The 72,089-nt window shown below is 37.2% G+C and overlaps 2 protein-coding genes across 2 annotated transcripts; one reads left to right on the top strand and one right to left on the bottom strand.

Annotated features, from left to right (window-relative positions):
• Positions 1–26,060: 26,060 nt before the first annotated feature.
• On the top strand, positions 26,061–30,035 carry LOC113294510 (B3 domain-containing transcription factor VRN1-like). Its single transcript, XM_026542907.1, has 5 exons — positions 26,061–26,314; positions 26,739–27,156; positions 27,270–27,409; positions 27,538–28,251; positions 29,508–30,035. Exons 1-5 carry the CDS (start codon positions 26,243–26,245, stop codon positions 29,769–29,771), a joined length of 1,608 nt encoding a protein of 535 aa, XP_026398692.1. The 5' UTR covers positions 26,061–26,242; the 3' UTR covers positions 29,772–30,035.
• Positions 30,036–32,014: 1,979 nt separating this feature from the next.
• On the bottom strand, positions 32,015–56,527 carry LOC113347499 (keratin, type I cytoskeletal 9-like). Its single transcript, XM_026591174.1, has 4 exons — positions 56,446–56,527; positions 56,073–56,228; positions 32,300–32,528; positions 32,015–32,243 (listed from the first exon to the last, which is right to left on the bottom strand). Exons 1-4 carry the CDS (start codon positions 56,525–56,527, stop codon positions 32,015–32,017), a joined length of 696 nt encoding a protein of 231 aa, XP_026446959.1.
• Between the last annotated feature and the right edge of the window lie 15,562 nt (positions 56,528–72,089).

The raw sequence follows: 72,089 nt of genomic DNA, 5'->3' as shown, positions 1-72,089 counted from the left end.
GCAGGTGGTGATTACTTTCATGGATTCTACTAGTTCATACTGGTAAGACAAAATGGTTAGAACTGAGAATGAGTTTGTGGCGTTGGGTGCCTGAGCTATAACAATGGTTATTGTGTAAATATTAATACACTTAAGGGTATAAATGTAATCTCGTTACATAATTACACTATTATATGAATTTATTAATAATTACTAAACAAAAGTTTTGACTTAACCTAGTCAATGCGAGTCAACGTCCAGTCCAGGTACCAAGCCCTAACGTTGGACAAATGTTAGACCAAAGCCTAATGTTGGTCCAAACCTGAGTACTAAACTCCAATTATCCCTTTGTTTTTCGATCAAATTTTATCTTTTGATCTTGATCTTATCTTTCTCATTCTTTTAATCATCCTATCGTGACTTTCTGACAATTTCTCATTCTCAATTTCCGATTTCTTGATCTCATTTCTTGCTTTTAATGGACCTTCCTTATAACACAATTGCTCATGTTATCTCTTTAAAGCTTGCTGGATAAATATCTTCGTTATAGATTCTCCAATAATACGACTCGTGTATTATCCACCGATCAGTTACAACTCTTTGTAACACGATTTTCACTTATGTATTACATCTCGTAATATCAACAACAAAACAAGAAAAGAATGATAGAAAAGAGATGATCAATCGCAAAAATTAAACAGACTTACTTGGGTGTATTGAGGCGAGTAATCTCTTTTCTTAAGACATTTGATGCCATGTATATAATGTTTTTACGGGTTTAGCGGCATATGTCTCCAACATTCAACAATACCTCGATGTTTTTCGCAGCACTTCGATAACATCGAACAGCGAACGCGAATAGATGTAGCACAAACTCTTCTTTAACTCTTGAAGACACATGCAAACTCTTAAATTTCTAGTACTAGTTTTATGACTCTAAAAACATATTTTTGCAATGGAGAATGTGTGGGGTTTATATAGGTTTCGAAGTGACTCTTGGAGAAATCCTTTCATGAAGAGTCACAACCTTTAGTGGAGAGTCACATCCCTCGGGATAAGACACAACATATTGAAAAGGTTTAAGTGAGTAAACACACCCATTCACACTAACTAACTCATATTTCTATTCAAAATTCCAACAAAGCTTACAAATGATAATTATTTGACATGGAAATCATTAATGTTACGTTTGTTTCGAAAATTTCAAGTTCTTAAGTACATATGATAGTACTTGTCCACGTCCAAAGAAGTATACTTCAAAATCTAATACAGATAATGATATTATTAATCCATTGTTTATTATCTGGAAAACTGAAAATTCAACATTACTTTTGCGTATTCAATCTACGACTTCTGATTATGTGATTAGTTATGTTGCTGGATCTGATACTTCTTTTGACTTATAGAGTACGATTATTATAAAATTTGCACAAACATCATCAATTCATGTTATTCAGTTGAGAACAAAGCTCAGAACCGAAAGATGAGTGGATTTGTGGCATTTTTTCTTGTTGAAGTCAAAAAATTGCAAAATCAACTTGCTACTACAGGTAAATCTGTATTTGTAATAAATATGTTATCTGGATTATTTTTTGAATATACACATTTGTAACTTTAATTCACATTATATGTCCACATGTTACTGCTCAAGAACTCCACAATTTGCTTATGAGTAAAGATATAATAACATATTACTTCTACAAAATCTGATATTGAAGCTGAAAAAGCTGGGGTCTAACAACCACACCCAATATTTCGATTAGAAATCTTTATGGACTAACTCCAGTATACTTTCTAGAGAATCAACTAGACAGTCAGACTCAATCTAGAGAAAAGTATATCGAGGAGTTAATATCTCTCTCTTGATTTGATTTTACTCAAGCAAATATAAGTATGCGAGTCTTTATCAAATACAAGGATAATAAACTTGGATGGTACCAAAGACCAATATCCAAGGATAAACCAATTTCCAATCAACAACCAAAGGTTGGATTTCAAAATTGATCGATACAAACACGCAACCTGTGATATTTCAATTATACAACAAAATATAATGCGGAATAGAAATAACACAGACACCAGAAATTTTGTTAACGAGGAAACCGCAAATGCAGAAAAACCCCGGGACCTAGTCCAGAATGAACACCACATTGTACTAAGCCGCTACAGACACCAGCCTACTACAAACTAACTTCGGTCTGGCCTGTAGTTGAACCCTAATCAATATCACACTGATTCAAGGTACAGTTGCGCTCCTTGCGTCTCTGATCCCAGCAGGATACTACACACTTGATTCCCTTAGCTGATCTCACCCACAACCAAGACGACCCAAAGTCAAAGACTTTAATAAACAAATCTGTATCACACAAAAAAGTCTACGATGATAGATAAATCTGTCTCCCACAGATAAACCTAAAAGTTTTGTTCCGTCTTTTGATAAAATCAAGGTGAGCAGGAACCAATCGATAACCCGGACTTATATTCCCGAAGAACAACCTAGAATTATCAATCACCTCACAATAATCTAAATCGTATGGTAGCGAAACTAGATATTGCAGAATCACAAACGATTAGACGAAGATGTTTTTGATTTCTTTTTATCTTTCCCTATCGGAGATATAATCTCAAGCCAATCTTACAATTGAACTCGTACGATAGAAAATGGAAAGATAAGATCGCTCAACTACAAGAGAAGTAGTTTTGTCTGGCTTCACAATCCCAATGAAGTCTTCAAGTCGTTAACCGACAGGGTCTCGAGAAGAAACCTATTGTTAAAGGAGAATCGACTCTAGCAAACAAACTAGTATCACAGAGGAGGTGTGGGGATTAGTTTTTACAATTGCTAGATGTCTCCTTTATATAGTTTTTAAATCAGGGTTTGCAATCCAAGTTACATTGGTAACAAAGCATTCAATATTCACCGTTAGATGAAAAACCTGATTTAACCAAGCTAATATCTTCTAATCGTTAGATCGAAACATAGCTTGTCACACACAAATGAAATGTATTCATTTAGGTTTGAGTGACCGTACCTAAACGTGTACACTTAGTTGGTTCACAAATAGTTAACCAATGGTTAGCCATATGAGCACTTTCATATTAATCGTATTCATTTTCTCATAACTAGTTCAAATGACTCATAAGAACTAGTTCAAGAGTTGTTCAATTGCTTAGATATTTATACATAGACACAATTGAAACAAAATCGGTTTGATTTATTTGAATCAATTCATGAACAATATAGCCACGGTTTGAAAATATTGCATTCCTTATTGATTTATTGTTTAAGTTCATGAAACTACCGATTTGAGAAATAACCAGCTTGGGTACGCGTACGGGTATGCGTATCTTAGCTACCAGATTTGAGTTGGATTTTGGTTTCCAAACTCAGCAGAATTTTTCGGGTAGAAAAGTTCCGCCAGTACACGTACCTAAGGTGACTGATTCATGAGTTCGTAAACTCCAAACTCAGCAGAATTTTCCCGGGAGGAAAAGTTCCGCCAGTATGCGTAAGGGTACGCGTACCTAACCCGTCTCCTTCACCAATACCGTATGCACACATATGCACACACTTGGTTTCCGGTACATGGATTTTATACATTAATGTGCGAACACACTATATATGCTTATATCCATAGTTGGTTACGTAATCTCAACTCTACATTTGAATCATTGAAACATTCTTCTATTATGTTATAATGACTTTCATCAAAGTTCCGGTAAAAGTTCCGCTAGTATCGACTATCCTCATCAAAGCTATTTTCAAGATTGAAACGTCATCATGACTTTCATCACGTGTAAAGATGAAAATGGTTAAAGCAAAAGCTTACCAACACTTATTTCGAGAAAAATATAGGCGAGTAAACTCGGCTCGAAATAGCAAATGTGCGTGTATGAAAACTATCATACTTATATGACTTTTGTCTCAAGAGTAGGAGATAGAGTAGATAGACTTTTGAGTGACAGATGAGTTCAAGTCTCCACATACCTTTTGGTCGGATGAAGTTCCACTGGTTCCTTGAGTAGTTCTTCTTCTTCGTAAGATAATCGCCATGGAGTCTAGAGCTCAACTATTCCTAACTATACTAGACCGAGACTTAGTCATAAGTTACTAGAAATCAAGACATATAGTTTTTTTTATCATATCCAATGCCAATGATTGGCTCTTATCTTGTGCATGGGTATACAAACATTGACAAACATGCTTGAGATAGCAACGCATACGAGTTCGACCGAGCAATGCTCTAACAATCTCCCCCTTTGTCAATTTTAGTGACAAAACTATCAATACATATGGATTACAAAATAGATAAAAACGTTGTAGCTTCTCGTCCACATGCTTGATCTCCTTGGTGCTTCAATATTACTTGAAAACTTCGTCTTTTCCAAGTACTCCCATGATTCCATAGATGTTCAATTCAGCATCATACTTGTTGAAGTTCCGTAGCCATAACAATGAGAAAACAAAAGCTCTCGATCATTGTTATACAGTGTCGTGGTATTATTACACAACATCAAAGTTCTTATATCACAACTTCGACAACAATACTATGGTGATATGTATCACTCCCCTTTAGTCAATACTTTCATCTCAACATGAAAACCACTCCCCCTTACATAATGACCCGTAAAACACGTAAATCATATGTATTTGTAGTGTGAACCACATATTAATTCTCACCCTTTTTGTCAATAAAATTGGCAAAGGTACGAAAACGGGATCCTAATGAAATTTCCACGAAGACGCTTCAAGACCAAAGAAACGTACATATCAACTTATTTAGATGCAATCATAAAGCCGAAGCTAAAATTCATCAAGGAGTTTATAAAGATACAAGATAACCCCTAAATAATTCCACAGCCGCACTCCCCACAAAGATATGGAAATTAAGTGCAAGTTCAAAAGAACTCTCCCCCATTTGATGTCATTCCCAGGAGAACAACAAGAGCCACCTTACTTTTACAATAAAAGAAGGATTTTATTGGACACCAAAAAACCATAATGAAATGATTTTCTATATCCAAAATTCTCAATTGAACTAACCACAAGTAAACCCATGATTAATTTAATCGGAATACTCAATCAAATTAAACACAAAAGTGATCAATTTAATTGAACATGCTCGACATAAGAGAACTTACGGAGCTACGACTATGTTAACCATAAAGGAATAATTAACTCAATCGTTTTATGCTCAACACAAGAAAACCTTATGGATCTTTGCAGTATACACATAAGATATGGATCAGGGAAGGATCAATACTGCGGCATATACGAAGATTCATCCTATCTTCATCACTATTTGCACAATGACATATAATAGACATAATCCTTGTAAGCAAAAGATTTTAACCTATCTTCCATCAAAGAATTGACATAATAGGCTTAAATTTTGTTTGTCAAAAGTTCATCGATCTTGTATCAATACATGCATATCGACATATAAAAGAGATAACTTTTGACAAGGTTTATCTGTATTTCTCATGGAACTATCATATGTAGCAATTTTAATTGAAAGATAAAATTATTCAAGGCTAAACATAAGAGTTATTACAAACATAGAAACAACAGTAGTTCGACATAAGAAGTTTAACAGATAACAAAAAATCAAAGATACTAGATATCAATCACTCCACCCATAATGATCTCTAGCAATTTCATAGAATTTTTCAGTCAGATATGTATTTTCTTCTTCATCATATTCCAACTTCTCTTTCATGCAGTCAACTTAATCTTGAAGGCGAGCAATTTCAGCGTTAGTGGCAGCAGAGGTACTTGCTGGAGTGCTGGTTGAAGATTGTAACATCTTCTTGATGCCGGCCTTACTCAAAACTTTCGGACCACCACTCTCAGTTCCAAAATGAGTAAAGTTGAAGTGACTGCAGATCCTTGAGAGAAGACAAGGAAACCCTGGAGTTTTCTTCGGAGTCTGTTTCACACTTATAATATGATTAACAATAAGTCCACAGAAATCAATATCTTTCTCTTCAAGAATATAACAGATAAATTCAGCAAGAGACTTGGACCAAAGATTGTTATCCATAGTGCTTGGCATCATGTTAGCTACAATAAGTTTTGCAGAAACCTTGAGAAACAAACCGGCCTCTCCAACAAACATCTTACCATTTCTCCAGAGACATCTCTATCAAGGAGACGACTTGACATCACTTGTGGAGTCAATCTTTCATTCTCAGGAGGAGGAAACCGAACATTTCCCATACGAGATATATCCAACAGGTAAGCAATAACATATCGATCCACAGTAAATATAGTACCACCTACCATAGTTTTGAACATGTAATTGGTAGGGTCTGGATCATGGATATTGGCATAAAATTGAGCAGTCATCTCAACACGGGAAGTTCCTATAGGTTTATGAATAATACCCCATCAATGTTTTTTGAAAAAATCAGATAAACCAGGTACCTCAATTTCTGACTCATCATAATATCTTTCAAAGATTGGTGTCTTAATCTTATACTCCAAATAGAGTACTCGAGGAAAGATTCATCCCTCGTATGACCACTGGAACTCCCGACATGACTAACTATTCTACGTGCCATAATTGATGATAAGGTACAAAGCAAGAGTATGGAAACTTACTTGGTTTTCGAACTGTTCCTAATGGTATCTCACTACTTGATTATCACACGCAAAAACTGTTCTTGACCCAGCTTACACGAGAAATCAACGTGACAAACCAATTTTGATTTGGTTCGAAAACGAGAAGTTGATGAAGCAAGGGTATGAGAACTGTTTGGGTTTCTCGTGCGTTTACGAACTGAGAAGAAGAAGAAGAAGAGAAGGTAGATAGAACCAAAGAGAATCTCTTCCTTTTGATGTGTTATAGGAACCCGCTTGACACATCTGGAAGAGAGATTCGTTCGTGAAGCGGTTTTTTGGGTTTTCCGTATGCGAACCACACATGTGCAGTCAGGACTCGTTTGGTACAAACAAAGAGCACTAGCTCAATAATATTTGTTCCGAGTGTCTTTATTTAGGTAGAATTAAATCTTGCACATCATAACACCAAGAGAGAGTTTCTTTCCAACAACTCTTACATCTTGCAGTATTGGAGAAACCCCAAAAAAATGTTTCTCTAGGTTTTTCAAAGAACATCCAGAAGGCACAATAGGTGTTGTGTTTCTAATTTCTTATTTTAATCTTATGACAACCAATTTTTGCGGATGATATTTGGTATTGCGAAGGGAAACTCTTTTGGAAACAAGAGGCATCCTTGCTTTATAAATAGTACCATTATCCCGAGAAAATGAGTCAGGATTTGAACAATGAATAAATTCAACATTTGAGATGATGTGCTCAGATAACTGGGATTTAAACTTCTCTCCTGAATCATTCAGTTTGTCAAAACTAGTAGGATTACACGGAGAGGGAGTATTACACTCACTGATTAGTGAATCGTTTTCAACCTCAACATGAGTATTATTCATCATAACTCGATTTAGTATGACAAGAGACTCTTGTCCATTCTGGAGAAATAAATCAACATCAAAAGATAGACTCTCAAGTTTCTTTTCACATCCTGAATATATTTAAAGGGATTTTAACCCTGGTGGAGGTTTAGACAACATTTCTTCTATAAACATGAATAAATCAGTCATGAAAGAAAATTCTGCAATCCCTGGATCTGGTGGCGCATTTATTGAGATAGCACTACTTTCCATAGAGTCAGATTGCTACAAACACAGACTGATAAGGTCTTTAACGTGTTTCACTGCTCTGATACCAATTGAAAAAGCGGGGTTCTAACAACCACACCCAATATTTCGATTAGCAATCTGTATGGACTAACTCCAATATACTTTCTAGAGAATCAACTAGACAGTCAGACTCTATCTAGAGAAAAGTATATCGAGGAGTTAATATCTCTCTCTTGATTTGATTTTACTCAAGCAAATAGAAATATTCCAGTCTTTATCAAATACAAGGATAATAAACTTGGATGGTACCAAAGACCAATATCCAAGGATCAATCAATTTCCAATCAACAACCAAAGGTTGGATTTCACAATAGATCGATACAAATGCACAACCTGTGATATTTCAATTACATAACAAAATATAATGCGGAATAGAAATAACACATACACCAGAAATTCTGTTAACGAGGAAACGCAAATGCAGAAAAACCCCGGGACCTAGTCCTGAATGAACACCATACTGTATTAAGCCTCTACAAACACTAGCCTACTACAAATTAACTTCGGTCTGGACTATAGTTGAACCCTAATCAATATCACACTGATTCAAGGTACAGTTGCGCTCCTTACGTCTCTGATCCCAGCAGGATACTACGCACTTGATTCCCTTAGCTGATCTCACCCACAACCAAGAGTTGCTACGACCCAAAGTCGAAGACTTTAATGAACAAATCTGTATCACACAGAAAAGTCTACGATGATAGATAAATCTGTCACCCACAGATAAACCTAAAAGTTTTGTTCCGTCTTTTGATAAAATCAAGGTGAACATGAACCAATCGATAACCCGAACTTATATTCCCGAAGAACAACCTAGAATTATCAATCACCTCACAATAATCTAAATTGTATGGTATCGAAACTAGATATTGCGGAATCACAAACGATGGGACGAAGATGTTTGTGATTTCTTTTTATATTGCCCTATCAGAGATATAATCTCAAGCCAATCTTACAATTGAACTCGTATGATAGAAAATGGCAAGATCATATCGGTCAACTACAAGATAAGTAGTTTCGTCTGGCTTCACAATCCCAATGAAGTCTTCAAGTCGTTAACCGACAGGGTCTCGAGAAGAAACCTACGGTTAAAGGAGAATCGACTCTAGAAAACCAACTAGTATCACACAGGAGGTGTGGGGATTAGTTTTTCCAATTGCTAGATGTCTCCTTTATATAGTTTTCAAATCAGGGTTTGCAATCCAAGTTACCTTGGTAACAAAGCATTCAATATTCACCGTTAGATGAAAAACCTGATTTATCCAAGATAATTTCTTTCAACCGTTAGATCGAAACTTAGCTTGTCACACACAAATGAAATGTATTCATTTAGGTTTGAGTGACTGTACCTAAACGTGTACACTTAGTTGGTTCACAAATAGTTAACCAATGGTTAGCCATATGAGCACTTTCATATTAACCGTATTCATCTTTCTCATAACTAGTTCAAATGACTCATAAAAAATAGTTCAAGAGTTGTTCAATTGCTTAGATCTTTATACATAAACACAATTAAAACAAAATCGGTTTGATTCATTTGAATCAATTCATGAACAATATAGACACGGTTTGCAAAGATTGTATTCCTTATTGATTTATTGTTTAAGTTCATGAAACTACCGATTTGAGAAATAACCAGCTTGGGTACGCGTACGAGTATGCGTACCTTAGCTACCGGATTTGAGTTGCCTTTTGGTTTCCAAACTCAGCAGAATTTTTCGGGTAGAAAGGTTCCGTCAGTACGCGTACCTAAGGTGACTGGTTCATGAGTTCGTAAACTCCAAACTCAGCAGAATTTTCCGGGAGGAAAAGTTCCGCCAGTACGCGTACCTAACCCGTTTCGTTCACCAATACCGTATGCACACATATGCACACACTTGGTTTCCGGTACATGGATTTATACACTAATGTGCGAACACACTATATATGCTTATATCCATAGTTGGTTACGTAATCTCAACTCTACATTTCAATCATTGAACATTCTTCTATAATGTTATAATAGTCGTTAGACATAAAGAATCGACTATCGTCATCAAAGCTATTTTCAAGATTGAAACGTCATCATGATTTTCGTCACAGGTAAAGATGAAAATGGTTAAAGCAAAATCTTACCAACACTTATTTCGAGAAAAAGATAGGCGAGTAAACTCAGCTCGAAATAGCAAATGTGTATGTATGAAAACTATCATACTTATATGACTTTTGTCTCAAGAGTAGGAGATATAGTAGATAGACTTTTGAGTGACAGATGAGTTCAAGTCTCCACATACCTTTTGGTCGGATGAAGTTCCACTGGTTCCTTGAGTTGTTCTTCGTCTTCGTAAGATAATCTCCATTGAGTCTGGAGCTCAACTATTCCTAACTATCCTAGACCGAGACTTAGTCATAAGTATACTAGAAATCAAGACATATAGTTTTGATCACTAACATTGACAAACATGCTTGAGATAGAAACGCATGCGAGTTCGACCGAGCAATGCTCTAACAGAAGCCAACAACATTTGTTTCTACTTATTTTCAACAACCCTAAAAGTAGTTTTAGAGGTGGAATTCATACAATTTCTTTTAAAGACAAAGGCGAAGATATCCAATTCCTGTTATTTTCTTAAGACTTTCATTTGGTAGAGGTTATTCTATGTCAAACAAGCATGTTTATCAGATTTAAAATATTCTAGGCCATGCTACTATGATTTTCAACCAAAGGTTAAATTTATCATATCAAGGTAGCGCTCCACCTCCAAATTTGGATGTTATGTTGGATGCAACAGATAAATTTGATGACAAGCACTGGTATGCTGATAGAGGTGCTAATGACCAAATAACATATGATCGTGCATCTTTGTACATCTGCTCCTTATGATGGTTCTAAGGAATTTACTACTTGTAGATGGTGATTTCTAACCAGAGAGTCAAAATTGTTATTTGATGACTTGGGGAAAAACGATCATTTGCAAAGCTTCTAGCCTATTCCAACTTCAGTTACCTAGGAAAAACACGCTTAGGCCTCATAAGAACCGTAAAACTTCCAGCTTTTAAGAAATAATGTCCGGGCTTAAGAACAAGATAAAAGTTTAGTCAAGATGAAACTCGACCTTCAGCAAGATGAGATTAAGTCCAAGACCAAGACTAGGACCAATATTCAAACCAAACGAAACTCAGACTTCGATGAATATGAAGATCGGTTCTAAACTCGGGTGGCGATGAAGCCTCAGCCAAAAGAAAGACAAAGCTTGAGCTTAACCTAAGCTAAGACACGATCCCGCGACGAAACTCTGACACAAATAAGGAAAAAACTAGCTAACTTCCAAATACACATGAACTTCGGCCCTGACAAAGGAATGACCTAACTTCTAGCAACCATGATGCCTCTTCTATGGTCGGTCGTGTAACTAGGAGTCTCCAACCAATCTCAAGACTTTATAGTCTTAAGGACATCTAAAAATAAAATGTTAAGTTCGTGACATCTGAGATTCCTTCGAATTATTCAAGCGTATTCCTGGTTGTGTTACCCCTCAAGGTTCACAAACTCAGCTAAGGAGCCTTCACGGTAAATTAAGGTTTTTGCTCTCTTCAAAGACATACACCCACCCCCTGTCCAGCCATAGATGAATGACCATACTTTCGCTTTTCGCTCAGAAGGTGGTTATGCTAGGTTGACACTCGACTTTAGCTTTCACCTTGCTCATATGGTTAGATAAGCAACATCATCTTTTAGCCTCATTTCAAAGTTTTTCATGCAAATGATTTTCGCTAGACGGGTCTCAATTTATTTTATTTTATGTTGGAAGATAGAAAGGCATCTTCATTCTTGTTTAAAGATGAGTCTTTTTGTTTCCTTTATAGACTCTATGTAGAGAGAGAAAGAACCAAAAGACTCAGTAAGTACAATTATGCTAGATGGAGGCATAACCTCAGCCTTTGACTCACTCATATGAATGGATAAGAGCTCACCTTGCTCTTAAAGTTGTACAACGACTCATCTTGATCCTTTGACAGGTATTTTAGGTGTAAAACAAATAAAGTGATAGTTGGGTTATTTATGTGGGTTCGAAAGATCAAAAATCATATAGAGATTGTCGAAACCAAGGAATCATTCGAGCATTTCTTCGGTCACAAATAGAGGATAATCTTAGGGAGGAAACTAGAGAAAAAGTAAGAGATCATAGTGGTGATGTGATGATAGGTAGTTTACTCGAACTTTGAATATCATGTTCTTAGACTTTGTTGTAGAACTTCTATACTAATTCCTTGTGTAGAACGTAGAGAAGACTGGAAATCTCTGAGATAACGTGGTACTATCAAGATGTTTTCTTTTGTCGTTTGTGGATAAGTCGAGTTGCATATTTATAGTGGTAGTAGTAGCACACATGTCTCCCTTAAGAAGTGAAAAACGTGGTAAAACAAAAGAATCGAGAAAACTTGAGAAAATCTGAAAAGCATGGTAAAATCCTTTTTGCATTGTTAGGAACATTGAATAATACCTATTCACTTATCCTGTGATGGACCGGTACGCTTGTGTCACCTAGTCGCGCAGACCGAAACTCCCCGATTCAACACTCGTAACGGAGTGAATGAGCCTTAAAACTTCAAGGTTTCACCAAGAAAATACACGTCTATTTTCCTTTGCAAGCATGCTTAGCAAGGATGATTTCTTAAATGTAGATTCTACATTGTTCCAAGTTACCCTTGTTTAAAGGGTAAAAGGCCATAAAGGCTGGTGTTATTGCATATTGCATGCACTAGTGACATAAGGCATGCATGCCCTGGATTTGTACATAGGCCATTGTAGACATATTTCAAGCTTTCTGCTAGCTTCGCGTTGATCTGATATCATGCACTGATCTTGCTCATGCCAAGTGTGCATCAGTCAGACACATGTCATTCTTATCTTGCACCATCCATGTGATGCAAGTGGCATATGAAATCTTCCCTATCATGCGTACCAGTTTAGCTTCCCTTCATGGCCATGCCAAAGGTTGGAAGGAATTTACAGAACATCACTCTTTAAAGGTTAGTTATGTCTTGGGAATCAGTAACAATGGGAGTTCACAATTCTGCGTGCGTATTACCAATGTTATCGAGCATTTGAATCTAATTCTAAGAAAAGGTGTCGTTTTAGCAAAAGGAAAGATAATGATAACTTGATTTTGTTGGACTCAGATCCATCTAGAACTCATGTTAAAAGTAAGACAAATGAGGAAAGTGCGCAGTTGTCATTTCCTTCTGGCTTGATATCCCTATGCATCTCATCAAAAACAAGGATACAAACTCTTTGGTTTGGGATGAGTCACCATATTTATCAAATGAAAGAACTTCACCAGGTGAATGTTACCGGTTGTTAAAGGAGAAGGGAGTGAAGACACGTCCAACTCACCTGATGCCTCAAAATTTTTCCACAAATTATCAAGGAGAGTCGAAAGAATTGAGAGAATGGCTGAAGTAACCAAGTTATTCACACGTCAGACTCAATTTCCTTTCGTTACAGTTTGTATGCGATATACCTATCTAACTTATGGATATTTGGTGAAAGATCTTGACCTAAAAACTTCACTCTTTAATATATTTTTTCCTCTTTTTGGTACTTGGAAACAAAATTTTATATTTAAATGCACACCATAAATAAAGTTCCAGGTACCTTATAATAGATTAGGTTTAAACACTAGTATAAGATCTGCAGCGCTTATGGCATTGATAGTGCCACTCTTTCAAGATACAAAAACAAGTAAAAAAACTATTACTAATTACCATTTATATATATATGTGGTGTGTTATTACTTGTAAAATGAAAACCTTTCCTCCTTGTGCAGCATATTCCTAATAGCTTCGCCAAGAAATATCTAACGAAGATCATAAAGAATGTCATGATTCAAATTTCAGACAATAAAGTGTGGACGCTTGGATACCATGTCATAAGTTGTGCAAATAAACTATCTACCGGTTGGACTTGTTTTAGATGAAATTTAGGTCCGTCAGAAGAAGATGTTTGTGTCTTTGAGCTGCTCAAGGAAAAAGTTCCAGAAATGAGAGTTTCTATTTTCAGGTAGATTGACAATGTTTTGACTAGGATATGATTATGGTACAGAAAGGCATCACTGCTTACGTTTATATCGAAATACCAATGTATGGTAATTTTAACTGTTGTCATGATTTAGCTAATAATCAAGTGCACTAATTGAAAAGTAGGGGTCAAACAACCACACCCAATATTTCGTTTAGGAAATCTGTATGGACTAACTCCAATATAATTCCAAGACAATCAACTAGACAGTCAGACTCAATCAAGGAAAATATATCCAAGAGTTATATCTCAATTTCTCAAATCAATGTGCAATCGAACAGATAGAAACTGTGAGCCGGATCAATATGAGAAATAAATTGGAGGGTACCAAAGACCAATATCCAAGCGTCAATCAATTTCAATCAAAAACAAAGGTTGGATTTACCAATTGATTGAACTATGCACAATCTGTGATATTTCAATTATATAGAAAATATAATGTGGAAAAGAAATAACACAGACACCAGAAGTATTGTTAACACCAGAAGTACTGTTAACGAGGAAACTGCAAATGCAGAAAAACCTCGGGACCTAGTCCAGATTTGAACACCACACCATATTAAGCCTCTACAGACTCTAGCCTACTACAAGTTAACTTCAGACTGGAATGAAGTTGAGACCTGACTGATCTCACACTAATTAAGGTACAATCACGTTCTTTACGTCTCTGAATCCCAGCAGGAGTCTACGCACTTGATTCCCTTAGCTGATCTCACCCACAACTAAGAGTTGCTACGACCCAAAGTCGAAGACTTGATAAACAAATATGTCTCACATAGAAAAGTATACTAGAATAGATAAATCTGTCTCCCACAGAAATACCTACGAAGTTTTTATTCCGTCATTTGATAAATCAAGGTGAACAGGAACCAATTGATAATCTGGTCTTATATTCCCGAAGAACAACCTAGAAATATCAATCACCTCACAATAACTTAACTATATGGCAGTAGAACAAGTTATTGTGGAATCACAAAGAATGAGATGAAGAGGTTTGTGATTACGTTTTATATCTTACCTATCGGAGATAAATCTCGAGCAAATCTTAGAGAAGATAGTACTCAATATGATAGAACATGTAAGATCAGAACACACAACTATAGAGAAAATAATTGGGTCTGGCTTCAGAATCCCAATGAAGTATTTAAGTCGTTAACCTATAATGGTTTTAGGAAAAACCTAGGTTAAAGGAGAATCGACTCTAGTCGCAACTAGTATCAGGTGTGGGGATTAGGTTTCCTAGTTGCTAGAGTTCTCCCTTATATAGTCTTTAAATCAGGATTTGCAATCAATTTTACCTCGGTAAAAAAGCATTCAATATTCATCGTTAGGTGAAACCTTATTTAAGATTCAAGCTAATATCTTTCCACCGTAGATGGTCTTTAGCTTGTTACACACAAATGAAATATACCTTCATTTAGATATAGGTAACCGTACCTAAATATGTATATTGAGTTGGATCAATAGCAGTTAACTGAAGTTAGCCATATGAACACTTTTCTCTTAACCTTGTTCATCTTAACACTTCTAGATCAATTGATAGTCAAATTAATCTAATTGTGTTACTCATAGAGTTGTTCAATTGTTTATATTCTCATAGAAGTATACAAGACACAACTGAAGCAAAATCGGATTTTTGATTCAAAATAATCAGTTCATCAACATTTTAGCAACGGTTTGCAAAGATTGCATTCCTTAATTTATAAATGTATTTGTTCATGAATATGAAATCATACATAACCGATTTAAGAACTTGAACCGCTTAAGTTTGCAAACGGGTACGCGAACTTAAGTTCCGGAAATTGGTCACAAGCCGACAGTTTGCAAACGGGTACGCAAACTTTAGCTCTGGACTGAATTCAGTTGAAACCGTTTGCGAACGCGTACGCAAACTTGATTCCCGGACTTCAACAGTTAAATCAGTTTGCGAACGAGGATGCAAACTTAAGTACCCTGACTTAAATAGTTGAATAAGTTTGCCAACCGGTATGCAAACTTCCGGTCATGAATTCCGTCAAAACAGTTCGTACACTAGGTACACAAACCGTAATGTATCCAGACATGGGTTTTAGCTCTTAACTCCTATTTTAATCATTGAAACATTCTTAGAAGACGTCAATAACTGTCTTACACAAACTATTAGCTTATAAGCAATTTTCAAGTGATCGAATGATCAATACGAAACATTCCGAGCATACATCAAATGTCAGTCTCACACAAACCATGTAAGATGTTACCAGGTGATTTTCACATGATCATCTTTTGATTTTTGTCAAGAATAATGATTAACATGGTTAAACCAAAAAGCTTTCCGACACATATTTCGAGAAAGATATAAGCGAGTTAAACTTAGTTCTAAATATCAAATGTGTATAATGTAAAGTCTATATACCTATACGACTTTTGTCTCAATAGGAGATAAAATAGAATAGAATTCTGAGCGATAGATAAGTTAAAGTCTCCACATACCTATTGTTTATGAAGTTCCACAAGTTCTCTTGAGTAGTTCTTCGTCTTCAATCGATGAACGTCATGGAGTCCAAGGCTCAACTACACTTACTATCCTAATCCGAGACATAGCTATAAGTAGACTAGAAATCAAGTCTTATAGTTTTGACAACTAAACTTGACAAATACGCTTGAGATAGCAATGCTTGCGAGTTCGACCGAGCAGTTCTCTAACAATCTCCCCATTTGTTAATTTTAGTGACAAAACTATCAATACATATGGATTAAAAAATAAATAAACTTTGTAGATTCTTATCCAAATGTTTGATTTCCTTGGTTCTTCAACATTCCTTAAATTCTTCGTCACTCCAAGTACTCCAGTGATTCTGAACGTGTTCAACTCAGCATCAAAGTTGTTGAAGATTCTTATCCATAACAATAAGAAAACAATTTATCTCAATTGTTGTTATACAATGTCATAGTATTATTACACAACATCAAAGTTCAATTGTATCACAACTTTGACAATAATACTACGGTGATATTATCACTCCCCCTTAGTCAATACTTCATCTCATAATGAAAACCATTCCCCCTTATATAATGATCCGTAAACCATATGTATATGTAGTGTGAACTACAAAATAATTCTCCCCCTTTTTGTGAATATAAATTGGCAAATGTACGAAAACTAGCAGGATCATAATGGAATTCTCAAAGAGATACTTCATGAATAAAAAAGAACATATCAATTTTGTTTCGATGATTTCACATAGTCGAAACTTAGTGTATTTATCAAGGAGTTTATAAAGATACAAGATAACTCCTACAATATTCCACAGCCGCACTCCCCACAAAGATTTGGCAATTAAGCACAAATTCAATTAAGAACTCTCCCCTATAAATTGTCATTCCCAAAAGGAACAACAAGAGCGAACTTACTTTTACAAGAAAATAAAAGGATATCTTTGGTCATTAAAAAATCTCATGAAACATGAATTTGTATCCTGAAAACTCAATTAAATAAATCACAAAGGAACCTTAATGATTAATTAAATCGGAAATGCTGAACATAAGAAAACTTACGGAGCCGTACAGTACTTTCACATAAAAGTGGATCAGGGAAAGATCAATACTGCGGAATATTTAAAGATTCATCTCTATTTTTCATCAATATTTGCATAATGATACCATAGACTTAATCTTTGAGATATAATTCAAAAGTTCATTATATTTTCCATCAATATTTGCATAATGACACATAGACTTAACTTTTGACATATATGTGACAATCATAGTTCACGGACGTAAACTCACATATCCCATAACATTATTTGCAATATATGAAACCAATAAAGATTAATACTGCAAAATCATCTTCCAAATAACTTAGAATTTAAATAAATAAATCTAAAAATATTGCAAGATGAAAATCGTTGGCAATAGATATGTGTAATCACAATATATGCTATTCCAAACCCTAGTTATCCTTCTTAAAACACAAGAATAAATTCTCATAAGAAGTTTCCTAGACATTAAGACCTCTGAAAAATTATATATCGCCCCCGGACTCCTTATCGTCAACAGCCATTGGAACATAAGGTTCATGAAGAAAGGAGTCAATTCCAACAAACCTTCTTGACCGATGTCGAACCAGGGCCTTCCGAATTTCAAGAGTCCTTAAAACAATAGCCTTTATTTGTTTAATCTCATTCCTTGTTTCCTTCAGTTCTTCAAGAACACCAGAAAACTTCTGAAGATTAGAGGGGATAGCCCTTGGTTTCTTCATATTCTTCTTTTTTCTCTTTAAAGTTGTAGAGGAATGAGATTTATCTTTTTCCTTCAGAATTGATGGCTTAACAATCATATTTACATCTTTTACATTAGAAGATATGATGCTCGGAGTCTTCATACAAATATGGAATTGTGAGAGAAATACACAATTAAAGCTCTACAAGCAATCTTGTGATAAAAAGGGTTTTCAGAGAAGGAATAAGGAATGTAGGGTTATGGAACCTATATACACAATAGGATTCACGTACGACCAATCCATAACCCTAAAGAAGGTGATTTTAACCATTTTTCAATGACCAAAAAAGGGAAACCTTTTCAATACCGATTTATGATATGAAAAGATCAACAGAATTCCGGAAAACAAAGAGAAAAAAAATAAAAATAAAAACAAAAAATTTCTTTTCCTAAAACCTAATTTGTGCTCATCTCTTGTCTCTTTTGAAATCAGGCATATGAGACAAGATGCACCTTCAACACAATTAAGCTGTGCTGGGGTGAACAATAATTTGTCCACCATACACTTCTTGTACGGAATTCTTAATACCCTTTTTTACAGAATGTTTAGACCTTGTTCTTTTCGGAAGGGGGTCTAATTTTTTTATTTTGAAATTAACTTTTTCGGAGAAGTATTGAGTTTACATACCTCAGATGAATTAGACTTCTGAACAAGTTTGAGCTTGTTTGCTAATAGATTTTATCTCTGTTGAAGTTTGTCGACATAACTTATTTCATGCTTGTAATTGTAACACTTAGAGAATTCATGACCCTTAAAAGTACAATAAGAACATGTCAATGCGTAGGACGGTTCAGACACCACAACCGAGCACGCTGCTAAAAAAAATGAGGTACCTGAAACATGTGAAATAAAATTTTCAATAAACGGGGAAAATTCCATTTTATCCTCCATAGTGGTTGACGAAGTTTCTCCAGGAAGAATATCAAGATTGATGTATGTATTGCTACAATTATCAAAATCAATATTTTCACCAAGGAGTGCAATGCTTGACTTTTGATCATCGTTTGAATCATAGTGATCAGACATTTCATCAAGAGTTGCAGCAAGATCTTTGTTCCCATTGTATTTTCTATGGTTGGGACACTCATTATCAAAATGACCAAAACCTTTACACTTTAAGTACTATGGAATATCCTCATCATCAGTATCGACAGTGTCCCTGTTTTTCGGAGGGGAAGGGTCATGAGGTTTGACTGATGACCTGGGTTTATCTCTGATGAACCGTTTACTTCTCTTCAAAATAAGATCTCTAAACTGTCTTGTGATCAGTGAAACTGAGTTGTCAAGATCTTCATCTGATGAATCAGTCTAAATATGATCAACAACAGAGTTGCCAACACTTTTACCTTTGTCAAGCAATTTAGTGTTCTTTTTTGCTTCGAAAGCAATATCCTGGATGTATGCTCATGATCAAAGATCTTTAACTTCCCAACAAGAGTATTTCTGGAAAGAGTATCAAGGTCATTTCGTTCAACGATGACATGTTTCTTAGAATCGTATCTAGATGGCAACGATCTGAGAATTTTCATCACAATGTCCTTTTCAGGAATAATCTTACCCAATGCAAAAGATGCATTAAAAATTTTATACAATTTGTGATTAAACTCATCAAAAGAATATTCATCATCCATACGAAGGTTTTCCCAATCAGAAACTAGGTTTTGAATCCTAGCTTCTTTCTCAGAGGAATTTCCTTCGAATACAGTTTCTAATATATCCAAAGCATCTTTAGAGTTAGTGCACGTAGTCATATGGTGATGAAGATCTAGGGTAATGACACATTTAATCCGTCAGAATTTTGCTTTGCAGCGAGAATCTCGGCAGGATCATATGCACCAATATCCTTTGAAACAGTTACATCGCCTTCTGTTACAACCGGAGGATCATAGCCATTAACTACACGAATCCATGATTGAAAATCACGTGCTTGTACAAAGGCACACATAGCAATTTTCCACTATAAGTAATTCGAGCCATCGATGACTGGTGGTATAGAGTCACATTGCTACAAACACAGACTTATGAGGTCTTAAACGTGTTTGCCTGCTCTGATACCAATTGAAAAGGCGGGGGTCTAACAACCACACCCAATATTTCATTAAGGCAACTCCAATATAATTCCAAGAGAATCAACTAGACAGTCAGACTCAATCAAGGAAAATATATCTAGTATATCTCAATTTCTCAAATCAATTTGCAATCGAACAGTTAGAAATCTGTGAGCCAGATCAATGTGAGAAATAACTTGGATGGTACCAAAAACCAATATCCAAGCGTCAATCAATTTCAATCAACAACCAAAGGTTGGATTTACCAATTGATTGAACTAGTACAATCTGTGATATTTCAATTATAAAGAAAATATAACGCATAAAATAACACAAACACCAAAAGTTTGTTAACGAGGAAACTGCAAATGCAGAAAAATACCGGAACCTATTCCAGATTTGAACACCACACTTTATTAAGCCGCTACAGACTCTAGACTACTGCAAGTTAACTTCAGACTGGAATGTAGTTGAGCCCTAACCGATCTCACACTAATTAAGGTACAGTCGCGTTTCTTACGTCTATGAATCCTAGCAGGACTCTACACACTTGATTCCCTTAGCTGATCTCACCCACAACTAAGAGTTTCTACGACTCAAAGTCGAAGACTTGATAAATGAATCTGTCTCACACATAAAAGTCTATTAGAATAGATAAATCTGTCTCCCACAGAAATTCCTACGAAGTTTTTGTTCCGTCTTTTGATAAATCAAGGTGAACATGAACCAATTGATAATCCGGTCTTATATTCTCGAAGAACAGCCTAGAAATATCAATCACCTCACACTAACTTAACTATATGGTAGTAGAACAAGTTATTTTGGAATCATAAAGAATGAGACAAAGAGCTTTGTGATTAGTTTTTATATCTTACCTATCAGAGATAAATCTCGAGCAAATCTTAGAGAAGATAGTACTCAATACGATAGAACAAAGTAAGATCAAAACACACAACTATAGATAAAATAGTTGGGTTTGGCTTTAGAATCCCAATGAAGTCTTTAAGTTGTTAACCTATAATGGTTTTAGGAAAAATCTAGGTTAAAGGAGAATCGACTCTAGTCACAACTAGCATCACACAGGAGGTGTGGGGATTAGGTTTCCTAGTTGCTAGAGTTCTCCCTTATATAGTCTTCAAATAAGGGTTTGCAAACAATGTTACCTTGGTAACAAAGCATTCAATATTCACGTTAGATGAAACTTGATTTAAGATTCAAGCTAATATCTTTCCACCGTTAGATGGTCTTTATATTGTTACGCACAAATGAAATATACCTTTTCATTTAGATATGGGTAACCGTACCTAAACATGTATATTGAGTTGGCTCAATAATAGTTACCCGAAGTTATCCATATGAACACTTTTCTCTTAACCTTGTTCATCTTAACACTTCTAGATCAATTGATAATCAAATGAATCTAATTATGTTACTCATAGAGTTGTTCAATTGTTTATATTCTCATAGAAGTATACGAGACACAATTGAAGCAAAACCGGATTGATTCAAAAGAATCAGTTCATGAACATTTTAGCCACAGTTTGCAAAGATTGCATTCCTTAATTTATAAATGTATTTGTTCATGAGTTTGAAATCATAAAAAACCGATTTAAGAACTTGAACCACTTAAGTTTGCAAACGGGTACGCGAACTTAAGTTCCGGACATTGGTCACAAGCCGAAAGTTTGTAAACGGGTAACAAACTTTAACTCCGGACCGAATTCATTTGAAATCGTTTGTAAACGAGTACACAAACTTGGTTGCCGGACTTCAACAGTTGAATCAGTTTGCAAACGGGTATGCAAACTTAAGTACCCTGTCTTAAACAGTTGAATAAGTTTGCGAACGGGTATGCAAAATTCCGGTCCTGAATTCTGTCAAAACAGTTTGTACACTAAGTACACAGACCGTATTGTATCCAGACATGGGTTTTATCTCTTAACTCCCATTTCAATCATTGAAACATTCTTATAAGACGACAATAGCTGTCTCACACAAACTATTAGCTTATAAGTAATTTTCAAGTGATCGAATGATCAATACAAAATATTCCGAGCCTACATCAAATGACTGTATCACACAAATCATGTAAGATGTTACCGGGTGATTTTCACATGATCATCTTTTTACTTTCTTCAAGAATAATGATGAATGTTGTTAAAGAAAAAAGATTTGCAACACACATTTCGAGAAAGATATAAGCGAGTTAAACTCCTCTCGAAATATCAAATGTGGATAATGTAAAGTCTATATAGCTATACGACTTTTGTCTCAATAATAGATAGAATATAATAGACTTCTGAGTGACAGATGAGTTCAAGTCTCCACATACCTTTTTTTGATGAAGTTCCACAAGCTCCCCTTAGTAGTTCTTCGTCTTCAATCGATGAACGTCGTGAAGTCTAAAGCTCAATTACACATTCTATCCTAATCCGAGACATAGCTATAAATAGACTAGAAATCAAGACTTAAAGTTTTGACAACTAAACTTGACAAACAAGCTTGAGATAACAACGCTTGCGAGTTCGACCGCGCATTGCTCTAACAATCTCCCTCTTTGTCAATTTTAGTGACAAAACAATCAATACGTATGAATTACAAAATAAATAAACTTTGTAGCTTCTCATCCAAATGCTTGATTTCCTTGGTTCTTCAACATTTTTTTAATTCTTCGTCACTCCAAGTACTCCAGTGATTCTGAACATGTTCAACTTAGTATCAAAGTTGTTGAAGATTCTTAGCCATAACAATAAGAAAACAATTGTTCTCAATTATTGTTATACAGTGTCATAATATTATCACAAAGCATCAAAGTTCAATTGTATCACAACTTTGACAATAATACTACGGTGATATGTATCACTCCCCCTTAGTCAATACTTCATCTCACAATGAAAACCACTTTACCTTACATAATGATCTGTAAACCATATAAATTGGCAAAGGTACGAAAACTAGCGGGATCATAATGAAATTCTCAAAGAGATACTTCATGACTAAAATGGAACATATCAACTTTGTTTCGATGATTTCACATAGTCGAAACTTAGTGTATTCATCAAGGAGTTTATAAAGATACAAGATAACTCCTACAGTATTCCACAACCGCACTCCCCACAAAGATTTGGCAATTAAGCACAAATTCAATTAAGAACTCTCCCCCATAGAATATCATTCCCAAAAGGAACAACAAAAGCGACCTTACTTTTACAAGAAAAGAAGGATTTCTTTGGACATTAACAAATCTCATGAAACATGAATTTGTATCCAGAAAACTCAATTAAATTAACCACAAAGGAACCTTAATGATTAATTAAATCGGAAATGCTCAACATAAGAAAACTTACGGAGTCGTACTGTACTTTCACATAGAAGTGGATCAGGGAAAGATTAATACTGCGTAATATTCAAATATTCATTATATTTTTCATCAATATTTGCATAATGATACCGTAGACTTAATCTTTGAGATATAATTCAAAAGTTCATTCTATTTTCCATCAATATTTGCATAATGACACAATAGACTTAACTTTTGACATATATGAGACAATCATAGTTCACGGACGTAAACACACAAATCCGATAACATTATTTACAATATATGAAACCAATAAAGATTAATACTGCAAAATCATCTTCCAAATAACTTAGGATTTAAATAAATAAATCTAAAAACATTGCAAGATGAAAATCGTTGGCAATAGCTATGTGTAATCACAATATATGCTATTCCAAACCCTAGTTATCCTTCTAAAACACAAGAATAAATTCTCATAAGAAGTTTCATAGACATTATGACCTCTGAAAAATTCTTTATCGTCCCCGAACTCCTTGTCGTCAACAGCCATTGGAACATAAGGTTCCTGAAGAAAGGAGTCAATTCCAACAAACCTTCTTGACTGATGCCGAACCAGGGCCTTCTGAATTTCAAGAGTCCTTAAAACAATAGCCTTTATTTTTTGAATCTCATTCCTTGTTTCCTTCTACTCTTCAAGAACACCAGAAAACTTCTGAAGATTAGAGGGGATAACCCTTGGTTTCTTCATATTCTTCTTTTTTCTCTTTAAAGTTGTAGAGGAATACAATTTATCTTTTTCCTTCATGATTAATGGATTAACAATCATATTGACATCTTTTCCATTAGAAGATATGATGCTTGGAGTCTCCATACAAATACGGAATTGTGAGAGAAATACACAATTAAATCTCTACAAGCAATCTTGTGATAAAAAGAGTTTTCAGAGAAGGAAAAAGGAATGTAGGGTTTCGGAACTTATATACAAAATATGATTCACGTACGACCAATCCATAACCCTAAACAAGGTAGGATTGTCTATTTTAACCCTCTTTCAATGACTAAAAAAGGGAAACCTTTTCAATACGAATTTATGATATGAAAAGATCAACAGAATTCCGGAAAACAAAGAGAAAGTAAAATAAAAACAATAATTTTCTTTTCTTAAAACCTGATCTGTGCTCATCTCTTGTCTCTTCTGAAATCAGGCACATGAGACAAGATGCACCTTCAACACAATTAAGTTGTGCAGGGGTGAACAATAATTTGTCCACCATACACTTCTTGCACGGAATTCTTAATACCATTTTTCACAGAATGTTTAGACCTTTCGCCTAATCATAACTAGAGAGGACACATGTTTCGTACTATCATTGTCCTTTTAAATTCACCACAAAATGTGCTAATGTCCTCTTCTACAATCTGATCAACATGAACCCTATGTTGGCCTTGGGCCAAACACTATATGGCAGTGTAAATTCCTTGGCTATGGCTATATTTTAGCCAAAAGAAATCACCATAATCCATCCCTTGGGTAGAATGTGAGAAATATGTAAAGCCTTGTTATCTTGGCTTGTGAGTTTCCCGAACGTCGAAAGTATTCTAGTTGTGTGACTCACTTTCCGTCAAGTGACATCGTAGGTCCACCATTTAAGCTCAACTTTTATGCTTTATGGGTGGTGGATCTAAAAATCTAGTTGACCGGAACTGACCTATGAGTGGTGCATTTAAAAATCTAATTGACGAGGATCGAGCTTCCGTTACACTAAGCCGAGAAATGTCATATGCTATGGGATTTTGATGGCTCAGCCAAGAAAATTGAAGAATCATAATGCTTGGCCTAATTAGGTTTCATCTTCTCTTATACATTGATTTAACGCAGACATCAAGTACATACCTGAATTCGAAACTCGTCAGCAACAAATTCTTTACCGACCGAGAAAAAACAAATTGATTTTGCATTTAAAGAGAAAGACTTAATGATAATGATACAGTAAGAATAATGTTATCTTTGACATTTTGACACCCCTATTTGACTTAAGGTTAACTTCTCTTATAGAAAGACTCAATGATACGGTAAGAATAATGTTATCTTGACATTTTGACACCCCTGTTTGACTTAAGGTCAACTTCTCTTATTTTACTGCTAATACTTCAGTAACTTTACTCAGCACAGGTGAATTGAGGTAATACACTAATACCCCATCTTGTTGGATTTGTTGATCATTTTGGTATAATCTAGACCGTCCAATTTTTAAGCTATACCTAGACCTCGTCTAATTTGGGAAATGGAGGCCACCTCTAGATCACAACAAAGACGGAACTACACGTGTATGAAGAGGAAGCCTGAACTAGAATCTAACTAAGTTTGCTTCGTCCGATGTGAGACGTACTGATATGAGAATACAAGATGTTGTAGCATAACGACATCAGCAATAATAGTGACAGACACCATCCCAATGACTCTGTGAACTGCATAAAGATACAACCACTTACACAACGCTTTCAAAGTCTCTGATTGAACGGCTGAAACCATATAACTATGTATTTGTAGGTCCATCAAATGGTATTAACCAATAAAATACCACCATTTTGGTGATGTAACTTATGAAGAAGTTGTTCCAGTTAGAGCTGATACAAAGCATCTGACATTGATATCATGTGGAACTGACATTGTTACTACTGTTAGCAATACCTACTCCCATGCGATGGCTTACTGTAAATAGAAACCAGAAAACCACTAATAGGCAGCCATTACCCACACCATTAATGAATCACTTTACTTTTCATTCTTTCTTTTTCTTCATCTTCTTCTTCTTCTTCATTTTTCCTGTGAAATTTGGGTTAGGAAAGCTTGTTGTAGACATACACAAAAAATGGGTGCTCAGCGAGATTACAGTAGACCCTCTTTTTTCAAAGTGATGTTTGGAAATTTCAAGAAAAAACTTGTAAGTTGCTCTAATTTCTCTTCTGTTCTAGCATCTTCATTTTCCCACCGATTTTGAAGATGGGTTTGTTTTGTATACCATGTTCATTTTCTCAGAAATTTTTTGAACAACTTTACAGAAAAAAAGGGCAAGCTCAGTTAGAAAAAATTTGGAAAATAATTGCTGCATTTTGAGTTAATTTCTTTTTCTTCTAATTTGTCTCCATTTTTGGTTTGGTCCCCAAAAAAAAAAGAAGAGAAACAAGTGAAATCCTGTTCTGATCTATCATTAGTTATTAGGAAAAATTGTTGCTTTTAAGATGGTGAGGGCTGGACGAAGAAGATTTTCATCTATAATGTTGTATTACTTTTTTAATTAACTCGTAGTTGCATTAATTGTTGATTAAATACCTGAATTTGTTTACTATTATGACTCAATTATGCAGAAAATACCAGTAAATTTCATTGGGAAGTTTAAGGGGATGATACCCTATGATTCCATCCTTCGAAGTCCATTAGGAAGTTGGAATGTGAAGATTAGAGAAGAAGAAAATGGTGGTTTATCTTTCCGAAAAGGATGGCCTGATTTTGTTGAAGCTCATTATTTAGACCATGGGGATTTTGTTACTATGAAGTATATTGGTGATTCACTGTTTGCTGTTAAGTTGTATGGTCTGAATGGATGTGAAAAGGTATTGCCTTCTACGAGTAGCAATGGCGTAAAATCGATTCCCTCAAGGAAGAGGAAAGAATATGGGGAAACAAGTAAGGGAAAATTCACTGATTATGGTTCCGAGGCTGATCACCATAAGTATCATGCAAGCAATAGTGGAAGAGATTCGTTTTGTTCTGACAAAAGGAACGGTGAGTTGTTCTTGCAGTATATGCATATTCATCTCTTTATAAAGATTTATAGCTCAGCAGATTATTGTAATCCTATCTATCAGTTTACACATGTTTCTATGTATAATGTGCAGGTGGATTGTTTAAATGCGATGCACCGAAGAGAAAATCAACCGTCAATGAGGGAAGGACAAGAGTTGATCAAGCAGAGTGTTCGCGTAAAGGGAAGCCATATTTTCTAGTTATATGGACAGAGAATAAGAAATATCAAATGGTGAGATTCCTGGACTGAATGCACCATGTTGTTCATCATGGTGTTAATGTACTTTCTTATAGTTAGTGATTTATGAATTCTACTAAAATTGAAATTCAACTGTGTAAAATGATTTATGCCTTTTGCAGGAGATTCCCAAAAAGGTGGTAACGAAAATAGGAAGGGCATTGTCTGATATTGTCGCTCTGAAAGACGCTAATGGTAGACTTTGGAATGTGGAATTGAAGAGATCTGAAGGCAAGGTTTGGTTTTACAAAGGTTGGAAGGAATTCGCAGAACATCACTCTTTGAGGGATGGCTATACTTTGGGTATCAGTTACAATGGGAATTCGCAATTTTGTGTGCGTGTTACCAATTTTATGGAGCACTTAGAAGATTCTGGAAACCAGGGAGAGTCTAATCCTAAGAAAAGGTGCCGGTTGAGCAAAAGGGAAGATGATGATGATGTAATTTGGGAGGACACACCTCCATCTCGAACTCATGTTGAAAGTATGACAAATGAGGAAAAACCACCGTTGTCAGTTCCTGCTAGTCTCGACCCCATGCAACTTAACAAAGATAAGGGTAAAAAGTCTGTGGTTTCTGATGAAACCAGCTCACCATGTTTAGGAAATGAAAGAACTCCATCAGGTGAACGCCCACCCACTCTACCGGTTGTTAAAGAAGAAGAGAGTGAAGAGACGTCTGATTCACCTGACGCCCCAAAACTTTTCCATAAGTCATCACGGAGAGCCGAAGGCAATGAAAGAGTGGCTGAAGTAACAAAGTTATTCAAGTCTCAGACTCAATATCCTTTCTTTGCAGTTTATATGCGAGCTTCCTATTTAACTAACGCATATCTGGTGAGAAATCTTGACCTAAAAACTTCACTGTTTAATATGCATTTTTCTTCTTCTAATTTTTGACTGGAAAAGAAATTTTATATGCTTAGCTACCAATTATGCATAAGTTTCATACTAAACACCAGGTGGATGATGTACCTAAGTGTTAGGATATCTACAATGCACAGCATAGATAGAGTTCCAGGTTTTTTGTAGTAGTGTGAACTCAGAACAAGTTTACTATACTAGATGAGGTTTTTTAATTTCCATATAAGACTAGTAAGATCTGCAGTGCTGATGGCATTGATAGTTGCTCCACTAGCTCCATAAAAAATGACATTATCTGGATATAACTTACTCTGCTGCCATCTGCTAAAACCTTTAGTTTCTTCACTGGTTAGTCTCTTGCCTGCAGCCAATACGGTCGTGCTCCATAGTGGTTTCCTGCAGTATCAAAGATAGTTTTTCCACATCATGCAAGTTCTTCACTGGATATAATTGCCTATAATTGACCTGTAATTGGCTAACACAAAACGTAGTCTGTTATGTGCCTATAGTTGAAGTGTTAATACGAGTTGCAGTTCTATTTTGTTCGCATTTTGACTTTGCCTTGAGGTTAGTGATGTACTAATGAATGATCTGCACTGCAAAAACGGGTTCTTAAAACTTGCTTTTCCAATCACATTGTTGTACCTACTCTTTTAAACATGCCAGAGTTGTAGCAGCCTTTTGAATATTGTTTTTTCATCCTTTTTTTTCTCTTTTTAGTTTTTGTTTTTATAGGCTTACTTTCATGAAACCATGTTAATATCCAACTTCGAACGATAGCGAGTTGTTGTGTCGTTGTCTCATCTGTTGATCAGTAGCAAACTCAATAGCTCAAGCACAAGGTCACTTGACCAATAAATGGGTTGGGTCCTCAAGTTCCGCAATAAGACACATAGGACATACATTGCAAGGTTCCCCTCATAGGAAGAATTACACCAACATTGCTGTAATTCCCCATTTTGTGTCACCTGTACCTGTGTTGATCTTTCTGTTGCAATCACTAATTGATTAGAGAAGTATATTCCAGCAATCATTAGATTGGAGGCAATTCACTGTTGTCAGCAATGCTTTCTCCACAGGCTTTTAGCTTTTGAAGCCTACCCTGCCTTCTGGGAATGCTTACATAGAAAACCCATGATTTTGGGCTTGTCACTCTTTCAGTCTACTAATTTGCCAATCATTTATGTGGCGTGTGGCCTATAAAATGAAATTTTTTCCTACTTGTGCAGCATATTCCTAAAAGCTTTTCCAGGAAACATCTACCAAAGACCATAAAGAATGTCATGGTTCGAAGTTCAGACAATAAAGTGTGGACGCTTGGATACTGTGTCAGAGGTTATGCAACGCAGTTCTCTAACGGTTGGACTTCTCTTAGACGACATTTAGGTCTGACAGCTGGAGATGTTATTGTTTTTGAGCTGCTCACGGGAAAAGATAAAGAAATCAGAGTTTCTGTTATCAGGGAGATCGACAATGTGCTCACCAAGATATGATTAGGGTACAAAGAGGCAACATGCTTACGTTTATTTTAGAATCCTATTATTGGGGCTTTAAAAAGGAGGGAAATTTGGGGGCTTATGGGGTCATGAAATAACAATGCATAGAGCCCCTTATCCTGGTATTTTATGTAATACCTATTCTACCCATAATATGATTAGTACTAATTATATTGATTAAGCTTACTAATAAGTATTAGTGAATGGATTAGACTAATCAAATGATTAATCTTTTGGAAATCAAAACTTGATTTTCGTTGATTTTGATTTTGATTTTGAAGAAGGAAAAATGGTGATTTTGGTGAAATTTTTTTCAAAAAAATTTGAAGAAAAATGATGAAACCCTTGGTCATAAAACTCGGGATAACCTTGTAATCAATTCCCAACATCAATTTATCGATTCAAATCCGTTAAAAATCAGAGTAAAATCTGAAAATTTTACTTGTTACGGCTGGGAAATTGTGTCGAACCAACCGTAAAACGGAACTTACGGTTAGGATATGAAGAATTCCCAGTTGTCAACACAAAAAACGGATGGGAAGTGAATAACTTCTGGCCGTTATTCTTCCCAGAATCTCCTGAGTCTGTATTACGGCTGGGATAACATATTTTTTCCGTCCGTAAATGAATATGTAAGTTGAGAAATTTGGACTTTCCACATGAATACATACTACGATTCAAAATTAGTAATACTTTCATTAATTGGACCTCAATAAAACCCATTACATACTTAATAGATCCCCATTACAAAGTTGGTTTTAATAACATCCCTTTCGATGTATCAAGAACCCTTTGATGATGGCAAATTGAACTTCGAAGTTGAAAGTATAACTTTTCCATTTTCTCCATTCCTTCTTAGCTTGAGCTACGACTTCTCCATCAGTCTCACCTCTAAGTTGAAGTTGCTTGCACATACGAAGTAAAGCCATATATTCTTCCACTTTTTTGCGTATGTATGAAAATCGAAGATAGAATTCAATCCCATCTTGGTTGTTAGTGTTACCTGTTTCACTACAAAAATTTTCAAAAATCTTACTCCAATACGATTGACTAGGTAAACCACCATTCTTTCGTTCTTCTCCCTTCTTTGGATAGCATAGTACAAAATTTTTGCAAAGAGACAAGTCTTCTTCCAAAGTAAAGTTGGGTTTATCCTTTGAGTACATTGCATAGAGTTTGTAGGATTTTTAGTAGAGATTATTAATGTAGAATGTGTGATTTTGATTTGGAATGGGTGGTTATATGGAGGTGGAGTTATTTCAAATTTAAATAAGTGGTTGAACAGCTAGAAACCTTCTATAGACCGATCTTCGAACGGATCTATTTCTTAAAATTCAAAAACCTAGCCGATATGATGTTGTACAAAAGAAAATTATAGGTAGTTACGACTAGGAAATCAAAAGGAAGACCCAGCCGTAATTTTGTATAAACCTGCAGGGTTTGTGGTGTGTCAGAATTACAGTTAGTATTTCTGGCCGTAAAAAAGAGTTGATACATTCTGTCAGAATTACGGCCTGTATATGTAGCCGTAACCAGGGGCCCTTTTTTTCTTTTTTGGTTATCAGAGTAATAAACGGTTAGGTAATTCCTAACCGTAAATATATCACGGATTGGTTCCTAACCGTTCCGCGGTTACGGTCAGGAAGTAGAAAGGTCGACCAAACCGTAAACAAGAGTTGCAAATTTATGTGAAATTTACAGTTTGGAGTTCTAACCGCAAATATGATACACGTCCTGGATATGTAGCCATAACCAAGAATCATTTTTTTTTGGATTACCAGAGCAATAAACGACTAGGTATTTCCTAACCGTAAATCGGTTACGGTTGCGTTTCCTAACCGTTTTTATGTTAACGGCCGGGATTTTCTAACCGAAAAACTTTGCAAGTTCATTTGACAAGAATTATATGCATTTTCGGCTAGGTTATGTGAAGCATCGACATAGCCGAAAGTGCACAAAAAGTTCAATAATGTTGATTTTTTCGTCATATTTCTTAGATTAGACAAATGGAAAGACTAACATTCATTCATACATGCGAAGTTATAAAAACTCATCCATCCAAATCCATAACCAAACAACGAAAATAGTAAATAGACAAAGTCTTAGATAATAAAAGACCCATGAAGTAAAATAATAAAAAGCGAGTAAATAGTCATTCACATGATGCCTCCTCCGAAGACGAGCGCATAAACGCATCCAAATCGTCCTCTTGATCATGTTCCACAACTTATTCTACAACTTTAGATTTTTTTACCTCGACCACTGCCACCTTGAATTGGAGTCTTTTCACCTCCACCACGTGCACCTTGAGCACTTGTTCTAGCACGACCACCTTTTGCACTTGTTCCAACACAACCACCTTTTTCACCTCGACCACGACCACCTTTTTTACCTCCACCTCGACCGCCTCGACCACCTTTTCCTTGCTTAGATTGAACTTGCTCACCGGAGGAAGTGTCCGAGTCGTCGCTAGAAAAAGGCACCATAGCATCATTACTTGTCTTGCGGTTTCTTTTGGTGGATACTTCTTCTTTCCCTCCTTCTTGTCCTCTTCAACTACGGATTTACCTTTATCAATAGCAACACCACTAGAAGTGCCAACTTCAGTTCCTCCAGTAACAACAAGTACACCTTCATTTCCTTCAACAACTCCAACTTCATTTCCTCCAGTAACAACAACTCCAATTTCACTTCCTCCACCAACTCCAACTTCAGTTCCTCTAGTAACAACAACTCCAATCACACTTCTTCCATCTGTGGGTGTAGATGGGGCAAAACGATTTGCTGATTTTTACGAAATTGAAGAGACGATCGTGCGGAGGAGACTCCTTGAATCGAGCGAAATGTTCAACCTCACACAGATGCACTGCAAGAATGGAGTTCTTTGAATTCGAGAGATCAATCTGTAGTACTCCGTCCTAAACCAAGACAATGTCCGTTCCAGAGTAAATTCGGTCACAAGAGAGGATGGGTCGATCTGTAGGAGGGAAGCTGAGAAATGTGTGGAATCAATGATAATCAAATATTGTAGGTGTGTTATGTATTCTGAATAAGATAAGTTCTGAATGATTGAATCCCTGTTGAGAGTGATTACTCAGATGTTGAGTTGTTAATCTCGTGTTGTATGTTTGAGGTGAGATTCTTGTATATTCAATCATGATTTTAGAGACTTATTGATATTGCTAGAATTGTAGACACCATGATCCCATGAAGTGTGAAAGTTGATGGAATTAAAGAGTGGGGAAATAGAAATCTTATTTGAAACCAGTTGCTCATCATGCAGAGACTTGGTCGATTTTCCATCCACTACTTTGTTAACTCCTTCAACTGATTGCACGACTTGCTCACATTCCATCGTGTGTATGAACACACGTTCCGTAAACCTCCAAACCAAAACCCTAGTTGATATCCCCCCAAGTGACACGATTGATGTCTCGTGGTTAATTAGTCAGTTGTTGACTTCATGACTTTATGGGACAATGAGTCCATGTATTTGGTGAGTTGAACATGATTTTGCAAAATTTTCAGAGACTCATGAACATGTCTGTTGAGACAGAGGTATAATTCCCACGTTGGGGTGAGCAAGTATTGCTCATTTGATGAATTGTTGAATATTGATAGTTGAACCAATATTCCTTGGTTTAAGCAAATATTGCTCATCTGAGCAAGTGTTGCTCGTCTGATAAATTATTGGCAGCGTGACCGAAATAAAACACTAATTAGAATACTGGTAGTTGAACCGAGTATAATAAAATGGTAATCATGAGATCGTCGTAAAATTATTAGCGTTCGAATCTGAAATTATGATCCTTGGACTCAGAAACCCTAATTTGATCAATTGATGACCGAGTGATAGTTTATTGAAAATTTAACCATGGAATGAAGGAGAACCGGCTACATGAGACCGTGGGTCAACCATGTAGCGTCCATATGCTCGCATGAGAAAATTCCAAGACCCCTTGAAGAGTTGGTGAAAAGATGATCAAATGCTGGTTCAATCATTTTTCATATAATGCTCGTCTGGGCCTTAGGTGATAAAACCTAATTAATTATGGAGAGGTGAGAGACCGACCAAGGGGTCATGAAACCAACCCTGGATGGTCGTGGGATCGAATGATGATCACTTCATGAAATTCCAAAATTATTTGGAAGAGTCTTGGACCTAATACGTGCAATTGCGCAAATTAGGTCAAACCATGAAAATGCGTGGGACCGGATCATTGCGAACCCAAGAGCCAACCTTGGTCGGTCAAGGTAACATGCTCACGTCGTCAACACGTCCGCATCTCAGTCTTGAGAATTTTGATATTTTCTGGCGTGCGTTTGAGCAACCATTTGAGAAAATACAATAAAATCAGGGTTTTGCTGAAACTGAGGAAACTTCATGAGATGAAGGAAAAAAATAATTATAAAATGAAGGAATATGAGGCGTGGGACTGTTGGAGCCAAGGCATGGCTGGCCGGACAATGACCACGGTCCCATGGTGCCTTATCCTAATTTTATAATATTTTTCATGATTTTTGAAAATATCATGAAATCAAGGAATTTTGTTAAAATTAAGTAGTTTCCTTAAAGTGAAAGAGTTTCCATGGGATCAAGGAAGCAAATAATATTAAAATAATAAAATAAGGGCGTGCGGGGAAGGCTAAGGCATGGCCAGTCGGCTTGGGCCCGGTCCCACAAGTTTCCATAAGTTTATGTAATTTTTGCGTATTATTTTTCCATGATTTGAAGGAATTTTCATAATTTGAAAGAAATACCATGAAATCAAGGAATTTCATGGGATCAAGGAAATCTTAAAATAATAATAATAAAATAAGGGGAGTGTGGGAATGGCTGAGGCATGGCCGGCCTGCTGGGTCCCGATCATACGAGTTTCCCTAATTTTATATTATATTTTCATGGTTTTGTGAAAATACCATGAGATTAAGGAGTTTTCATGAGATTATGGAAATAATAATAAAATAATGAGGAACCATGAGGTGTGGGGCCGGCCGGGATCAAGGCATGGCCGGTTGGCCAATAATCACGGCCCCACAATGTTTTTCCCAATTTTATATTATTTCCTTGGTGCGAAGGAAACACCATGAAACTGAGGAGTTTCCTCAAAACGAAGGATCAAGGAAAGGATTTTCATAAGATCAAGGAAAATAACAAAAAATATGATAAAAAATAAAACTGGCGTGGGATTGGCCACGGCACGGCCGGCCGGTCGATGAGCCCAATCCCTTGGCGCCTTGGTCAATATTTTAATTATTTATTATTTTCTTTCCTATTTTGTATAAATTCATCGTTTCGTCGTATTTTGAAATACTCGTTCGTGCGGTGATTGTTAGTGTATCATCGTTGAGTACACTTGCACCTTTTGAGCCGGGGCTTACTCAGAGGTAGATCAGATGCCCATGCGTTGAATATTTATCACTAACCCATGGAATTCTGCTGGGAAGAACCATAGATTGAAGTAACGAAATACTGCGAAAATATTTGAATATTTTCGGAAATTCAGTGGATGAATCCAAAGAATTTAGGAATAATTAACTTATGGCTCTATACTAGCAGAGCAAGCTGTCTAGGAGCATTAATTATTCTGACATGAGCTTGCTGGAGCTTCATATCCTTTATATAGTCAGGGAAACTCGTTGTTTGTATCCTGAAGACGTTATCGCTCTATACTAGCAGAGCAAGCTGTCTAGGAGCCGTCAATCTCGTGATTCTATATAGAAATAATTACTGAAGTGTTCAGTATTCATGAGATATGCCGTTGTCCAGCCGAGAGACTACATATCTGCATGTACTCTGAGAGAAAGTATTCTCAGTCAGAGGATTCGATGAGAGACCCGTGTCTCAATACTCACATCTGATTGCTGGATCAGGAGTTCGTATAATTATGGGTTTACGTTTTTAGCCTTTGTCGAAAATCCACCATCTACATTAAGTACCCTGCTTAGTGAGGAAAGCCGTGTTCCTCAGTCATCATTGAATGGTGGTTTTCCGGTCATAAACAATATAAGTAATTGAACTTAGTCGTAAGTTAAGACGTTACCGGATTTTGATAATGCGAGCATACCATGACTTGAATGAAGATCTCGGCGGCATGATAGAGCATCGTTTGATGAGCATAAAGCGGCGTTGAACCGCTGGTTTGGACGATGGAACCTTGGTCGTTTAGGATTCGCGGGTCGGGCCCAAATAAAGAAATCCTTGTAAAATTAGGTTTTGAAAATAAAAATTGATATAAAAGGGAATTAATCCCTTTTTTTTTTCCACGACCAGCAACTTCATCACCTATCCACCACCTTCACGCAAGCAACAGGAGGAGAAATATTTCACGCCGGAGCACTGACCGTCGCCGCCACCGTCCGGCCAACTTCCGGCCGGCGCCGACCAGGTGTGGAATTTTTTCTTTTGCTGATGTTTATATGAGTTTCATGAAGTGATCATGTTGAAATCATATATGTGTGTAGGTGAGTAGGATTTTTGTTGAAAAACCCTTGTTTTTTGAAAACGTATGTTCGTTTGATCGTTAGTTTTGAAAACTAACAATAATCCCTGATTTAGGAGAGATTTTTAATATATGTAGACCTAGGTCTAGTGATAAAGTTTAGTTTATGAGCTTTCATGTGAACCAAAATTTTATCATAAAAGAAGTGAGTTTTCACAAAACCGAAATAAACCTTCGTTTTAGAGGATGACGACAGTACGAAGGAAAAGTTTTTTTTTTATACATGAACTTGTGTCCTGTAGGATCAGAATCTCGCAATGACAATGTTTCAGCGAAATTATCAATGACACAGCACAACAGCGTCGCAGAACGATTTCAGAAATGATAAAATAAATGACGTCAGCTAAGATCACGAGAAAGATATGATAGTCCTGCGAAAATTAGAGAGTTTGCGAAATTAACATTTGTAAGGTTGCGAGAATGTCGCAGACCATACCCGAAAATAAAGGACAGATTAGTTGTCATCCACTATGTATTTCCTTATAAATAGTCGTTCGAGTTGTAAAGAGAGGGAGAGATCTTTTTTGAAGAAACAAGTAAATAGGAGAGAGAAAGTCTAGAGCATAGATCATTCTTGATTTCTTTATCTTTTCTTGTAAGAACAATCAAATATTGATCAATAAAATTAAGAGTGTAAACCTAAAAATGAGTTGATTAATATTGAAATCGTATGAGGGGTGTAGTGCAGGATTTCCTGCAACTACATAATGGCGCTAGAAACAGGGAGGTGTTGAAGATTATTCTAGAAAAAGCTGAAAATTGATATTGAGATTTGTGAAAATTTAGAGTGATTGATTAAGAATTTTCCATAATTTCTTGCAATATTGTTAACATTGAAGAAATGGCTAGAAGAAGAAGTACATCCGAACAACCGACTACTGTTAGAAGAAGCAAAAGAATTGATGGAAGAGAAAGAAGCGAAATGGGAGAATCTACTAGAATGAGAAGTAATAGAGAAAATCAAATTCAACCACCAATTCAACAAACACTAGTTCAAGGGAGGAATACAGATTATGATAGGGTGAGCATACACACTTGGCAATCAAATTCGGCAGAAGAAGTAGAAGAAGAGCAACAAAACAGAAATTATAGACAGGAAGAGAGAAATCAAGAAGCAGATGAAGGAATAATTCATGGAGATGAGGAAATTGGAGCATTAGAAACGTTGAGACGGAGAATACATGAAGAAAGAGGAGCAGAGGCAGAAGAACGTGCAAATTTAACAAGGCAAAATCACGAATTAAGGATGGAGAATATAAGACTACAGAATAGAAGATCGAGAAGTATTACAAAATCATATTCAAGATCGACTAGATGAGAAATGAGGCGAAAATCACCCACAATCAATGCTGGAAACAATATTCAAGAAGAAATATCAAATCCTAATGAAGAATATCGCGAAAATAGAGAAAGAGTTGACGATCGTTATGTTCCACAAAATGAAACTTTTGATGATGGGCAAAATGGTGGAAATCAAGAGAACGGACAACATCAGGGACGAAATGACCAAGATGGCAAAGGAAATCGAGAGGAAGGAAGAAGAATTTTACATGTGAGAGAAGCTCAAAGAAATCAACAGACAATTGAAGAAGAAATTGAAAGACATTATGCTGAACAAGCACGTTTAATATGCAAACGTGAAAGATTGAGAGCGGAAATGGAAGAACAAGAGCTTCAGGAGACAATTCGCCAGAACAATCATGACAATCGAGAAAGAAGGCATACACAAAACCGGAATAACGGTAATCTCAATGAGGAGTATGATAGAGTAAAGAGGATGGATGAAAGACAACAAAATGAATTGATAAGAAATGAACAAAATCATGGAGGGGAAAATGAAAGGCATCATCATATGCGAATTCAAGATAGAAATGAGGAAGAGAATCGCAGAAGAAGACGAGATGAGGATAATGAAGAAGAAATGCAAAATTTCGCGAGAGAAGATAGACATGAACGCAGAAGAAGAGAGGCGAAATTAAAGAGACCAATGGATCAAGATTCAGGTGTAAATAAACAAATCTTGAAAGAATTAGAAGAAATGAGAGGAATGCTAAATAATAGAGGAGAAGTAGGTAGAAGAAAATTGGATGAAGCAATAGAAGAGGCTGCGAAAACTCCATTTACAAGGGAAGTACAATTAGGAGGAATACCACCGAAATGCAATTTGCCCGCATTAACCAGCATTTTTGATGGAACAACTTGTGCAATTAAACACATTAAATCCTATGTGAGGTGCATGTTACAATGGGAAAATCATGATGCCGCATTGTGCAAATATTTCGCATCCAGCTTAACAGGAGAGGCGTTAAAATGGTTTGAAGGTCTACCAAAGAACACAATAACCTCCTTCAATCATTTGCAGACTACATTCTTGGGGGCATATATAAGTAATAATTCCCCGCGACCTGGTATAGAAGATGTGTTTGGATTAAAACAAAGGATTGGCGAAAGTTTGAAACACCTGACTAAAAGATGGAGAACTCTGTGTAGCGAAATGGATGGCCGTGTAGATGAGAGATATCTTATATTATCATTTATCAATGCTATGTTTGCAACAAACCTATTGTATGTCCAAATTTTAAGAGTCAAGAATACGATCATAATGACTGAATTGCGAGAACTTCAAGAAGAATACATTGCTCTAGAGGAAAGGAAAAATGAAATGGAATCATATCCAGTTGCGAACACCAGCTCACAAACAGCGAATGCAAGCTTGTTACCCAAGCTAATAAACACAGTGGCGAATACTTCGCAAGTACAACAAGAGAAGGTGACAAGTAACAATCAACAGAAAATGGTAGCTATGGGAAGCCGAGATCAAGAAGAGTATGAAAGAGAAAGAAATTTCTACAATCGTGGAGGAAATAACAATATTCAAAGACTCGATCAACCGCAAGAAACTTATGGAGGTCAAAGACAAAACTATAATAGAGGACAAGGAGGTCACAAGGTAGTATGGGAAGAAATCAAGATGCCACCTCTAAATACAAGTGTGGAGAAGGTATGGGAATCTATAATCTTGATGGAGAATATACCAACACCATGGAACATGGGAACGGAACCACCTCCAAACCACAAAAGTCATGAGTTTTGTTCTTATCATCATTTTCATGGACATACCACAAATGATTGCAGAAATGTAAAAAGAATTATTTTGCGAATGATAGATCAAGGAAAACTAAACGACTTTCTGGTAGGGCATCCACAATCTCAACCACTGCCACTGCCACCACCACCAGAACATCACAAAGTGAATACGATGAAAAAGAAAGAAACATTCTTCATAGAAGTTGGTGCAAAAGCAAAAAATCTATTCTGTCACTCTATCGTACATTCATATAAGACAATTGAAGATTTTCATGATAATGTTTTGAGTAGAGTGTTCGCAAGAGATAATGATGGAAGAGAAATTATGAATATTGCGAAAATCTCGCCACTAGAGGAATGGCAGAAACAGATCATTTCTTTTACTGTAGAAGAAATTCCCGAAGGAGAAGAGGTGCATGACAATCCATTGGTAGTAAAATTAGAAATTAATCCAAAACCGAAAGAAGATGAGGATGATGAAGCTTAAGATTCATGGGCAATCAATAGAATTCTAATCAATACTGGAAGCTCTGTGAACATATTATTTTATCATACTTATAAAACCATGGATGGAATAGATGATGATCTTATACCATCAACATATAAGATATATGGTTTTAATGGTACTGCTAACAAGCCTAAAGGGGAGGTTATTATGCGAATTCCATTGAAGGGAATATCTTCTGAAATCTTATTCTGTGTCGTTGATGTAGAATCACCCTACAATGCGTTAATTGGTCGACCTTGGCTACATGGGATTCTAGGTGTAGCTTCAACTTTCCACCAGTGCATCAAATTCCCTCACCCCAGTGGTGTAGGAATCATAAAGGGAGATTGGGTTGAAGGAAAGAGGTGTTACGAAACTGAGATAGAATCTTGCGAAGAAAGAGCAAACAAGAAGGAAAACTGGCGACACAAAATCAAAGATACACAAAGAAGTGAGAGGTTGATGGTGGATGCAATCTAAAGGAAAGGAGAAGAGATGTTGCGAAACTAATGCTAGCTCAGAATAAAAATAATGAACATACCACTACTAAGGAAGCAGTAGCAGAAAATAATAAAGAAGCAGAGGATGACAAGGGTAATAAAAACAAGAAATGTATGAATGATTAAGTTGTTGCGATACTCTCGCAATAATCAAAATTCTCAAAAATACATTTGATTGAATGGCAAAATTGGATTGCGAAATTCAGATACAATATGATGATTTGCGAGACTCTCGCAGAGATAATGAATTTTACATAAAGTAATCAGAGAAAAATGACAAAAGAGAAAGAGGCGAACCTTTATGGCGTACACCCTAGTTCGCGAATACAATTTCGCAAGAGGCAAATGTAAGACCTAAAGTACGTCATATAAGGGGGTACCTGTTGCATGGCTCAGGGAAAGGCTACACCGCCACCGGAACCTGAGTCATGGAGATTTGGGGTCAATGAAGCCCATCCGGGAGAGGCACCTTGGATTCTCAGCTTAAGCATATGACTTAGGTTGGGCGACTAAGGTAATAAGGACTCTCCCAAGGAGTGCAGATCTGATCAAGGCGCCGAGGTACACGGTTGAGTCAAGAGTGCCAGACGTTTGAAGCGTACTTTGCCATTCTTGACAAGTCTTGGCTTATACTGCACTCGGCCTGAAGAAAACCCCACTTAGGGTGCAGTCTCGTAACCATAAGCCCTATAGGTAAAAGGGATAAGAGGCTGCGAAAACAACTGGTTGTTGTTAAGACTGGATGGGAGGAGCTAACCTTGTATGGTAGAAGTACGCCTCCTTGAAGGGGCAACCAGGGGGGAGATAAGGGGGCACCCTCCATTAGGGAGCTGATAAGTGTCTTAAGACGCAAATGTCATGAGGCTTTTTATTCGCAAGGATATTAAGGCTTGTCATATTTGTGCAACAATCCTGAAGAGGCAATAATACAAAAGAAAAAGGATAAGACGAGATCAATGGGTTTTCGCATGAAAGTGCGAAGACGTCCTGCGATTTCGTCGCAAGACGGCAATGTCATGGGGCTTCATTTTCGCAAGAATATTTAGGCCTGTCATATTGTCGCAACATTCCTGAAGAGGCCATAATACAAAAGAAAAAGTTAAGGCAAGATCAATGGGTTTTTGCATGAAAGTGCAAGGACGTCCTGCGATTTTGTCGCAATGACAAGAGGTGGCATAATAAGACCTTTAATTAGGAAGGCAAAATAAGACCACACAGGAATGAGATTTTGAAAAGAAACAAAATTCACTTCGCATAAGATTGCGAAGTTATACAATAAGAATTTTTTTATGAAATCTCTAATTTGGATTCAAATAACAGAGGCAAGTATGGGAATGTATGAAATTAGAAAATGTTATCTGTCTCCATATGATAGATTTACTCAAAGATTCAAGAATTAATGATTATATTGATTAACTGTATTGCAAAGAAGAATTGTTTTAATTAATGCAGGTCAAAATGAAAGAAACATAAATATATAGAAAGAAGAAATAAATGTACAAGTATTACAAAGAATCAAAGAAAGAAATAAAGACTACTTCGTAGTTAATCCTTCATTATTTTCATCAGACTTGTTCCCTTCTTCGTATGCGTCAGAATCTTCATCACCATCAGAACTTCCATCACTATCAGATTCTTCATCGTCAGCTTCGCTATCAGAGATAATCAAACTGGGAGTATTCTGTGGGATTTCTTCCAAGAGACAAGGATAATCAGAATGTGGGATATTATGATCGTCACAAACCGTTTGGATAGTTTGATTGAAAAAATGCATAACATCATTCTTAAAATTCGCAACAATGATCTTGATTTGATTCTTTAATCTAGAATACTTGTCGTTGAGAGAAGAAAGATTTTTTGCGAGTTCCTCCTTTTCAGCTTCGAGTTCCTCAATCTTTTCACGATATCTATTTTCAGAATTTGCGAGCAAATCTTTTCACGATATCTATTTTCAGAATTTGCGAGCAAAAGACAATCAATTATTAACTTGATGAGAATTCATAAGAAGCAAAAGATTAGTAAAGAAGAGCAGTTAGTAACCTTCTCTGTCAGAAATCATATCTCTAATCAAGGTTGTATGCTCAACTTGGAGACTAACATTTACACCTAAATCTTTTCTAGCATCATCTAAGATTTTCGCAGCCCAAACAAATTCATCCTCACTACTTATAAGAAGACGAGAACGAATTTGATTTTCCCTTTCGCAGAGTTCAATATTCTTGCGGTTAGCTTCATCTCGTTCAAGTTGAACTTCAAGAAGAGCCTCTTGGAATTTCTCCAAAGCCTTGGCACCTTGATCAGAGATGCAATCCTTATCATCTATGAGACCGCTAATTTTGGTTCTTAACTGATTGGTTTTCTCTTTAGAATCAAGAAGGAGACGCTTAAATCGGTTGGTTAAGCCTAAACTAGATCTATGATCAATTTCTAAGAGGCGAAATTTAGATCTAAGCTCATTTAGAGAAAGAGATGAAATTCTATCATTTGAGAAGCTATTTAAGGAATTGTTAAGACGCTCAAGAAGGGTATCATTATCCAAGGCATTAGGAAATGAACGAAGAAGGGTAGCTTCATCAGAAAGACCATAAATGTCTGCAAAAAGGATCATTTAAATAAGATAAAACAACATGATGAATGAGTAAAGGGAAAAGAGAAAAGTAACATACCGTAAAGCTGATTATTAGCTTGCTGAAGACTAGAGATTTTTTTCTTATACGAAGAAGAATCAATTTCTAATTGTCTATTTTTCTCGCGAAGACCTTTAACTTCAGCTTCCAATTCTTCATTCTTTTTGCGAAATTGAAGATTCTTCTTTTCAAGATTTTCACGTCTTCTCTCTAGATCTGAGGCAACAACAAAAGAAGCTTTTCCAGCCTGCGAAAAAATATAAAAAATATTAATATAGAAAGAAATTTTGAGTTATAACAATGAAGAAGTAAAAGGATAAAAGTATACCAGACTATTGAGAGAATGCAAGAAGTCGGGAGTCACTGATCTAGAAAATCCACGAAGAGAGCTATCACCATCCAGTAAAGGGACATCGCAAAGGGTAGCGAGAGATTTGCAGGTATTTGCGAATTGGATATCTCACATTCCTTGTAGAGAATCATAAAAGAGGCCATAGAGCTTAGCCATAGAAGATTCAGGTGGAGAATCTTCACTTGCAGCAAGATCATCGTTGTCCTCATCACCCTTGTCACTTTCGGAATTTTCGTTAGGAGGAATATTTGAAGGAGAAGAAGAACGAACTTTCCTTTTCTTTGGAGGAGGACCAGTTGATTTTTCCCTGCGAAGAGCACCTTTACCTTTATCACCAATCTTCGCAACATCGGCAGATTCTTCTACTTCAGCAATAATCTTCACACACAGATATAAATAAGAAATGGAAGCATGGAAGTAACAGTATACTGTTTAAAATCATAAGAGAAAATTGAAGAAAATTTAAAATCATAAGAGAAAATTTCTTACCTCATCTGTGTATGAGCGAAGAGCTAACATAGTACTAGATTTCCCAATCCTGTTATAATTATCTTTCAGTTTTTAGATCTGCGGAATGTTGCAAGAGTTAGCGAAAAAAATAATAAAAATCAATAAAGAAATATAAAGTGAGTTAAATGGGAAGAAACATACCTCTTTCTCCTTCTCGGGCCAAGAGAAAACCCAAGGTTGATAAGCAGCGAGATTCGCAGGAAGAACATTTGACCCAGCAATGTAGGGTCCTTTTAGCATTAAAGGAAAAACACACCATTTATCATCTTTAGATTGGCGAGGAGTTGTGTTTTTAACAGAATGCCAGTCAATATCTTGCATGAGAATTTTGGCTTCATCAATGTTATCTTTCTTTTTTAAGCGAATACCCCAGCGAGTATTCTCTTTCTTCATGGAGATAAGTTCATAGTTCTCAAAGAAATTCGCTACTGTGTATTTCTCAGCAACTATCTCTAGGTTTGCGAATTTAGGATCCCTAAGTTCTTTGGAGTAAAGAGATTCTCTACCAGCACCACGATTAGCGAACTCTAGCATCATACGGATGCAGTCCCCACTCAGTTGGAAGATAGCTCGCGAAAATCCCGAGTGAGTGAGAATTTCATAAAATAAAGGAAGATCTGGGTTATAAAGAGGAATAGGGAGACCTGCGAGAATCTGACCTAGCGAAATTATTATTGATTGATCATCACAATACTGATCAGAGAAAAGTTTGACAGAAAGAATTGATTTGGCATTTTCACCAGGAATGGTGGAGAGTGTGAAACCTTTATCAGCAAGATCTTTTTGGACATCTTGTAAATTCTTTTCATATCTATGACCACTTGGAGACATGTTTGAATATAGAGTATGGGAATGAATAAAAAGTAAGAGGATTGAAGGAGGAAAAAGTTACAGCAGCAGAACTTGCAGAAGAATAACAGAGTTGCAGAGATGAGAGAATAAAAATATAAGAGAAAGTAAAAAGAAAAATAGAAAGAAGAGTATATAAAGGAGATTTTTTTTACTCGAAGAAATAAACACCATTAAGACGAAGAGACGTGAGCGGTTGAAAAGTAGCGGTTTCAAAAGACGTGTCAAGAAACAAATGGATGAAAGAATACGTGTGATAAATACAGAATATGAAAAGATGAACAGCTGCGGCATTTCTCACATCATTCTCTACTTTGCAGAGAAGATATGAGAAGAGGCAAGATGTAGGATCAGAATCTCGCAATGATAATGTTTCAGCGAAATTATCAATGACACAGCACAACAGCGTCGCAGAACAATTTCAGAAATGATAAAATAAATGACGTCAGCTAAGATCACGAGAAAGATATGATAGTCCTGCGAAAATTAGAGAGTTTGTGAAATTAACATTTGTAAGGTTGCGAGAATGTCGCGGACCATACCCGAAAATAAAGGGCAGATTAGTTGTCATCCACTATGTATTTCCTTATAAATAGTCGTTCGAGTTGTAAAGAAAGGGAGAGATCTTTTTTGAAGAAACAAGTAAATAGGAGAGAGAAAGTCTTGAACATAGATCATTCTTGATTTCTTTATCTTTTCTTGTAAGAACATTTAAAGATTGATCAATAAAATTAAGAGTGTAAACCTAAAAATGAGTTGATTAATAATGAAATCATATGAGGGGTGTAGTGTAGGATTTCCTGCAACTACATGTCCAGGGATAAAATTTTGTTTATAAGCTTTCATGTAAATCAAAACTTTATCTTATAAGGTGTGAGCTTTCACAAAATTGAAATAAACCTTCGTTTTAAAGACGAACGACGGTACGAAGGAAAAGAGTTTTTTTTTTTTTTTTTTTATAAAATCATGGTCTGTCCATGAAAAATAATTTGCATACCAAACCGTGACATGCTTTCACGAAAAAAGGCATACGCTTTTTTTTTTTTTTTTTGCTGAGTTATTATTTCATGTTTTGTAAACATATATTTTCAACACTGATTTTTGAATAATGTTCAAAGTAAACAATTATTTATGATGAAATATTGTTTTAGTTTTCATAATTCCAAGGTAAATGTTCACGCAATGGAAATGTTCATGATTTTATGAAAATCTGAGTTTCGTTCGTCTTTTGTAGGTTTCGAAGAAACAAACGATTTTTGAGGTGTTAACTCTAGCATTACTATCACTATCGTTAGTGGAAGCATAAAAGGTAATAGTTAAGAGTTACCATTAGATGCTTTTACTCCCTTGATTTATATCTGGGCGACATACTGAAGTAGAATGTAGTGTGAACTTTACAGCTACTCCGCAAAGATGTCCAACTCCCAAGCTAACGACACTCCAAGGGACAAAATGTGTATTGATGATGATACCTCCAGAGTGAGACATGTATGGATGAGACTTCCGTTGGCGAAGAAGAGGATGAAGCCTCTGGAATTAAGAATGTCCCGAATATAAATGATGCATTTTTTGCGGAGGTTGAGCAGGAAACTGAGAATCATCTCAAATCTCCAGTGTATCGTCTTCTGATAAATCCCAGAAATGTTACTCAGAAGAAATTGGTGACTCCTAAGACAGTGATTCGGTTTTGTCTTGAATGAGGTATCTTCCTTGCATCAATCATAGAGTTTAAGCTTTCTCAACGACCTTTGGAAAAATTCTCTAGATGGGCGAGACATATGCTAGGTTTCCCTCATGTCAGGGCTATGCTCGATCAGGCGCAAGTGACTAGAGCTATTCAGGCTCCTGGAGACTTATTCATTTTCCATGATGCGAGAGGTATTGTGGCTCTACTTGCTCGTTGGTGTATTCCCACTCACACCTTTATATGCATATGGGGAGAGTTTACCGTTACCTTAGAGGATGTGGCTGCTTTGATGCATCTCCCAATCACGGGCAATCTCCCTGGAGATCTTTCAGATGAGGAGACTGCGGTTTCTAACATATTGACAGCCGCAATGGAGGAAGTGAATAAGGCGTCTGGCAGTAAAGGATGATATGCTCACTGGTTAACACGTTGGTGGCCAAAAGACGAGGTTTATGATAGTCCCATCGACGATATGTTTCCCATTGCTTCTTTCTTATGTTTATGGATGTCCAGAGACATATTTGAAGACAGTGAAAACTTGTTGAAACCCTTCGTGATCCCCTTTGCTATCAAGATGGCTCAAAGTGAGCAACTTCCGATAGGTAGCTTATTCCTGGGTTCTTTGTATTCTAACTTGGACTTCTTGATAATAGACTCTAGTGTGTCGAATGGATTTATGAAGATTGAGTGTTATGCCAACACGATGTTTCTTCAAGCTTTGATGTGGGAACACTTCAAGAACTATGCACCTATTCCACGTAATATTTTGCAAGGACCGAATGTTAATGCTCGTCACATCTTCTCTGAAAAAGATAATGCCAGGATCATGCGTTGGTCTACAAAGCAGCTTCGGTCTAAAGCACACCTCATTGATGTGTTGGATGATGAATATGAGTTCAACTTTCGCCCGTGGGTGTCTATTCCTGCTTATGTTTCCCAGCCAACGACTTTCAATGCTGGAGAGAGTGTGATGCTGATGTCTGGTGCAAATCTGAGTGATGGCGAAAGATATTTCATGTTGAGTTGCACCCCTGGTCATTTGATATCGGCTATATTCGGAGGACTTTCAGTGGAGGAATATAATATTGATAGAGCAGCTCGACAAATGGGTATGGATCAGTGTGTTCTAACTTTTCGAAGGAGGAAGCCATCAGTTGAACAACTTAGAACCCATTTAGACCATAGTCATGTGGAAGGAAGTAATTACTAGTTCCCTTGCTCCGAGAGATTTGCATATATAACTCCAGGTTATGTAGACTTTTGGGATCAACAACTTCAGCGATTGCGTGATTACGTGATGGCTGGTCAGCCTCCAGTGAAGGATCCTCCTTCTACTGAGATGATTTATGGTCGACCAAGATTGAAGTATCTCTCTGGTGATAAACGAAAATCGTCTCCAAGATCTTCTCAGGTATGTTTCTTCGTATAATCTTCATGAAATTATGAGAATTGTATTATAATTATGTTACTGAATTTTACCACAAGACGGTCGTAATGTAAGACCTCGAATCCATGTATATTTCTCAGAAACTGAAGCGATTGTTCACGGTGGAGAAGGACGGAACAAGAGTTATAAGCTGTTACCTAATACCATAAAGTCCCCAGTTGGTTCTTTGGTGAGTTCTCGGTATTCCCCTTGTCGTGACTTTTTCTCGCCCACATTATTAGGATCATGAAATCAATGTTCTAATTCCGTTGCAGAATTTTACTCCATCAAGTATCGACGGTCTTCGGTTTTCTGCTACTGAGCAAACAATTCATGATTTGAGCGATGAAAAAGAAGCCGTAAGTATTTCTTCGCATATTCAATTATGATGCTTTATAGATAAAATGTTGATTGTTGAGGATGTATCCAGGAGGATGTCGTCATGGAGACGGAGAGTGCTGATACCCATCCATCCTCTGAGAATAGAGATGAAAGCACTTCCAAAGATTCGGAGCCGAATAGAAGTAATGAGCCTTTTGTCATTAACACGGACAATCCCAATTCCTTGAATACTTCGGAGACCCCCCAAGTAAGTACATGTCCTGTATCCTCTTCATAGAAGTATGAAAGTGCTGATTTGTTAATGAATGAATGAGAATCCATGTGTATACACGAAAAACTTAGTCGAAATTCGTCGTCAGAAAATTCAGAACTCAGTTTTTTAGCAAAAACGCCGTAAAACCTTCATATGGAGTCGTATTTTCATGATCTGCATATGCATATTCAAGCCCGGAAAATTTCCAAGCTTTATTGAAGAAGATTTTTAAGTTTTGAGCACGTTCAGGGCCTGAAAAAGGCGAAACAGTAAACTTCCAAGAGACTCTCTGAACTTTTTCAGATGGTATGTTGCTCAATGTTTTGACCACATCTCCTTTCTTGTTCATCATATTGTCATAAAATTTTGACACGCTGTAGAGGACATACATACGAAGAGAATGGTATATAACCCATCCTCATATTCCTTGTAGATTGCTTCCAGTTCGTCTTCTAGTACATGGAAGAGTACAATTTCTTCAGACGAGGTTACCGTAAAACGTATTTTCATGACTTTCATGCCATTTTCTCGTGCCTTGAGTATATGATGATGAACTTTGATGATTTCGTATTTCTTGTATACTTTATTTCGTAATCTTCTCTGGTTTCATGTTTATGTGACTCATGTAATCTTCGTATTAGGTGTCAAATACCGAAGTTCAGGATATTGAAACCAATGAGGATAACTCGAACTTCCCTGGAGTTATTGACGAAGAGACAACCATCCATGCACTTCAATGCCATGAGAAGGTTTTCACTGAAGTTGTGGAAACCCAGATTGTTGCTGATCAGTCGTAGAAGGAACTGAAACACCGGAGAATGTTGTTGCTCTGATTGTAGAAGTTGCCCTAGTAATTGAGAACCGTATAGTGGTGCATGAATATCCAAGTGAAGAAGTTTCTTTTGATCCTCCATTTGATGCTTCACTCCCGTATCATCAACTAGTTGGTGGATTCAGCGTTCCCATTGGATATGCAGGCTTGTACGAGAAAATATGGAAGAAGTTTGGTCACATAATTGTCGACAGGAATTCTGGGCGTGCTTATGCCTCAACAATGCAAGTAGGTATTATCTTGCATGTTGTAAGTGATATATGCACTAAGGCCAGAAGTACTGTGACCCCAGATATACTCTTTGATTGGGAGTTTAACTTGGAGAATTCAGAAAGACTTGGCTTCAATGTGAAGTGGCTTCGTAAGCAAATAAACGCCATCAAGGACTCATGTGAGAACGACATACCCTTTCCCAATGATGTTGTGATGGAGAAAGAAGACAAGATTGCCAGGCTTACTGAAGAGTTGAACAAGGAGAAGGCGGCTTTGCAGGCCTTGAAGGATGCAGAGGAGCGAAAATCCCTTTTTGTTGTTTTTCTTTGATTTCCTTTTTCATGATCTCTTGAGCTTCTGAACTTCTGAGAGATGTGAGGTTTTTATTTGGATTTTGATATTAGATGGTTTTGGATTGGTAGATGGTTAAGGATTTTCTTTTGGATTTGATAGAGATTTTTCTTTAAGAAATATGAATTGAATTTTGATAAATTGTTGAATTCAAATGCTGATTGCAAGTATTGCAAACATTTTGGAGGAATTGAAATACAATGAAAGAAAATCCTAAATGCCAAATCCAGACGTCATGAATGCTTCAAACGCCCAGTATCTCAAATGTTTGATAATTTCAGACAAATGCCTTAAGCCAATTCTCGTGAATTACTGGTATGGTTCTGCCATCTGTGTTGATCGGTTTGTAGTATCCTCCGGTTATGGACTTAGCAACCATAAATGGTCCTTCCCAATTGTAGTTCCTTGTAGAATGAAGACCACGCTGAGCTGCTTTGAGAACCAGTCCCCCTTCATGAAATTTGTTAGGTTTGGTCGACCGCGCTTTGAATATCTTCTGTTGATTCGGAATTCCTCGTGTGACGAAATTCCGTGGCTGTGGCACATATGGACATTCGTGCAGAAAGGAGTATCCTTCATAATATTTGTCATGCTTAGCCACATACTCCGCAATGAATCTCTTGATTGGATGATCAACCTAAAGAAGTTATGAATCCAACCATTGGGTGTAATATTGCTGAGGCGAAATTATCCACTCATAGCATTTTTCAACTGCTAAATTGTTTGCGGAGTGAAGCCCTTGAACCAAATAAGCATATTTGAAAACTGATGATATGGGCACATGAGAAGGAATAAGACTTTCCTGAGTGCGAAATCTCTTGACAAAAACGTTTGGATGTTCCTCGGGCTTTTGTGTAAGTTCTGTCAAGGCTTTGACCTCCTCCAGATACTCGAATGGTGAGATATCTTCTTTTTCTTCCTCTGAGTCAGAGGTTTCTTCAGCGGAGAGATGTGTAATTGAAGGTGTCAGTGTCACCTTCCCATCATGAATCCATGTGCGTCCAAGAATCATGTCATATCCTGGATCTTCTCGGATTATGTAAAACTTGGTCTCAGTGCAGACCAAATTTTTTTTGACTTTGAGTATGACGTAGCCGTACGCGTTTCTGGAAACTCCTTCGTGATCTCTGATTGCCATTGGGGCATGAGTAGCTTCCTGTTGAGTAATGTCAGCGGCTCTGAGAGTTTTCAGAGGGATGATGTTGACGGCAGTGCCGACATCAACAAATGCTCTCTTGAACTCGTTTCCTTTGATGTGCACTGTGGTGAGAAGTCCCCAGTCATACATTTCTTTGTCCGTCGCTAGAGGCTCAGTGAATGTCTCTTGAATCAGTAGACGCTTTCCTGACACGATGTGGTTTAATGCCGCAAACATGTCTTTCCTTTGAGCCTTTGATAAGTATAGCAATTCGCAGACATGCTCGATCAAGGATTGAACTGCTTCTTTGACGGGAGGTTCAGAGATGGTAAAGGCCCTGACTGGGAGGAGGTTTCTGTGTACTCCTTCAGTCCCCAAGTTGAGTTCTCCCGATTCGACCTTTTCTTTAAATATGCGCTTCAAAGTTTTATAATCACTTGTGGGATGACTGACGAACCTATGAAAGCGACAATACCGAGGATTTTCCATGGCCTCTTCAGTTGGTTCCTTCTTGACATATGGCAACTTGATTGCACCATCCTGAATCCAAGCATCCAGCAATTCGATGACTTATTCAATGCAGTAGGGGAAATCAAGTGCTTCTGGATCTTCCGTGTGTTGGGGAGGAGTTTTCCCATTATCTTTTTTTTGTGCCTTTGGAGGAGATGAGGAAGTATGCTTATGTTGTGGATCAGCTTTCCGTTTGCTTCCTTCCGCAACAACATTTGTGGAAGTCTGAAGGTTGTATTGTTTGTTGATCAAACGTCTGCTGCTGCCTCTGACGTCTCGTGGTTCTTTAGCTTTTGCAGTATTAGTCCTTTCTAGTAGAGTATGTGCAGTAGTTGCGGACCTATTGGCTGCTTCATGGAGTTCTGAGAAAGTATGGAACCTGAGATTCTCCAATAAGGCTCTGTAGAATGGAATCATTCCATTGATGCATAGGTCCACAAGTTGTTATTCTGTGACATTCGGATCATGGCAATCCAACGCTTGAACTTTGAACTTCTTCATATAGTCGTTAGGATGTTCGGTGTTCTTTTGAAACATCCTTCCGAGATCAGAGAGGGTGACTTGCTCTGAAACAAAGAAATACTTTCTATAGAAAGCATTAACCATTTCTTCCCAACTGTTGATAGTTCCTGGTGCGGTGTTGTTATATCAGGTGTATGCCCTGCCTTTCAAGGATTTTGAAAATTCTTTGAGACGAACAACATGGTTATGCTCATGTTCACCCAAATCTTCCAGGAACCGAGAAACATGTTCTCGAGCGTTGCCGGTTCCGTCGTACAAAGTGAAGGTTGGAGAGACATAACCTTTTGGGAGAGGGATCCTTTGTGTATCAGCAGGGTATGGAGGTTGGTGACGATGGACATGTGGGGTCTTGTCTCTTCCGCGGTTCTCCATAAGGCGTTCCAAATATTCCCGAGTGATGAAGTTTGATGATTCCTTCGCGTCTGCGGCTTCGCGGACTTCATCATCATTTATTGTATGAATTGGAATTACCTCAAGATCGGCGTCTGAGGATTTCTCCTTCTCTTTCCCTTTTTCTTGGATCTTCCCTGACATTGTATCAGTGAGAGCCTTTAGTTGATTAAATAGCTCCTTTGTGTTGTAGCCATATCGGTTTGATTATTTGCAAGAGCCTCTTGCACTTTGATGAGATCAGCAATGGTAGGTGGTCGATTTCCTCTGACTTCCTCAGGGTGTCGGCCGAACAAAAGATGACCCTCCGCGTTGACGTGAGGAGGAGTAACATTACCACCGTCAGTGTTAGAGGCCGGAATCATTCTAGGAATATCCTCGTTGTCGTCGTTGTTGTTATTGCTAGTGCTAACGCCATTTACGTTGGAACCTGTGACTAACCCAGACCTAAGACCAGCCATCTTGTGTAGTTGTCATATTGCAACCGAAAGAATGATCTCCCACTGTGGTTGCCAATCTGTAGATGGGGAAAAACGATTTGCTGGTTTTTACGGAACTGAAGAGACGACCGTGCGGAGGAGACTCCTTGAACCGAGCGAAATGTTCAACCTCACACAGATGCACTGCAAGAAGGGAGTGCTTTGAGTTCGAGAGATCAATCTGTAGTACTCCGGCCTAAACCAAGACAATGGCCGTTCCAGAGTAAATTTGGTCACAAGAGAGGATGGGTCGATTTGTAGGAGGGAAGCTGAGAAATGTGTGGAATCAATGATAATCAAAGATTATATGTGTGTTATGTATTATGAATAAGATAAGTTCTGAATGATTGAATCCCTGTTGAGAGTGATTACTCAGATGTTGAGTTGTTAATATCGTGTTGTCTGTTTGACGTGGGATTCTTGTATATTCAATCATGATTTCAGAGACTTATTTATATTGCTGGAATTGTAGAAACCATGATCCCATGAAGTGTGACATTTGATGGAATCAAAGAGTGGGGAAATGGAAATCGTGTTTGAAACCAGTTGCTCATCATGCAGAGACTTGGTCGATTTTCTATCCACTACTTTGTTAACTCCTTCAACTGATTGCACGACTTGCTCACATTCCATCATGTGTATGAACACACGTGCCATAAACCGCCAGACCAAAACCCTAGTTGATATCCCCCCAAGTGACACGATTGATGTCTCGTGGTTAATTAGTCATTTGTTGACTTCATGACTTTATGGGACGATGAGTCCATGTATTTGCTGAGTTGAACATGATTTTGCAAAATGTTCTGAGACTCATGAATTGAACGTGTATGTTGAGAAAGAGGTATAATTCTCACGTTGAGGTGAGCAAGTATTGCTCATTTGATGAATTGTTGAATATTGATAGTTGAACCAATATTCCTTGGTTTGAGCAAATATTGCTCATCTGAGCAAGTGTTGCTCGTCTGATGAATTATTGGCAGCGTGACCGAAATATAACATTAATTAGAATACTGGTAGTTGAACCGAGTATAATAAAATGGTGATCATGAGATCGTCGTAAAATTATTATCGTTCGAATCTGGAATTATGATCCTTGGACTCAGAAACCCTAATTTGATCAATTGATGGCCGAGTGATAGTTTGTTGAAAATTTAACCATGGAATGAAGGAGGACCGGTTACATGAGACCGTGGGTCAACCATGTAGTATCCATATGCTCGCGTGAGCAAATACCAAGACCCATTGAAGAGTTGGTGAAAATATGATCAAATGCTGGTTCAATCATTTTTCATATAATGCTCGTCTGGGCCTTAGGTGATAAAACCTAATTAATTATAGAGAGGTGAGAGACCGACCAAGGGGTCATGAAACCAACCCTGGATGGTCGTGGGATCGAATGATGATCACTTCATGAAATTCAAAAATTATTTGGAAGAGTCTTGGACCTAATACGTGCAATTGCGCAAATTAGGTCAAACCATGAAAATACGTAGGACCGGATCATTGCGAACCAAAGATCCAATCTTGGTCGGTCAAGGTAACATGCTCACATCGTCAACACGTCCGCGTCTCAGTCTTGAGAATTTCGATATTTTCTGGCGTGCGTTTGAGCAACCATTTGAGAAAATACAATAAAATCAGGGTTTTGCTGAAACTGAGGAAACTTCATGAGATGAAGGAAAAAAATAATTATAAAATGAAGGAATATGAGGTGTGGGACCGCTGGAGCCAAGGCATGGCCGGCCGACAGTGACCACGGTCCCATGGTGCCTTTTCCTAATTTTATAATATTTTTCATGATTTTATGAAAATATCATGAAATCAAGGAATTTTGTTAAAATTAAGGAGTTTCCTTAAAGTGAAAGAGTTTCCATGGGATCAAGGAAGTAAATAATATTAAAATAATAAAATAAGGGCGTGTGGGGCCGACTAGGGCATGGCAGGCCGGCTTGGGTCCAGTCCCACAAGTTTCCCTAATTTTATGTAATTTTTGTGTATTATTTTCCATGATTTGAAGGAATTTTCATAATTTGAAAGAAATACCATGAAATCAAGGAATTTCATGAGATCAAGGAAACCTTAAAATAATAATAATAAAATAAGGGGCGTGCGGGACCGGCTGAGGCATGGTCGGCCGGCTGGGCCCGGTCCCACGAGTTTTCCTAATTTTATATTATATTTCCATGGTTTTGTGAAAATACCATGAGATTAAGGAGTTTTCATGAGACTAGGGAACTAATAATAAAATAATGAGGAACCATGAGGTGTGGGACCGGCCGGGATCAAGGCATGGCGGGTTGGTCAATAATCACAGCCATACAATGTTTTTCCCAATTTTATATTATTTCCTTGGTGCGAATGGAACACCATGAAACTGAGGAGTTTCCTCAAAACGAAGGATATTTGTTCAAATGAAAGGATTTTCATAAGATCAAGGAAATAACAAAAAATATGCTGAAATATAAAACTGGCGTGGGATTGGCCACGGCACGGCCGGCCGGTCGATGAGCCCAATCCCTTGGCGCCTTGGTCAATATTTTAATTATTTATTGTTTTCTTTCCTATTTTGCATAGATTCATCGTTTCGTCGTATTTTGAAATACTCGTTCGTGCGGTGATTGTTAGTGTATCATCGTTGAGTACACTTGCAACTTTTGAGCCGGGGCTTACTCAGAGGTGTCTTAGATCCCCGTTCATTGAATATTTATTACTAACCCATGGAATTCAGCTGGGAAGAACCATAGATTGAAGTAACGTAATACTGCAAAAATATTTGAATATTTTCGGAAATTTAGTGGATGAATCCAAGAATTTAGGAATAATTAACTTATGGCTCTATGCTAGCACATCAAGCTATCTAGGAGCATTAGTTATTCTGACATGAGCTTGCTGGAGCTTCATATCCTTTATATAGTCAGGGAAACTCGTTGTTTGTAACCTGAAGACGTTATCGCTCTATACTAGCAGAGCAAGCTGTCTAGGAGCCGTCAATCTCGTGATTCTATATAGAAATAATTACTGGAGTGTTCAGTATTCATGAGATATGTTGTTGTCCAGCCGAGAGACTACATATATGCATGTACTCTGAAAGAAAGTATTCTCAGTCAGAGGATTCGATGAGAGACCCGTGTCTCAATACTCACATCTGATTGCTGGATCAGGAGTTCGTATAATTATGGGTTTACGTTTTTAGCCTTTGTAGAAAATCCACCATCTACGTGGGAACTAAAAATTGACTACCTAAAGCAGTTCCAGCTCCAACTTCATCTCCTCCACCTTCATTTTCTCCAGCAGTCACAAATGCACTTGCACCCAATGGTTTTGTGTGACGAGGTTGCGGAGTCGGGTCACTACGAGGTGTTACTTCTTGTGATCTTTTTTTCTTCTTTTCTTTTGCTGTGTTCAAAGACAAATAAGGCCAAAAACCAAAAGTAGATAAGTAAAAAAGGCTAGGAAATTTTGACACAACTAAGCCGTGACACTGAAAACGGCTAGGAAAAATGGATAGACCCAGACGCAAACATAATCACAGATGGGAAATTTAGTAATCGACCTAGACGAAAAACAAATAACGTCTATGAAGCATAATTTATGGCTTGGTTACTCCTATTACGGATAGGAAAACCTATACGTGGAAATACAGCTAGTTTAATATTTATCCAAGTAACACATACGAATAGGAAAATCCAAGCCATAATATAAAAACGACTAGGAAACTAAATATTACGGTCAGGATACAAAGTTACTGATAGAAAGACCGAGACGTAAACACTACCGCTGAAAAAAATCGAACATAGGAGAATATACGGCTAGGAATAACCAAGCCTTATACAACTTGTTGCGGATAGGATTTCTCCATCTCGTATGCATCGACTATTTTACGGCTGGGAGTTGTTAGATATCCCAACCGTAAAGTTTACAAACGACTGAGAGTTCTTAGATATCCCAACCGTATAACATATACACGGCTGGAAAAATAATAAATCCCAACTTTGAGACCTATTTACGGCTGGGAGTACAAGAACTCCTAGCCGTAAGCATTTTCAGAAACTGTTTTTTCAGACATAAAATTTTTCGAAACCTACTGAATAATCAACAAAACGCTTAAATGCAGAGTGGGTTTTTCAATTCATACCTTATTGCTGTCATATCAGGAGTCTCTGCTGCTGGTGCATCTCCTTCATTCACTTCTTCTTGATCTTCAGTTTCATCTTCATTTGATGAAGTTGGTTTCTCTGCTTCATAAGGAGGTGGATTCGACGAAGATTGACCTAGCATTTCCTTAGGTTTCATGGTTTTATACAATGAATTTAATCGACGACGATTTTTTTTTGAATCAACGATTAATCGTTTCAAACGAAGAATGGAAGAAGAAATAGAAGGAAAAAAAGAGAGGAGAGTGTGAAGAGGAAGGGGAAGAAATAGGTGAGGGACGGTTTTGTTTTTCTTTTAATGATTTTACAATTTTTTTTGTTTTGATTTTTCAGTTTTTTTTATTAGATTAATTAGTTAATGGAAGTGTAGAAGATTAATAAGTGAAAATGATTGACGGTATTTTTGAACTTTTACATAAATCTGGTCTCCACCTATAAAGTTTTGGTTCCAATTAGTAATTTAAGCCCCAAGATTCTTAGCCCCCTATGACCCCAATAATAGGATTTTTATTTTACTCTATCCAAGTACTAATGTATGGTAATTTTAACATCTGTCCTGATTTAGCTATTATTGTGTTGTATTTCATGGAATTCAGCTGAAAAATAATTCCCGGTAAAACTAGTATGTGAAAATGCGGTAGCAATGTAGTTCATTATTCAGTTCAGGTATCTTCTCTTTTTAAATGAAGCAGTAAATGAAACCAATGTAGTTTCATATTAGTCCTTTTCATCATTGTGTTGTATTTCATAGAATTCAGCTGAAAAATAACTCCCGGTAAAACTAGTATGTGAAAATGCAGTAGCAATGTAGTTCATTATTCAGTTCTGGTATCTTCTCTTTTTAAATGAAGCAGCAAATGAAAGACAAGTAAATAAGTAGGAATTTGATCTTATGTGATCCAATAACATTACCTTCTTGTCCATGCATCAAAATAGACTAGGTTTGTAATAGATATTTAGATAATACACGCATCAATTACGAAACAAGCTAGTAATCAAATCTATTAAGAAAGAAATGGAGTTTTTTTTCCGAACAAGTTTTTAGTATTTTCACCGGGATCCTAATGAGACATGATGGTAAGTTACCAGTAAGTTAAGCAGTGTCCTGATATACTCGGAAACTGTAACAGCCATCTTGTGGCCAAAGTTCAACATTAGGCAACATATTTTTAGGAGCATCGTTTTTTATTTATATTTTTGTTAAGAAATATTGAATTAATTGTATAAATTTTTAACAAAAAAGTCAAAACCTTTTTAAGGAACGCGCAATTGGGGGATATCAAAACTAATTGGAGGATGGAGGAAAAAGACAAAAACTGGATCCAAATATCAAATCAGGGTCACCCCTTATCTAATTATTTTTTTAATTCCTAATCTACCCCTCACTAAATAGGTTTAATGGTTAATTAGAATTAGTAAAATCTTAAGATTTTTTGCTAAATGATTATGTGTATTTTTATTTGGATTTGAGTGAGTGAAGTGAGAGTAGAAGGAGGGAAAAAATATTTGAGAGGGAACTTTTTTTGGTGAAAATAGAGGATGATTGTGAAGAGAAAATTGTTGCTAAGAGGTTGAAAATTTGATTTTTTTTCTTTGGATCCACCATTGTTGCAACTGAAATAGCTCGGTGCCGACATTGTATTCAACCGAAAAAATCATGTCGGCATTTGTTGGAAATTTTCATAAATGTTTGCCACTATCCGGGGGGTCCGGGCTCGTAACAAAATTTTCTAGTTTTGATCTTCAAAACCTATTTTTTTTTGCTTTTAATCAGTCCACTGCTAGCACAGTAAGTTGATTTTCGAGCATGCGGGTACTGCTACCAGCATGATACGATGTTTAAATTTCTATGTCGGCACATGATGTAAAGTATCCAGAAACTTGTTTTTTTTTCACTTGAATACCGGCATTGATAGATTTCTATCGAGTATGCCGGCATCAAGTTACGGCGTTGAGTGTTAGTTACCAAGCATGCCGACACTATTTTCCGGCATGGTCTTCATCACTTCCAGCGATGTAAAAAAATTTATTTCCAGCATGGTATTCATCACTACCGGCATGGTCTTCATCACTTCCAGCGATGTAAAAAAATTATTTCCGGCATGGTATTCATCACTACCGGCATGGTCTTCATCACTTCCGACATGGTCTTCATCTATACCGGCATGGTCTTCATCACTTCCGACATGGTATTCATCACTTCTGGCATGGTCTTCATCACTTCCGGCATGGTCTTCACCATTTCCGGCATGGTCTTCATCACTTCCGGCATGGTCTTCATCACTCCCGAATGTTAAAAAAAATGGTTTTCAAACTGAGGAGCCGGCAGAGAAGGAGAAGAGAATTTGAAAGGGAGTGGGGAAAATCTAGAATTTGAAAGGGAGTGGGAAATATTTAGGTTTCAAAGCCCTGACCTTAAAAGAGATTAATAAGAGGTGAAGATGGAAATGGGGATATGTTTTTGTTTTTTGATTTTAAGTTTTTTCATTTTTATTTTGAGGGAAGGGTGTTTTAGTATTTTCGCCCCAAAAAATACCCCTTAACATACACCTTTGTTGGGGGAAGTAATTCATATCCCCAATTAGTTTTGATATCCCCTGATAGACGCATTTATGTGTCTATATTCATCTCGATTTTGTATAATGTTAGTACCCATTTTTGTACTTATTATGGTATTTTATGTGTTTGTAGGTATTTTTAGAGAAATAATCATGTGCAGAGAAATTGGCTCGAAAAGCGGTATTTACGCGCGTGGGAGAAAAGTACTAAAGGCACCCAAGAGAAATTGATAAAGGCACACACACTTTGGATAAGGGCCACCTAGGGCATCCCTAAGTACTTGTTATCGACACCCCTACCCTGGATAGGGGCATCCATCTTCAAATTGCAAATCTTGAAAATTGGCGGGAAATGTTGCTCCAGTGAAGAACATCGAAGAGTTCGAATCATTGGGCTGTTTTTAGGGAGATTAAATCGTGGGAATCAACTGGGCTAGACTTCATAGAGGATAAAAGACCATGTACATGTGTTTGGGCCCAGCCAATTGGGCTGGAATAGCCGGAGAAACAAAACAGAACCCAAACAGGTCACGCACGTTGCTGTTCAAGTTTCAAAGATTTGTGAGAGATATTTGGGAGAGTTTGACGCTGGAAATTCATGTATTTAGTCTTGTTCACGTCTTAAGAAGAGTTTGGTACCTATTTAATAGCTAACAGAGCGTGAAAAAGCAAAACAGAACAGATTATCGTTCCAACTGGCAGATAAGAGAAATCAGAGATTTGATCGAATTTAAGGGACTCTGTTGAGCTATAAATAGGTGGTTTTCGAGTCTTAGAAAGGCTAGCAAGTTTATGGAGAGTTTGGAAGAGAATAGAGACGTAAAATCGAAGAACTAGGCGCTGTGAAGAAGAAGTTCATGCCGCTGCCGGAACTGAAGAACACGAAGAACATTGGACAAGGCAGGAAAGTCGTAAAAATCTGTCGCTTTATTGCGACATTTTTCCACTCTTTCCGCGACTGAGTCATTGTACCAACAACACTATCTCTGTGTCGTTGATTCTGGACGCCTTCTGTGGGTCGCATAATCCTGTTTTATACTATTTACTTCTCTTTCTCTTCATTGTAAAACACTTTTGAGCATCAATGAAATCTTTTGAGAGGTTTTTCATCATGAGTAGCTAAACCCAATCCCAGGGGTGACAGAGGAAGCCATTATCACAATAATTATGTGGTAACCTCTTTTTCATTAATTTATGCAATATTTTTTTATATGATTAATTGCATTGATAAAAATTGATTTAAATGATTTTTATTAATCAACTGTGTTTTTCCTTGATAATGCATGCTTGGTTTTAGACTCTTGATGCATTATACTTGTGATTAACAGTTGATATTTTGGAAAATATGCTTTTGGCAATATTTAGAATCAACCCAATTATTTAAATTGCATAATAAAAAATATTAGATCACATAAGTTTTGATTGGATGGTGGAATCTTAACCCCTATTTCTACCTAAATTTTTACATCACTTTGCTATTTTCCTAAATTCTATTTAAATCTAGAAATTTTGTTACCTCCACAAATCTGAAAAGAACCCACTTTTACCACTATCTCTACAACCATTTGAAAATACATCAAGTTTTTGGCGCCGCTGACGCGGATTTGTGTTTAGGTAGCATTTTTAGATTTTTTTTTTATTATTATTTTCATTTGTTCCTTTTTACGTTTCTTTGGGTGTGTCTTTGATTTGCAGGTTTGAAGTTGGATACTAAGGACTTGGAACAAAGCTCAAAGCTAAAAGAAAAGAAAAGAAAAAAAGAAGACAAATAATTTTTTAGGATTTAGTTTTATTATTATTTTTTTTAGAATTGTATTAGGAAACTTTTGTAATATTTTTGCACTTTACTTTGGACTCTGGACTTTGGACAATTTATTTTAATTTTAAACCCTACAGAAGGGTATCCTTAAATACAAACTGTTTGCAGGGAAGGACGGAGATTACGATATCGTCTCGGCCCCTCGGGTTCGCACACTGACACCAGAGTCAGTGGCCCGAGTCGACTACAGCGGTTCTTCGCCCGTCTGGTACGGGAGGTAAACTTCTAAACACCCGCGAATCTCCTGTCAGCGGGTTTACTGTATTCCTTAAGATGATTCATTGATTGAGGAAGAATTTGGACTGTTTTTAAATTCCTAGTAAAGGGCAAGGAATGGCCATACAAGATAAGGGTTCGGATTTCATCACCGTTCTCTTCTTTCCCGCCTTAGGAAAACGAAACCAAACGCGAACCTAAGCCTAAAATTTTGAATAGAACGAGACCTATAGGGTAACGAGCTTAATAGGACAGTCATTCGAAAAATATTGGTTGCTCTTTTGAGCATACTTCGAAGTTCAGGATGGTTTCTGTGAGTTGAATGCGTGACTACGCCGCCTTGAATACCGGTGAGGCCTTGGGTATCAAAGCTCCACTGAGCTTCCCTCGCCTCTATTCAACTCACTTTGACTCGTACTGATTCTAGAGAATTTGCTCAGATTGTAACGAATTCCTTTTCGAAGGATTAGAAGCTGGTCTAGAAACAATCTAAGTGGAGCCATCATGCTTTTTGTTTGGTAGAAATTTTTAGGTTTGATTTGGTGGAGTCGGCCTGCTGTGTGTTTGCTTAGAACCTCCCTTCCTTAGGATTTTTGTTTGTGTATGCCAAAGCGCTCGATTCCTTTACAGAGCGTGCTTGGAAAAGAGATAATTTTGGCATTTGATTAGTGACGAGCCTAAAAGATCTTCTTGTGGAAGCGGGAGCTCGAAGACTCTTCTTTTGAGAGCCCGTTTTTGGAAACTTCAGTTTTGAGAACCTATCTCTTCGTGAGGAAAGTACCCCTAGTACTTCTGTGCCACTGATGGCAACTTTGAAAGATTACATGTTCCCAACTAGGTCCAACCGAGCTTCGTGCATTAAATTGCCAGCCACTACGGCTAATTTCGAGATAAAACCTAGTATTCTTCAGATGATCCCTATATACTTAGGAAAGGATGATGAGAACCCTTATTTTCATATTAGGGACTTTGAGGAAATTTGTGGAACAATTAGGATAAAGGACCTTACCGATGAATTGAAACTTAAGATGTTTCCCTTTTCTTGAGAGACAAAGCCAAGACCTGGCTGAACAACCTACCGTCCGAATCCATAGAAACATGGCAGGAACTTATCGCTGCCTTCTATATGAATTCTACCCTAAGCATAAAACTGCAGCTGTTAGGCAGAAATTAGTACTAGTGTGCAACAAGAGGGAGAGTCTCTTTATAGATTTTTAGAGAGATTCAATGATCTTCTATCCCAGTGTCCTCACCATGGATTTGATAAGATGAAACTTGTAGAGATTATTTATAATGGTTTGGACTATTCGACCAAAGCTATGGTCGAATCTATGTGCTGGTGAGTTCACTAGTAAAAATGCTGAAGATGCTTTTACCTTCTTAGGAGCTATCGCTGAAAAATCCCAACAGTGGGAGTCTTGTGTTGAACCCCCTAAAAGACTCTTGGTCAATAGAAGTAGCACCAATGTGGTAGATACAGTTTTGGTTCAGATGCTAAGTTTGCTGCTTTATCTAGAAGGTTAGAAGCTTGGAATTGAATCGCCTAAAAATAGGTCCCTTGTTGAACCTAATAGAGCCCTCCAAGTCTCTAGTTGTGGAATAGAGCCCGATAACTCATTCTGGGAAGGTCAGGTTAGTGAAGAGCAAGCTCATGCTGTCTATAACAATGCTAGGTTTGAAAACCGTCAGAAGTTTGACCCCTACTCAGAGACCTACAACCCTGGTTGGAGAAACCATCCTAATTTCTCTTGGTCTAAGGGCCAGAATCAAGGCCAGTCTAGTAATTCTCAGCCTCCCCCAGGTTTTGGTTATACTAAGAACTCTTCAGGTCAGACCCAGAACCCATCTGAGAATAGAATAACTCTTAGAGGAAACCCTTAGTATATTAAGGAAGAGCCAGGAGATGCTATCACAAAGCCAGGAAATGTTAGTAAAAAGCCAGGGTAATTTTCAAGAGGAAACCAAACAGAATTTTAAGAATAGTGCCCAGTCTTTTGCTAAATTAGAGCTTCAAGTCGGCCAAATAGCTAAGTTTATCAATGAGAGAGAAGAAGGAAGGTTCCCTAGTCATACTGATCCTAACCCTAGAGGAGAGAAATCGTACAATCATGTGAACTCTGTTACAACCCTTAGGAGTGGAAAGAAAGTTGATAATAAGGTCGACATACCTGAAAGTGAACATGTTGTAGTTCACCCTTATGAGCCAGAAAATGAGGAGACTTAGAGTCTCCAAAGAGACCAATGAGGGTCCTGATGAGCCCGGCTTTGTTCCCAGAGCCCCGTTCCCCAGCTGCTAGTTCCGACTAAGAGGGAGTCCAACTTTAATGATATATTGGAGGTTTTTAAGCAGGTTAATATCAACCTTCCATTATTAGATGCAATTAGGCAGATTCCCTCTTATGCCAAGTTCCTTAAGGACTTGTGTACGCGAAAGCGTAAGCTCAGTGTCCAGAAGAAAGCCTTCATAGCTAGTCATGTGAGTTCTATTATTCAGAATACCACTACTCCTAAGTATAAAGACCCAGGGTCCCCTACCATTGCTTGTACAATAGGTAAGTACCGTGTTGAGAAAGCTTTGCTTGACTTAGGAGCCAGTGTGAATTACTGCCATACATGTGTACCTTAAGCTAGGACTTGGTGAGATGAAACCTACCAGATGACACTTCAGTTAGCTGATAGGTCCGTTAAAATTCCTCGTGGTGTGATCGAGGATGTTCTCATAGAGGTTGACAAGTTTATATTCCGTGGATTTTGTTATCCTAGATACCCAACCTGTCCCTGACCCAGAGAACCAAATACCAGTGATTTTAGGTCGCCCGTTTTTAGCTACATCCAATGCGATCATTAACTGTCGAAATGGTATTATGAATTTGTCTTTTGGTAATATGACTATTGAGCTGAACATTTTTAATATTAGTAAGCTACCCTCTGAACTAGATGACTCGAATATAGAAGAGGTGAACATGATAGGAACATTAGTCGAGGAGTCATTACCAAACACTTTGTTAGAAGATCCATTAGAGAAATGCCTAGCTCACTTTGGGATTGATTTTGATGATGATAAGGTGATTAATGAGGTGAATGCTTTGTTAGATTCAACCCCTTTGTTAGATACTAGTAATGGATGGAAACCTAAGTTCGAACCACTACCAGTTTCTAAGTCTACCCTAGTTCCTTCTTTAGAAGAGCCTCCTAAGTTGGACCTAAAACCATTGCCAGATACCCTGAAGTATGTGTTTTTAGGCCCGTCTGAGACTTTACCTGTGATTGTTTCTTCCGACTTGGATAGAGATCAGGAAAGTAGGCTAGTAACCGTCCTTCAAAACAACAAGGAAGCTTTAGGGTGGACCATAGCAGACATTAAGGGTATAAGTCCTACTGTTTGTATGCATCAGATCTATTTAGAGGAAGACACCAAACCTTCTAGGGAGATGCAACGTCGACTAAACCCCAATATGAAAGAAGTAGTTCGAACTGAGGTTCTTAAGCTATTAGATGCAGGCATTATCTACCCTATTTCAGACAGTAAGTGGGTCAGCCCCGTTCAGGTTGTTCCCAAGAAATCTGGTATTACTGTAGTCCAGAATGATAACAATGAGTTAATCCCGACCCGAGTGACCACGGGTTGGCGTGTTTGTATTGACTATAGGAAATTGAACAAGGTCACTAGGAAGGACCACTTTCCCCTTCCCTTCATCGACCAGATGCTAGAGAGATTAGCTGGACATAGTCACTACTGCTTTTTAGATGGCTACTCTGGATATAATCAGATCGTTATTGCCCCAGAAGACCAGGAGAAAACCACTTTTACCTGTCCCTTTGGTACCTTTGCGTATAGACGCATGCCTTTCGGGCTATGTAATGCCCCTGCGACTTTTCAGCGTTGCATGATGAGCATATTTTCTGACATGGTAGAACGGTTCTTAGAGGTCTTTATGGATGATTTTTCAGTGTTTGGTTCGTCTTTCGATGAGTGCTTGCATCATTTGTCATTAGTTTTGACTAGGTGTAAGGAAAAGAATTTAGTGCTTAATTGGGAGAAATGTCACTTTATGGTTCGTTCAGGAATTGTTCTAGGGCATATTGTATCTTCAAAGGGTATAGAGGTGATAGAGCCAAAGTTGACCTTATTAAAACTTTACCGGTCCCAAAAACCGTAAGAGATATTAGGTCATTCTTAGGGCATGCTGGTTTTTATCGTCGTTTCATTAAGGATTTTAGCTTGATGTCTAGACCTCTTTGCAATTTGCTTGCAAAAGATGTTAAGTTTGTCTTTGATGATGCTTGTTTAGAGGCTTTTGAGAAGCTTAAGTCATTACTCACTACCATAAGTCCAGGCACCCAACTGGAACCTACCCTTTGAGATCATGTGTGATGCTTCAGATTATGCTATTGGTGTTGTGCTAGGTCAGCGAGAAAATAAGTTACTTCATGTGATTTACTATGCTAGCAAAACTCTGAATGATGCCCAGTTGAACTATACCACTACCGAGAAGGAACTATTAGCCATTGTGTTTGCCTTAGACAAGTTTAGACCCTATCTCTTAGGTTCTAAGATCATCATATATACTGATCATGCTGCTTTAAAATATCTTTTGTCTAAGAAGGATACTAAACCTAGATTGATTAGGTGGATTCTGTTGTTGCAAGAGTTTTCTCCAGACATTAGAGACAAAAAGGGTGCCGAAAATGTTGTAGCAGATCACTTGTCTAGGCTAGTTGTTAGTTCCCCAGATGATTCCCTTCCTATAAGGGATAGCTTTCCTGATGAACAATTGTTCTTTGTTACCCAATTACCTTGGTATGCGAATATAGTGAACTATCTTGTTACTGGTCGAATGCCCCAACATTGGGGTAAACAAGATCGTTCTAGATTTTTAGCTGAGGTTAAGCACTTCTTTTGGGATGATCCTTATTTGTTTAAGTATTGTCCAGACCAGATTATTAGGAGATGTATACCTGAGAGTGACCAGTCCAGTATTATTTCCTTTTGTCATGATCATGCTTGTGGGGGTCACTTTAGTGCTAAGAAAACTGCTGCTAAGATATTGCAGTGTGGATTCTATTGGCCTTCGTTGTTTAAAGACTCCCACAGTTACTGCGTTACTTGTGAACGATGCCAGAAATTAGGAACCATTTCCCGTAGGAACATGATGCCCTTGAACCCTATTTTAATTGTTGAGGTCTTTGATGTGTGGGGTATTGACTTTATGGGTCCGTTTCCTAATTCTTTTGGTAACCTATACATCCTTGTCGCCGTAGACTATGTCTCTAAGTGGATTGAGGCGGTTGCGTGTAAAACCAATGACCATAGGGTTGTGATTGAGTTCTTGAAAAATAATATACTTACACGTTTTGGTACACCGAGCTATAATTAGTGATGGAGGGTCGCACTTTTGTAATGGGCTTTTAGCTTCTGATGAAGAAATATGGTATTACACATAAGATAGCTACCCCGTATCATCCACAGACTAGTGGTCAGGTAGAGGTTTCCAATAGGGAGATAAAACGTATATTAGAGAAAACAGTTAATCCTAATCGGAAAGACTGGTCGTCTAGGCTTACTGATGCCTTATGGGCTTACCGTACTGCGTTTAAGACCCCCATTGGAATGTCGCCTTATCGGCTTGTTTACGGCAAGACCCCCATTTTGTTCTTATACTCCCCCATTGGAAAGAGTTGGACGAGATTTGTATAGATGCTTACGATTGTGCGAAGGAGTATAAGAACAAAATGAAACTTGTGCATGATAGAAACATATTACGGAAGTCATTTTCTCCAGGTCAAAAAGTTCTTCTGTATGACCCTCGTTTGCATCTATTCCCCGGGAAACTGCGCTCTCGGTGGACCGGTCCTTTTGTGGTCCGTACTGTTTTTCCTCATGGCGCTATTGAGATTGAGACATCAGATGGTACTAGTTCTTCAAAGGTTAACGGTCAGAGATTGAAGCCCTTTTTAGAGCCTTTTCCTACAGGTGATGTTGAGGAGGTCCCTCTGGAGGACCCTGTTTACCCTTGATTGACCATCGAGGCGATTTGTATGTTGTATAATTTTTTTGTCAGTTTTTGGTTTCACTTCACTCAGGTACTATCTTTCCGAACTCTCTCTTTACTATTTCCTCATGTTACTTATATTTTTGGTACTGTTCTTTCATGCGAAACATTGAGGACAATGTTAGATTTAAGTTTGGGGGTGGGGTAGAAACTTTTTGTTTTAAATAAACTCCAGAGCCTAGAAATTTATGCATATTAAGGATAGCACTAACCAACCTAAGTGGATGGAAGCATTTTGGTTGTAGGAGTTGAGGAACCAATCTGATTAGATGGAAACATCTAGAGGAGTCTATTCATAAAAGCACAGAGCTCAAGTGTTAGAAATAACATGATAGTTTCACCATATCTCGTTGAGTCCTTTTCACTTCTATTTTTATTTTATTTTGTTTTTAAACTATGTAACTCTAAGTGATTAGGTGGGGCGCACGATTCAAGTTGTTACCAATGTTAGGGTGAATTAGAGTGATTGAGATACCAAAAAATAAAATAAAAAAAATTTGAGACCAGACCATTTGACCAAAAGGAATAAATTCAATAAAGTCGACCACTGGTACCCTTGTATATGCCAGCTGTGTTGACCTAGAGTTAGGATTATCAATCACTGGTTCCCTTGTATATGCCAGTTGTGTTGATATTAGTCAGACTAGCATCTCAATCCATTATGATAGGTTCATTTTGGCGGAGGCCTTCAGACAGATATGGGAAACGCCGTTCACTTAGTAAACATCAGAACCATCTATGTTTTTCTCTATATCCATCTTCTTGATCTATCCATGTGTTTAGTTTTGACTCCGGATATTGATGTCCATAGTGCGACTATCTGAGTAGAGCTCTGTCACTTTATATGAATTTTAGTATGCTTGAGTGCAAACTCGTGTACATCAATTGGAATTTCGCATCAGGGTACTTCCTCTTGTAGTCAATAAGTATGCCAACCAAGGAGATTCTTTAGTGCCTTCCAAGGTTCGTTGTAGATAGCTAGGATCTGGAGTATTAAGGTTTTGTGGGTATATCTCTTGTAAGCCCTCCCGAGACTATAACTCGGCCATTAGGGCCACCTAGGGGTTTAAAGGCTTATTGCATACGCTAAATGCAATCGACGATGCCTGCGAAAGTGAGTTAGGATTTTATTTTGTAGTTTTGATTTGCTCGGGACTAGCAAATAATAAGTTTGGGGGTATTTGATAGACGCATTTATGTGTCTATATTCATCTCGATTTTGTATAATGTTAGTACCCATTTTTGTACTTATTATGGTATTTTATGTGTTTGTAGGTATTTTTAGAGAAATAATCATGTGCAGAGAAATTGGCTCGAAAAGCGGTATTTACGCGTGTGGGAGAAAACTACTAAAGGCACCCAAGAGAAATTGATAAAGGCACACACACTTTGGATAAGGGCCACCTAGGGCATCCCTAAGTACCTGTTATCGACACCCCTACTCTGGATAGGGGAATCCATCTTCAAATTCCAAATCTTGAAAATTGGCGGGAAATGTTACTGCAGTGAAGAACAGCGAAGAGTTCGAATCATTGGGCTGTTTTTAGGGAGATTAAATCGTGGGAATCAACTGGGCTGGACTTCATAGAGGATAAAAGATCATGTACATGTGTTTGGACCCAGCCAATTGGGCTGGAATAGCCGGAGAAACAAAACAGAACCCAAACAGGTCACGCACGCTGCTGTTCAAGTTTCAAAGATTTGTGAGAGATATTTGGGAGAGTTTGACGCTGTAAATTCATGTATTTGGTCTTGTTCACGTCTTAAGAAGAGTTTGGTACCTATTTAATAGCTAACAGAGCGTGAAAAAGCAAAACAGAACAGATTATCGTTCCAACTGGCAGATAAGAGAAATCAGAGATTTGATCGAATTTAAGGGACTCTGTTGAGCTATAAATAGGTGGTTTTCGAGTCTTAGAAAGGCTAGCAAGTTTATGGAGAGTTTGGAAGAGAATAGAGACGTAAAATCGAAGAACTAGGCGCTGTGAAGAAGAAGTTCCTGCTGCTGCTGGAACTGAAGAACACGAAGAACATTGGACAAGGCAGGAAAGTCGTAAAAAACTGTCGCTTTATTGCGACACTTTTCCACTCCTTTCCGCGACTGAGTCATTATACCAACAACACTATCTCTGTGTCGTTGATTCTGGACGCCTTCTGTGGGTCGTAGAATCCTGTTTTATACTATTTACTTCTCTTTCTCTTCATTGTAAAACAGTTTTGAGCATCAATGAAATCTTTTGAGAGGTTTTTCATCATGAGTAGCTAAACCCAATCCCAAGGGTGACAGAGGAAGTCATTCTCACAATAATTATGTGGTAATCTCTATTTTATTAATTTATGCAATATTTTTTTATATGATTAATTGCATTGATAAAAAATTAATTTAAATGGTTTTTATTAATCAACTGTGTTTTCCCTTGATAATGCATGCTTAGTTTTAGACTCTTGATGCATTATACTTGTGATTAACAGTTGATATATTGGAAAATATGCTTTTGGCAGTATTTAGAATCAACCCAATTATTTAAATTGCATAATAAAAAATATTAGATCACATAAGTTTTGATTGAATGGTGGAATCTTAACCCCTATTTCTCCCTAAAATTTTACATCACTTTGCTATTTTCCTAAATTCTATTTAAATCTAGAAATTTTGTTACCTCCACAAATCTGAAAAGAACCCACTTTTACCACTATCTCTACAACCATTTGAAAATACATCATCTCCCAATCGCGCGTTCTTTTTAAGGGTGTATTCAATTTATAGATAAATGAGAATCTATATAAATCCGTGGAGTAGAACTGTATAGTTTTATACAAATCCGAGGCATTTAAAACCATGGATATTTAATTCCAAAAAAATGTGAGGTATTCAAATTAGATATTTCACTGTTCCTAAAAAAATTTGGTATTCAGTTTATTATATGTCTTCATGATCCAAGACTTTTGTGAATTTTCCTGATCAGATTATGGAACAAAATATCTTTCTTTTTTCTTCTCCAAATCTATAGCTACGTGAAGAGAATTTTATGGATTCTTGAGAGAGCATTTCTATCATGAACATAACACTCGAGATAACCTATCTATCGAGAATGATATCAATTTCCCTCATTCAGTGAGACAACTGCAAATAAAATTTAGTCTTACCACTTCGTCAGTACCCCATAATTTTGCATTATTATAGTAGTTCAAGTCATATCATATTTCCTTGGTAAAAACTGAGATTTCGTCGCCCAACATATTGAAACTCCTGCCCAAGGCGACTATAAGTCCTTTGAGTTATATATATATGCGGGGGAAGACACTATAAAACCTTACTTAGGAGGTAAAATAAGAAACTTCGTCAAAAGTCATGCGAATACAAGTCACGAAAGAGCGCGATGAATGGTGAGGCATCACAGCCACGAAGTACGCGATCAAAAGATACCGCGAAACACACAAGACGAAACATCATCAACAGTTCAACAACCAAATAAATGGCAAGTATAAATTTAACTTTCGCCTAAATTGAAGCATGAGTCCGTTTTTACCATGAGCTGTAGAAAGTTATTCGAATTCTACTCTTTTTCACAATATCATTTAGTTCGCATATGTAAATACTCGCACCATTCAAATGACATATTTCGTATTAAACCAAGCATATTATTTAAGGCAGCAACCCTCCCTCGAAGGAAGAAGAAGAGCCAAGTATGGGAATACTAAAATTTACATGCTTTCCACCTCCTCAGTCAGATACCTTGCATACCTTAAAGCATGCTTTCATATAGAAGAGGCACATTTAATAGGTTGACATATGACTATTGACAGTATATTAAGAATAAATAACATTGGTTTTTGGTACTAGTCCAATTTCCAAATTTTTGAGCGCAAAAAAGAAAATGCAATTGAAAAGTCATGTTATGCCCCCCAAGCTGAGGAGCGGTAAACCATTCAGACAATAAAAGAGAGAAATATTTAAAAGAGTACAACTAAAGATGAGGCCAATCATGCGAAGAAGAAACAACTTGGGAAGAATCTCCAATTTTGGTTCGTGGAATATCAGGGCCCTTGAGAGGTGAATTAGGTTCTTGATGGCTAGTCTCTTGGACATGTTTAGCTTCTACTCGCGGGCCTCCCTCCTGATTATTCTCCACTCCTTCAGCAACTTGAGTTCCTTGATATTCACCTTGATCACCTTCACCATCTACTTCATTGGTTCCTCCCTCAGAAACGACAACCACCTTATCAGATTCGCCATCAGAGTCAACATCATCTCCATCAGTTTCGCATTCTAAATCAGACTGCTCGCCCTCGGCTCGACTCTCTACTTCGCCCTCAATAACTTCTTCCTCATCACTCGATCCAAATTCAACAGGCTCATTTTCAGGCACGGGAATAGGAGGAAACTCTTTGATAGGAAGCCCATTTTCTGTAGTAATCAAATCAACAACTTCTCGAGAAACCTGGTTGCACTTCCT

This window comes from Papaver somniferum, chromosome 1 (assembly GCF_003573695.1).
Source record: "Papaver somniferum cultivar HN1 chromosome 1, ASM357369v1, whole genome shotgun sequence".
NCBI classification, from domain to species: domain Eukaryota; kingdom Viridiplantae; phylum Streptophyta; class Magnoliopsida; order Ranunculales; family Papaveraceae; genus Papaver; species Papaver somniferum.
This window is presented reverse-complemented; position numbering and strand designations above follow the sequence as displayed.

Coding starts and splice junctions, on each gene's coding strand:
- LOC113294510 (XM_026542907.1), top strand. CDS start 26,243: ATGGGTGCTCAGCGAGATTACAGTAGACCCTCTTTTTTCAAAGTGATG. Junction 26,315..26,738: donor GAAATTTCAAGAAAAAACTT/GTAAGTTGCTCT, acceptor TCAATTATGCAG/AAAATACCAGTAAATTTCAT. Junction 27,410..27,537: donor AGAATAAGAAATATCAAATG/GTGAGATTCCTG, acceptor TGCCTTTTGCAG/GAGATTCCCAAAAAGGTGGT.
- LOC113347499 (XM_026591174.1), bottom strand. CDS start 56,527: ATGGCTTGGATTTTCCTATTCGTATGTGTTACTTGGATAAATATTAAA. Junction 56,229..56,445: donor ACGTATAGGTTTTCCTATCC/GTAATAGGAGTA, acceptor CTTTGAACACAG/CAAAAGAAAAGAAGAAAAAA. Junction 32,244..32,299: donor AAGAAGGAGGGAAAGAAGAA/GTATCCACCAAA, acceptor GCCTTTTTCTAG/CGACGACTCGGACACTTCCT.